General features: G+C 39.7%; 8 non-coding genes across 8 annotated transcripts; 5 read left to right on the top strand and 3 right to left on the bottom strand.

Moving 5' to 3' along the window:
- Positions 1–4,608: 4,608 nt before the first annotated feature.
- TRNAI-UAU (transfer RNA isoleucine (anticodon UAU)) lies at positions 4,609–4,701 on the bottom strand. The gene is given in 2 exon segments: positions 4,609–4,644; positions 4,664–4,701. It is a non-coding gene; the product is annotated as a tRNA-Ile (tRNA).
- A 379-nt stretch (positions 4,702–5,080) lies between these two features.
- TRNAS-UGA (transfer RNA serine (anticodon UGA)) lies at positions 5,081–5,162 on the top strand. Its single transcript has one exon. It is a non-coding gene; the product is annotated as a tRNA-Ser (tRNA).
- A 27,630-nt stretch (positions 5,163–32,792) lies between these two features.
- TRNAS-AGA (transfer RNA serine (anticodon AGA)) lies at positions 32,793–32,874 on the top strand. The gene has a single exon. It is a non-coding gene; the product is annotated as a tRNA-Ser (tRNA).
- A 2,501-nt stretch (positions 32,875–35,375) lies between these two features.
- Positions 35,376–35,468, bottom strand: TRNAI-UAU (transfer RNA isoleucine (anticodon UAU)). The gene is given in 2 exon segments: positions 35,376–35,411; positions 35,431–35,468. It is a non-coding gene; the product is annotated as a tRNA-Ile (tRNA).
- A 2,975-nt stretch (positions 35,469–38,443) lies between these two features.
- On the bottom strand, positions 38,444–38,536 carry TRNAI-UAU (transfer RNA isoleucine (anticodon UAU)). Its single transcript is given in 2 exon segments — positions 38,444–38,479; positions 38,499–38,536. It is a non-coding gene; the product is annotated as a tRNA-Ile (tRNA).
- Positions 38,537–38,915: 379 nt separating this feature from the next.
- Positions 38,916–38,997, top strand: TRNAS-AGA (transfer RNA serine (anticodon AGA)). Its single transcript has one exon. It is a non-coding gene; the product is annotated as a tRNA-Ser (tRNA).
- A 2,991-nt stretch (positions 38,998–41,988) lies between these two features.
- On the top strand, positions 41,989–42,070 carry TRNAS-AGA (transfer RNA serine (anticodon AGA)). The gene has a single exon. It is a non-coding gene; the product is annotated as a tRNA-Ser (tRNA).
- Positions 42,071–45,060: 2,990 nt separating this feature from the next.
- Positions 45,061–45,142, top strand: TRNAS-AGA (transfer RNA serine (anticodon AGA)). The gene has a single exon. It is a non-coding gene; the product is annotated as a tRNA-Ser (tRNA).
- Positions 45,143–60,948: the final 15,806 nt, after the last annotated feature.

Genomic DNA, 60,948 nt, shown 5'->3' with positions numbered 1-60,948 from the left:
GTGACGGCTGTTCGAGACACAGTCGGGTGGCGTGCAGCAGTACAGCAGTAGCAGTGACCGGATGATCGGATGATTACCTACTCCCTATGCTGTTAATCCTTTTGGATTCTGTAAGCCTCCAATTCATTCATTTATGGATAAAAGTGTTTTGTTTATCCCTGTGTTTGTCTCTGCTTAAGGTCTTAACTCCTCTTGGTGTTTATACCATTCTTGGGTGGTTATATGTGTTATAGCCTTCCCATATAGATTTCTAAGTTTCTTAGAAACCACTTTATTGTGCGTAACATTATCACACTATGCAGATTTTGTTCTTATTTTAAGGTACAATCGCTCCCCTGGTTTTTCCTGTTCATACTGTCCTATGGGAAGCCCATAAAGCAACGTTACGTGGCACGTTAATAAATATCACAGCCAGACGAAAGAGAGAAAGAGAGTCCAAAATTATTAATCTCCAAAACAAATTACAGACTTTCTCCTCTGACCATAAAAAGAATTTAGACCCCAAAACATAACATTAATGGAGGTATAAGATGTCAACATTGAACTTAACATGCTACTAGCTTCCAGAGCTGACAATTCACTGAGTTGGTCAAAGAGAAAATTTTACGAGAAAGCGAACAGGCCGGATACAATGCTGGCCTGCATGCTAAAGGACAGGCAAGCTAAGTATAACATTCAAGCTATTCGCTTAAAATCTGGTACCCCCACGTCTAATCCTCAGAAAATTGTAAACGAATTCGGCTCCTTCTATGAAACACTGTATAACGGTGAAAAAGTGGCACATAACTGTACAACGAGCGGTGCCCTAAGAGATTTCTTAGCCAGCTCGGAACTAGGGAGATTGACGGACACTGATAGAGCAGCTTTAAATGCTGACTTCACTATGGAAGAACTATCTCAGGCCATTAAAGAACTGAAGCCATCAAAGGCCCCTGGGCCTGATGGATTCTCAGGGCTTTACTATAAGAAATTTATAAAGCTGCTCGCCCCAAGGTTGCTCCACATGTTTAACGCTATTTTAGCGGGAGCCCCCATCCCCAAGGAGATGTTAAAGGCGTCAATATCACTAATTCATAAAACTGGGAAAGACCCGCTAGACTGCAAAAGTTACCGGCCTATATCATTAATTAACACTGATGTTAAATTATACGCTAAATTATTGGCCAATAGACTTAGTCTCATCCTACCCAGACTTATACACCCAGATCAAGTCGGATTTATCAAGGGCCGGCAAGCAGCGGATAATACACGACGATTTATTGATCTGTTGGATTTGGCAAATAGTAAGGCAACTCAAAGCTTGTTGTTAAATCTGGATGCAGAAAAAGCTTTCGATAGGATAGACTGGCCATATTTAAAAGAGACGCTTGCGACATTTGGCTTTGGAGATCGGGTGAGTGAGGCGATTTTATCGCTGTACTCTAACCCCACCGCCAGGGTCATACACCAAGGCTACCCCTCTCTGCCATTCCAAATAAAGAGCGTCACGAGACAGGGCTGCCCATAATCCCCGCTTTTATTCGCCCTATGTATCGAACCACTGGCGGCACAAATCAGAGGAAACCCAGACATCTCAGGGTTAAACGCATACTCCCAGACCCATAAAGCGGCCCTGTATGCGGATGACATCCTCTTGATTATCACAAAACCCCTTACGTCCCTACCAAACCTCTTCGACCTACTAGATCGATTCTCTAAGGTCTCCGGCTTCAAAATCAATCAATCCAAATCGGAAGCCCTCAACATCAACCTCCCTAGACACACGGAGAAATTACTAAAATTGAATTTCAAATTTAACTGGCAACAAAACCACATAAAATACCTGGGTGTCCACATCACCAAAACTGTAAAAGACGTGTACAATGCAAATTACCCCAACCTGATTCGGACCTTAAAATCTGATTTACGGAAGTGGACATCCAAAAGGATATCCTGGATTGGACGTATCTATAGTGTCAAAATGAACCTACTCCCCCGTATATTATACCTCTTCCAAACTCTTCCAGTGCCACTCAGTTGGAGGGACTTGCTCTCACTTCAATCTGAAATCTCCAAATTTATCTGGGGAGGTAAAAAAACCGAGAGTAAGTAAATTAAATATGAAAAGATCTGTGGTGGCCGGCGGTACCCTGCCTGGTATCATACTACAAGGCGGCACAATTAAGTCAGATTGTACAATGGCAATCTAACCCAAAGTTAAAGAGATGGGTGGAAATAGAAAATGCTGCGTGTGCACCTCTAGAACTGAGCAGCTTAATTTGGTTACCTAAAACGGCGCGAAAATTTACCGCCATGCCGCTCTCCTCGGTGACCAACTCAGTGTCAATCTGGGACTCTACAAAATTTCAACATTCCCTCACTACAAAAAATTCCATGGCAACACCCATTTGGAATAACCCTGATTTCGCTCCAGGTCTATCAGTCAGTAATATCTCAATCTGGAGACAGAGGGGCTACAATCGGATTAGAGATCTGGAGGGTTATGACAGAAAAATCAAAACATTCGACCATATCAGGGAAGAAAAAGAGATCCCTCACTCAGAATTCTTTAGATACCTCCAGATCAGGGCATTTTATAACAAATTTGCCCCATACCCCCTACTAACATCTTTCGAAAAGCTCTGTCTGGCTGAGACCGACACGAAGGGACTTACATCTCAGCTATACGGAGAAGTGATCAGTTCGGGTGAACATGAGCAGCAGATACCCTCATTCCGATCTCAATGGGAAACAGATCTGGGAGAAAACTTAGAAGATGAAGAATGGAGCGCCATATATATGGCTACAGCAAAGAGCTCCATATGCACCACGCTCAAGGAGAACACATATAAAGTTCTAATGCGATGGCACCTCACCCCACTGAAATTATCAAGGTTTGTGCCGGGTTCCTCTCCCCTGTGCCCCCGCCAGTGCGGAGGAACAGCCGACCTGTTACATATGCTGTGGTCTTGCCCACGGATCTCTCCACTGTGGGAGGCGATTAGACATTGGATACAGAGACTGTTTGATCTCACCATTCCCCCAGACCTGTGGTTGTTCCTCCTGAACAGGCCATTGACGGGCCTTTCCAAAGCAAATAACAAACTAATTGCCCATTTTGCAATTGCAACGCGGTGCGAGATCGCAGCATTATGGAAACAATCTGATATCCCAACCATCCCAAAGATTCGGAATCGAATTTGGTTCATTTGCCAGATGGAAAAATTAACGAGTTTAGTTAACGATACTGGTGACAATTTTCTAAAAGTCTGGACGCCTTGGCTGGCACAGACAGATATCCCGGGGATTGAGAGGTCCTCAATATGGCTCTGATAACAGTAGATGCGTTCTCCTTGGGAGGGACTTACAAGAGGTATTCTATACACCCAAGACCTCTTATAGCAGCATTATAATATAAGTAATGTGAGAGACGACTCAGCTTGCAAACATCTGTGATGCTTGGCACGGGACCACGTGTCGCATATACTGCTAACACACTCCCCCTACCTCACCCCCAACCTACCCCTTTCCCCTTCCCACCCCGCCTCGACCTCCCTTTTCCTTATATATATTTTTTTTTTGTGAGTATGTATTGTCTCCCCTTTTAAGTTGAGTTATAAGTGTCTGTTTGTCCATTTAAGTAGAGTCGGCTTGGACTATATGGTCCACACCAAAATACCCGGAAGACCGGGTCCCGAAGCACAGCAGGACCTCGTTGTTACTCACACAGTTGTTAAAATATTGTTTGCATACAAGACAAAAGTATTCTGTAATGTATTTTATGCTGTTTTGATTCAATAAAATTTAAGTTATAAAAAAAAGATCCACTCGCCTATAGCAATAAGATAATATATTAAATTGAAGACTGGTGAAATAGCATGGGGTTGTGCTACAGTGAGGATTAACACTTAAGAGGGATTTATACTGGTTTGGATTTAAAAACAAAACATAGAAAGCTTTTGTTCCACCACCGCCATTCAGGTGCAAATTGTGTTTGAAAAAATATTTCAGGCTTGATTGAAAGGTAGAATGTGGCTTTGCTAGGGTGAATTTTAACTCTTAATGGGGTTTTGTATTGAGTTTAGATTTGTTTATTAATCATTCTCAGGAGGTAGGTGGAGGAAATGTAATAACAACCGATTATGAGAGAGGTGACATGTGGTTTACATATGATGAGCAAGATACGAATGTGAGAGGTGAATAGTTGGGTTAAGAAGGGGCGATAGGCTGACCCTTACTTAGTACAGATTGACAGGATGCTCATTAAAGATTGCCTTTTTAGGATATATAAATCTGGAAATATAAGTATCCTCTAGACCCAAGTAATGAGTAGCATTGGCTCCACTGGTGTATTTTGGTTTGAAAAAAGGAAGAATGTGCTTGGACAGCTCTCATTTTTTTATTTTTTTAAATCATACATCATCAATTACCAATATCTTCTTGCCCACATTGAGACACCTATTGAATTTGACTGCTTTACATGCGCTCCAATGTAAGCCAAATAGGAATATGAGGAAATGTTGTTTTTAATGTAAAAGATTACATTTTACAATTTACATCCATAGGCCTTTTATTTAACATTGTATACATTCAATCAATGCTATTGGTTGAACGAACAAAAAAAGGGTTTGCTTCAGGTGAGGCTTGAACTCACTACCTCGGCATAGCTTAGCATATACTGACATATAAGTACCGTGCGCTAACCGATTACGCCACTGGAGCATGTTCCTATAATGATCCATCTTCTTCTTGCCCCAATTGCCCTCCAACTCTGCTCTTTTAATCTCTGACATCCAAGTTAGATCATTTTCCCATTACTCCTTTTAACCCCTTTTCTTTTTTTCTGCCTGAGATCTGTTTCATACTGTACATTGATTGTGGTTAACAAAAAGTATTTCTCGTCATTGTTCAAAAACCCAATAGAAGCAACATTTTATAAAGATAATGTTGTTTAAACAATGTGTACAAACAAGTCATGTATTTCTCTTTATGAAAATGTTCTCATGGTTATTTAATTCATATTGGTCATCATTCATTAGTGAGTGTTACCCATATCCGCTCAAGAGCTATCTGTGTGACTGTATTCAGTACTACCAGCTATGTAGTCATGGCCGAGTGGTTAAGGCGATGGACTTGAAATCTATTGGGGTTTCCCCGTGCAGGTTCAAATCCTGCTGACTACGTTGACTTTTTCAGTGGTAACGTGTTATTATAAACTGCACTGCACTGCACTTTGTTTGTATCTGCTTGGCAAAGCAATCTTTACTTACTGGAATATGAGGAACACTAAAGAAGAAAACACTCTGAATTCTTCAAACATTATCCAAGTTATACATTTTAGGGTGCTGCTGGCTGTAAAACATTTAATAAAGAACTCCATTTCAATAAATGCATTGTCTTCTATTGATAAGTATCTCTATGCTGCAACATAGTGCTAAGAGGTCATTTGTGTGCAATACTTTGCACAACATAAAATAGAGGAGAAACGGCTTACCCCTACAGAAATAACTTAAGGTGACAAAGGATAATGAGCACTTTAGTGTGAGAGTGAGGGAATTCTTCCACTTTATAATTACAGATAATATTTGAATTCTTCTTAAGGACTGTGCTAAGTACTGCATGTATTGAGATGTGTACATTCTTTACAGTCTGCCAAAACTATATTGTTTAAATATAATGGGAATAATCAATGTTATAGTTCAACTGCTTATCACACTTCAGCACAAATAGCTTTTTGTTATGAAAAAGCATTTGTAATGTTTTATTGTTATCATTCACAAAAGCTAAGCAGGGTTTTCTATACCTGTTGAAGAAATAAACAACTTAGCTTGAATTTTACTGAAAAATGGTCATTAATGTACTGTAATAATTGTACTGTAACTTCCTGAAGTTTATAGAAAATTAAGAAATTAATCAAATGTAAACTTTAAGGACTCTTTTGTGAAACAGAATGATTCTCTTTAAGAACAAATGTGCTTTGTACTTTGATATTAAATTCAGAGACAGAACTGTCAGGAATCGGCGTTCTCCACGCTCTACCCACAAATCACCCCCTTCCCGCAGGGAGTCCCTGGACACACAAAACAAACCTGCCTTACCGGCCTCCACGGCTCCTCGCCCCTGCCGCCGTCGCGGGATCACTCCCCTCGGCGATTCCTCTGCTCAGTGCCTGGCGCGCCCACGCCCCCCTGCACGCCCCCCTGCACGCACACCTGCACGCACACCTGCACCATCCACTTGCTCGGTACACATGCGCACACGAGTTACGGAGCACGCTCAGTCTGCACACTCTTCTTCCCGTCCCCCGGACCTCAGGCTCCGCCCCTGCACACTGCACGGCATACTCAGGTTACCAACAAGACTCACCTGGCCTGTTATGCCTGCACAAATCTGCAGTGTCTCCCGTTAGCTCTTCCTGTCCCGCCTCCGTTCCTAATTGGACCTTCCTGCTTTATCTAGCTCCTCTCTGCTCTCAGTCTAATTCTACGTAGAATTAATAAAATTGTATTATTTTCCGATATCCGCAGTGATTCTGGTCAACCTGACAGATTTTTAGTAATACAGTATACTGCAAGACCATGTGTTGTCTACCCTTTACTACAGTATACAGTACTGTATGAATGACAATAGAGTGCTGTACTGTATACTTTATAAGGGGAATCCTTCTGATCAACTCTCTTTGATCAATACTGATAAATACAGTATCATATTTATACCCCTTTAGCACTTGTCGTTCCATCCTATGCACCCATTTACTGTACAATGGTGATTGCGGTCGTATTCACGTACTTTATGTGAGATAAATTAACCAGTTCTTTTATTGCTGAAGTCGCCACAAAAAACTTTTATTTACAAATACAATACAATACAATGGTGAAACATTTCAAGTTAACAGCAATTCAAAACCTCAACACACTAATACACCCAGCTCCTCCCGTCAGTAACGCAGCTCAGGCCCCAGCGTGACTATGTGTAATACTAATACACCTACGTAGAATTGACCAGAATCACTGCGGATATCGGAAAATAATTCAATTTTATTAATTCTATGTAGAATTAATAAAATTTTATTATTTTCCGATATCCTCAGTGATTCTGGTCAACCTGACAGATTTGTAGTAATACAGTATACTGCAAGACCATGTGTTGTCTACCCTTTACTACAGTATACTGTATGAATGACAATAGAGTGCTGTATACTTTATAAGGGGAATTCTTCTGATCAACTCTCTTTGATCAACACTGATAAATATCATATTTATACCCCTTTAGCACCTGTCGTTCCATCCTATGCACCCATTTACAATGGTGATTGCGGTCGTATTCACGTACTTTATGTGAGATAAATTAACCAGTTATTTTATTGCTGAAGTCGCCACAAAAAACTTTTATTTACAAATACAGTACAATACAATGGTGAAACATTTCAAGTTAACAGCAATTCAAAACCTCAACACACAATAATACATACTGTACAGTACTGTATGATTATTTATTTATAATACAGTATACAGCTCTGTACTGTATATGCAGTATACAGTATACTGTACTATATTTGGGCCTTGTCTTTGGGGGTTTATTCATGCAATTATTAGGGTGACCTGCCGTTGGAAATACTGACACAGTACAATCCTACAGCTACACCAACCCACCCCCTCCCTTAGAGTTTTTAATCCCTCCCTGGCCAAGCATCAATCGTCTGGCTAATCCAATCCAAGCCATTGTTTTGTTAATCTGGCCCTGGGCTGGCTACGGTAACAAGATTCAGCAGGAGGCCAGCCAGAGTACTGTATCATCCCACCATCCACCTTCCTTAGAGGGAGGCCTGCCTGCTTTGGAAAAATCCCCTCTCGAATTTGAAATGTAAATCTGATGTGCATCCGTTTGCTTACAGTAACTGTTCTGTTCAGAACAGCCACTGCTTCTAAATTACTGAAAATATACAGGATAAATATACAGTAATGTGAAATAATCCGTTCTGTGGGTCTGAGAGGGTTGAAAGTCACCAGGTCCTCATACAGTACAGTACATTCTCGAATACCTTTAGAATAAAAATACAGTATATATAAATATACAGTATAAATATAGCACAGTATACTGTAATGTTAAATAACCCATCCTGTTCTTTTTCCCTTCATACTGTAACAGTATCCTCATTGTGTCTGCGGTACAGTAGTTCATTGAGAGAGGAGAGGTTTTGTGTACATCATTACTGCTGTTTATATACTGTACATTTGACTGCACAAGCAGATTTGACAGAACACAAGGCCCCCCTTCCCCTTGGGCACCCTTTTTCCTGGAACGACAAGAAAACAAAAACTTTGTTCAGTTACTGTACTGTACTGTATGTGCGTACTGTATTATGGTAGAACTACTGTACAGTAGGTGGCTGGTGCAGCTTTCTCTGGAAAGAAAAAAATGGAGCAGTTAGTAGGCAGTTACTGTAGTACTGTCAAACTAGTCTACTGAACTGTATACTGGAACTACTGTATACTCTGACTATTGGGAAAGAAAAAATCTGTGCCATACTTACCTGTATCATACTGTACTTACTGTACAATACTACAGCACTGTACTACTTTCCTGATGCTTGCCCATTGCGCGCGATGACAATGGGCAACACAGTGGCAATATGGTCTATATATTTATTGCATCGTTCCACGGTGAGTACATCGTTCCAAAAACTCATTATGGCTTTATACAACTCGTCCTTCTTGGAGGGTTTCGCCACTTTACGGATGTGGTCCTTCAGCTGATGCCAGACCATTTCGATCGGATTGAAGTCTGGCGATCTGTGATTGGAAAGAAAGGACAATTAGTTTAAGAGATACAGTACACAGTAAAAACAGTGGGGAACATAAATGGGACACGGTCTACTGCACTTACTCCGCTGGCGTCTTCACCCAGTTGATGCCGCGCTCAAGGATATGCGCCGTCGACGCGGTGTGCTTGGGATCATTGTCCTGGTAAAAGCGATGACCATTGGGAAAGTCTTGTGTGATGTATCGCACTATCACGGGCACAATGTTGTCTTGGAAGAAATCTTTATTCATGATTCCTATAGCAAGAAAAGAAAAGTGCTCAATAGTACAGTACAGTGCATACGGTAAGGCAACACTAGTCAAGTACAGTGCATTAGGCGGCATTATATTTGAGAAATTGTACCTTCAAAGACGACAATGCATCCCGGTCCACGCCTAGAGATGGCACCCCACACATGCAGCTTCACAGGGTGTTTTGGCCGCGGCTTCAAAGTTATGCGGCCTTTTTTGTGGAACGCAAATCTTGCAAATCTCTCCAGCGACACAGTAGACTCATCAGTGAAGATGCAATCCTGGAAAGTCTCACCGCTGTCGATCCATGCCTGGGCCTGGAGCACTCTTTTGATTTTGTTTGCGTCCCGTATCATGGGGTACGCTCTGTAATGACAATGAATAAAAAATGTTAGCGTCACAGCGCAGTACAGTTTGCAAAACAACACTTTTACTTTACAGTACCTCCTGTACTGTCCAGTACTAACCTCACACGTCCATATTTCCATCCAATTCTGCGTCTCATCTTCTTTATGCTGCTCTCGGATACAGTCAGATTATGGTTTTCCTGCAGAGTGTTTTTAACCCTTAATGCGCTCCTCTCATCATTCTCCTCACTTATTCTGTCCACCAGAAGAGTAGTCTCCCTACAATGTAAAGAAATTATATTGTGTTATTAATATGCAGCAATATAAAATGTATACTGTATACTGTACATGTAATGTTGTAATATACAGTAAATATAAATATACAAAAAATGTATACTGCTGTACTATAAATATAAATAGACAAAATATACAGTATACAGTACTGTTGTAATATAAATATACTATATAAATATACTGTTGTTATATCATAATAAATACACATCATATACTGTATATTCCGTTGTAAGATGAATTGCAATATACCAAAAGTGTATACTGCTGCACAAAAAATATAAATTGACCACACATACACTATATACTGTTGTAATATAATAAATATACTATATAAATACGGTATACTGTTGTTATATCATAATAAATACACATCATATACTGTATATTCCGTTGTAAGATGAATTGCAATATACCAAAAGTGTATACTGCTGCACAAAAAATATAAATTGACCACACATACACTATATACTGTTGTAATATAATAAATATACTATATAAATACGGTTTACTGTTGTTATATCATAATAAATACACATCATATACTGTATATTCCGTTGTAAGATGAATTGCAATATACCAAAAGTGTATACTGCTGCACAAAAAATATAAATTGACCACACATACACTATATACTGTTGTAATATAATAAATATACTATATAAATACGGTATACTGTTGTTATATCATAATAAATACACATCATATACTGTATATTCCGTTGTAAGATGAATTGCAATATACCAAAAGTGTATACTGCTGCACAAAAAATATAAATTGACCACACATACAGTACACTACAGTATATACTGTTGTAATATAAATATACTATATAAATACGGTATACTGTAGATGTACACTACAGTTTTCTATATTTTTTTTGTTTAAGTTTTATAAATACAGTATACTTACGCATTTGTTATCTTTGGTGCCTTTTTGCGGTCTCTGTTTTTTCCTTGTGCATGATAGCACACGGTGCTTGATGGCACAACGAGGCCAGAAGCAGTTAACCAGCGCTGGATATCTGCAATTCGTTTTCCGCTCGTGTACATCTCCTTCATTCTCATGCTGAGATCCTTTGAAATCTTCTTAACAGGCATTGCTGCGAGTACTGTAGAAAGAAATACAAACACAAGAATGTGTATTCGATGTTTAGTCGATGTGTATTCAATGTGCAGTGAATCCACAAAATGGATGGTGTATTTATATGTTAATGACTCACATTACAGACCACCCACTTTCAACACCTGTACCTGGCCGCCATGCATAAAAGGTTGTACACGTTGCATAGCCCACCACTTGCTGATCTTTATCTGAGCCATTGTCCAGATACTGCATTGTGCCTCCCGCTTACATGGAGCATCCCCGGTTCTATGGACGAAAGAACCATCTCACCTCTGCTGTGCCTGCCACACTGAAAAAGACAAAGGCAGTTACCGTTTCCAAGCCAAAGGCAAAGCGACAGGCTAAGGCCAACAAAGAAAACCTTCTGCTGACCCCAAAGGCTAAGGGTTTTAAAACACGTCAGCCTTATTATGTGAAGAAGAAATACGGTACTGTGCTCGGTACGCAAGACGAATGGCAGCCAACTCACCGAATCCGCAGACCACTTGCTCCCATAAGCTTCGACGACTCTGCTGTAGCTGTCCCGGAAATCTTCAGCCCGGCTTCTCCACCCCCATCTTCTCCGGTTCCATCTGAAGATGCTGCTGCCTCTGAAATCCACGGGTCACTGTCTCCTTTGCTCTTGGACGACTCTGCTTCTCTCCCGGAAATCCAGCGGTCACCTTCTCCATCCCTCTTCGACGACGCTGCAGCTTCTCCTGTACCGGGCATCCCCAGGTCACCTCTTCCACTCTCCATCGATGCCGCTTCTCTCCAGAGAACACCCATCCCCCCAGATCTCCAGATGCCATGCACAAGCAGCTCGTTAGACCGGATCCTGAATGGGCTAAGTGTGGATCTCCCCGGGAATTCTAGTGTGCTGGCAAAGCTAGATCTGCTTCTGGAGTCGGTGCTACATATGGAGCAACGGATGCTACAAATGGAGCAACGGCTGGATCAACGGATGCTACATATGGAGCAACAGATGGATCAACGGATGGACAAGATAGAGGCGGACATAGCGGGCATACATTATTTGCTCGGTGTTAATGCCCCTGTTTCCCCGACGCTGGAGCAGGGGGGTGACATGGATGTGATGCATGGTACCTTCGACCCCCTTCCATCACCAAGCACACCCTCTCCACCAGAAGATGCAGTGTACTATGCATTGAGGAGGACATGACAACCCCGTCAAGACCACGCCAGGAGACAACCCGGCGACCACTACCGGAGGAAAGCTTCCTCCCAGACACCCTACCATTGCCCATCGCCTCAAGTACACCCGCTCCCAAAAGACCTCCTACACCCGCTCGCATACAAACAGAGCCCGACATCTCCCTGTGCGATCTGCCACCGGCGCTGAGGGAGAAGTATAGGGTGAGGAGTGCTGGTATACCACACAAGTATGCCTTGATCATATTTAAACACCATGTTCCCTACACATTGTACTGCGAGTGGGTGTTCAAAGTGAAATTTGATGGGAATCGCCAAAAAAAGGCCCTTCCTTCTAATTTAAGGAAAAAGATTGTGGAAGAAATGCAGCGCTATTACCCTGTTACAGATCCTGTAATGAGAGGCGTTAGAGACTGCATTAATGGCGTTTTGCGCCATGCAAGGAATCGGCCATGGATGGAAAATGGGGAGGACTTTCAGTGAGACCATACTGTAATATTGTGCTGTACTGTACAGTACATGTTTTACCCTATAGTACCTGCTGTACTTAAACAAAGGATACTGTATGTTGTTGTGTGTTGCACGGTTTTTGTACTGTATTTGTAAATAAAAGTTTATTGTGGCGACTTCAGCAATAAAAGAACTGCTTAATTTATCTCACACTCAGTACTACAAACTGCTTTTTGCTGCCAGACTGCAAACCCGCAAGACCAGCAACATTGTAACAAAAGAGCAATGAGCGCACAATTGGCGTGGGAAATTCTGTTCTAAGGCCCCTAGAAATAATATTCTTTATTTTATTTATAAACTCACATTTATAAACCCCGTCACCCACCCCCGCTACACACAATAAAAAATAATCACACACAGCATCCCCGCAATAAATAAATAAATAAATACAAATAAATACATTTGAAATACATTTTTATTTATAGTGTAGATGTGCAGGGGGTCTCGGGAGCTGAACCGCACTGGTTTCAGGTCGGGGGACCTCCTGCCCCCGAGATACAGGCCCCTTTAGGGGGTGCCGGTATCCCTCTGCGTTAAAAGGCCCCGATCACGTGACCGCGGCCTGTTAAACCAAGCAGAGCAGAGGGATACCGGCACCCCCTAAAGGGGCCTGTATCTCGGGGGGCACGGGGTCCCCAGACCTGAAACCTGTGCGCTTCTGCTCTGGAGACCCTCTACACATCTACACTGTGAATAAAACACATACATCATTAAAGAATCATTCTTTAGCTTAGCGGCTATGCGCTATGGTAAAGAAGCAGCATTTCTGTATTTTTAATAATATTGTACAGTGAGCAGGGGGTTCCCTGAGACAGAAATCTAATCTCAGGGGACCCCCTGCTCCTGCACAATATTATTAAAAGTTCAGAAATGATGCTTCATTAGCATAGCGTATAGCCGCTAAGGTAATGAAGGGGTTAAGGCATAATAACCAATAAATACATTCAATACACTACCCACTACCCATGGCAACCTCCGCTGCTGTACAGTAAAACAGAGAAAAAAATGAACACTTTCAAAGTAATGTCCCCTAACACCTTAATCACCATAGCGGTTATTAACCGCTACAGTCATGAAGGGGTTAACCCACCCTCACCCACCACTCGGGACGCCTACTGTACATACCCTCCCACTCTAACCCCCCACCCCGTGAGGCCTAACGCTAGTCCCCGGTGGGCTGGCAGGGCACCTGGACAGACCTACAGTTTACCAGCAGCATTCCACAGGTTCTGGAGGCCTGCTGGTGGATCCTGCCAGCACCATAGCCCTCAGGTGGTCTCCTTGGGTCACTGTGGAACACAATTGGGTCCCCACGGTAGGCCCAAGGATGTCTGGGAGCCCCGGGTCAAACCCACAGGTGTCTGCGGGGCCTTGGGTGGTTCCCATGAGGGTCTGGGGAACTCACGGGTGCTCACTACGGGTCCGCGGTGCCCCCACAGAAGTGGGACCACACATCATCATCCCCGCACCTACGGGTCGGAGGTGCCCCCACAGAAGTGGGACCACACATCGTCATACACGCAGACTACGGGTCGGAGGTGCCCCCACAGAAGTGGGACCACACATCGTCATGCCCGCATGTGTCACCCGTGGAACCACCAGCCTGCTACCCTTTAGGATTCCCCGCAGGTGGTTTCCAGAGGTCCCACGCAAAACCACGGAAGTAACCCTCAATGTAAAAAAAATAAACCTGGCCTATACATTCAATACATACACCCTCCCCCCCAACACCTACAGTACAATAATGTGCAAAATAACTATTATCCAGATATGGATAATAGATTAATTGCCCATTATTAAAAACATTAACTAGCATATACAAATAAATAAAGTACTACTGACCTCATCAATACGGAGTGTCCGACGCCAGCGCCTTCCTTCTCTTGCCCACACAAAACATAGCCAAAACAAAGCCAATACATTGCAATTACATTCAGATATCAATTAACCCCTTAAACACCTTATCGGATAATAACCGCAAAGGTAATTAAGGGGTTAAGCCACACAGGCACGATACCCACCCTTCACCCATGAATTTGTACTGTGGCTTCATCATGCAACTATATATATATACTGTATATATATATACAGAGAGACAGAGAGAAAGAGAGAGAGAGAGATATATATACAGTATATATATATATATATATAGTATATATTTATATATATATATATATATATATATATATATATATATATATATATATATATATATATATATATATATATATATATATATATATATATATATACACACACGTTATATACACACCCATGATAAACCAATATACAGTACAAATAAATGTAGAAGGTTTATCAAAAGCATACTGCCCTACAACCAAACACTTCTCCATACAGACACTACATTAAAATCAATTTCCTTTAAAAATCCTAACTGATCTCACAATCTACTGTACTGTATATGATCACAAACCAATGAAAAAACTCACATTCCAATATGCATAAAATCTATGCACCATATACATTCTGCAAATTAATCAAACGTAAACAAAAATCAATTAGCAATCATTATTTACATCCCTAAACATTTCACACTCAATCACGAACAATGAAACCATTAACAGATTCACGCCTAGAGCAGAACAATTAAGCCTTTGAAAAAATATAAGTACCGACAAAAATACAACCTTTACAACCAAGGCTATCTATCCCTGACCTTCCTCAAACACACAATACAATACCAAGGAATACATCTATCTAATTTTAAAATACTTTAAACTCACAAAATAATTAAAAACACATCTAATCCAGCTTTTAAAACATCATCATTTCTTACCCTGAATGTATACTGTACAGTATATCTCTCTAGACATATATATTGTACATACTGTACATACATACAGTGGCAAGAAATGATATACCACAAAAAAAAAAAATACACATGTTAAAAAACCTTTTGAGAAAATTAACAAGTTAAATAAAATACATTTCTTTACTGTAGTTCACTTACCATTACTTGCCCCCACCGATTCCCGTTGCACAGCTTACTCATGAACCAATCCACGATCAGGAACCCATAAAATAATAAACCATTCAAAATAATAAACATTAAACTAAAAATCCAAATCAATCCAGGATCAAAAGGATGTGACGTCAATGAAAACCTGTCACGTGGTACGGTAGCCAATCAGAGCGTGGGAACTTTATCCTTATTGACGTCACATCCTTTCTCCCCCAAGCCCCTGACACATGGTATACCAGAGCCAATCAGAGTAGGGATAAAGTTCCCACGCTCTGATTGGCTACTATACCATGTGAGGGCAGCCATGTGCCTTTTCATGACGTCATCTTAAAGGCAATTGAAGCAAAGCCATTCTGATTGGCTGTGCTTTCATTCCCTTTAAGTGACGTCATCATTTTTTTTTTATCGGCCAAAACACATGGTTTTCACGGTCCAATCAGGACCGTGGGAACCATGACGCAAAATGTGACGTCATAGGCCTTTAAAAGCCTATGTCGTCTCATTTTGCAGCCAGGCGCCGCGGAGGAAGGACCTCCGGAGAAGAAAAAAGACAAGGGCGTGGCCGATGATGGAAAGAAGACCACGCCCTGCCCCGCCCGGAAGGAGATAGAAGAAAGAAGAATACAGATGAAGATGGATTACAAGTAGAAGACCCGTGGATTAATTTGGATTTTTAGATTAATGTTTATTATTTTGAATGGTTTATTATTTTATGGGTTCCTGATCGTGGATTGGTTCGTGAGTAAGCTGCGCAACGGGAGTCGGTGGGGGCAAGTAATGGTAAGTGAACTACAGTAAAGAAATGTATTTTATTTAACTTGTTAATTTTTTCAAAAGGTTTTTTAACATGTGTATTTTTTTTTTTGTGGTATATCATTTCTTGCCACTGTATGTATGTACAGTATGTATGTACAATATATATGTCTAGAGAGATATACTGTACAGTATACATTCAGGGTAAGAAATGATGATGTTTTAAAAGCTGGATTAGATGTGTTTTTAATTATTTTGTGAGTTTAAAGTATTTTAAAATTAGATAGATGTATTCCTTGGTATTGTATTGTGTGTTTGAGGAAGGTCAGGGATACTGTAGATAGCCTTGGTTGTAAAGGTTGTATTTTTGTCGGTACTTATATTTTTTCAAAGGCTTAATTGTTCTGCTCTAGGCGTGAATCTGTTAATGGTTTCATTGTTCGTGATTGAGTGTGAAATGTTTAGGGATGTAAATAATGATTGCTAATTGATTTTTGTTTACGTTTGATTAATTTGCAGAATGTATATGGTGCATAGATTTTATGCATATTGGAATGTGAGTTTTTTCATTGGTTTGTGATCATATACAGTACAGTAGATTGTGAGATCAGTTAGGATTTTTAAAGGAAATTGATTTTAATGTAGTGTCTGTATGGAGAAGTGTTTGGTTGTAGGGCAGTATGCTTTTGATAACCCTTCTACATTTATTTGTACTGTATATTGGTTTATCATGGGTGTGTATATAACGTGTGTGTATATATACTGTATATATATCTCTCTCTCTCTCTTTCTCTCTGTCTCTCTATATATATATATATATATACAGTATATATATATAGTTGCATGATGAAGCCACAGTACAAATTCATGGGTGAAGGGTGGGTATCGTGCCTGTGTGGCTTAACCCCTTAATTACCTTTGCGGTTATTATCCGATAAGGTGTTTAAGGGGTTAATTGATATCTGAATGTAATTGCAATGTATTGGCTTGGTTTTGGCTATGTTTTGTGTGGGCAAGAGAAGGAAGGCGCTGGCGTCGGACACTTCGTATTGATGAGGTCAGTAGTACTTTATTTATTTGTATATGCTAGTTAATGTTTTTAATAATGGGCAATTAATCTATTATCCATATCTGGATAATAGTTATTTTGCACATTATTGTACTGTAGGTGTTGGGGGGGGAGGGTGTATGTATTGAATGTATAGGCCAGGTTTATTTTTTTTACATTCAGGGTTAATTCCGTGGTTTTGCGTGGGACCTCTGGAGACCACCCGCGGGGAATCCTTGGGTATCCTAAAGGGTATCAGGCTGGTGGTTCCACGGGTGACACATGCGGGGATGATGATGTGTGGTCCCACTTCTGTGGGGGCACCGCGGACCCGTAGTCTGCGGGCATGACGATGTGTGGTCCCACTTCTGTGGGGGCACCTCCGACCCGTAGGTGCGGGGATGATGATGTGTGGTCCCACTTCTGTGGGGGCACCGCGGACCCGTAGTGAGCACCCGTGAGTTCCCCAGACCCCCATGGGAACCACCCGAGGCCCCGCAGACACCTGTGGGTTTGACCCGGGGCTCCCAGACATCCTTGGGCCTACCGTGGGGACCCAATTGTGTTCCACAGTGACCCAAGGAGACCACCTGAGGGCTATGGTGCTGGCAGGATCCACCAGCAGGCCTCCAGAACCTGTGGAATGCTGCTGGTAAACTGTAGGTCTGTCCAGGTGCCCTGCCAGCCCACCGGGGACTAGCGTGGGGCTGCGTTATGGACCCTGAATGTAAAAGAATAAATCTTGTATTTATGGGGGGGGGCACAGGGGGTGGGTAATGTATTTAATAAATAGAATGCTGTTTATTGTGGGGCTGTGCATTGTTTTTATTGCGGGGACTGGGGGTGGGGGGTGGGGGGTTCCCCAACGGTATGTGGGTAGGCCTCCCTTGTGGGTAGTTAGTGGGTGAGGGTTGAGGGTGGTTAGGCCTCATGGGGTGGGGGGTTAGAGTGGGAGGGTATGTACAGTAGGCGTCCCGAGTGGTGGGTGAGGGTGGGTTAACCCCTTCATGACTGTAGCGGTTAATAACCGCTATGGTGATTAAGGGGTTAGGGGACATTACTTTGAAAGTGTTCATTTTTTTCTCTGTTTTACTGTACAGCAGCGGAGGTTGCCATGGGTAGTGGGTAGTGTATTGAATGTATTTATTGGTTATTATGCCTTAACCCCTTCATTACCTTAGCGGCTATACGCTATGCTAATGAAGCATCATTTCTGAACTTTTAATAATATTGTGCAGGAGCAGGGGGTCCCCTGAGATTAGATTTCTGTCTCAGGGAACCCCCTGCTCACTGTACAATATTATTAAAAATACAGAAATGCTGCTTCTTTACCATAGCGCATAGCCGCTAAGCTAAAGAATGATTCTTTAATGATGTGTGTGTTTTATTCACAATGTAGATGTGCAGGGGGTTTCCAGAGCTGAAGCGCACAGGTTTCAGGTCTGGGGATCCCGTGCCCCCCGAGATACAGGCCCCTTTAGGGGGTGTCGGTATCCCTCTGCTCTGCTTGGTTTACAGGCCGCGATCACGTGATCGGGGCCTTTAACGCAGAGCACTCAGCACTCAGAAACACAGGCCAGGCAGATTTAACACACACACACAATAGGGGGAGGTTTTTTTACATAGATTGCAGTGAAGCTTAACGCACACACACAATAGGGGGATAGGGGGAGGGGTTTTTACATAGATTAGAGAGAAGGCAGGGCGTTTTAAAAGCGAGAATAGGGGGAGGGAGTTTTACATAGATTAGAGAGAAGGCAGGGAGTTTTAACACAGACGTGAAAAATATGTATTGAATGTATTAATTGTTTATTATGCCTTAACCCCTTCATTGCCTTAGCGGCTATCCGCTATGGTAATGACGCAGCATTTTCTGTATTTTTAATAATATTGATCAGGAGCAGGGGGGGTCCATGAGCATTAATTTCTGGCTCAGGGAACCCCCTGCTCACTGTACAATATTATTAAAATACACAAATGATGCTTCTTTACCATAGCGCATAGACGCTAAGGTAAAGAACGAGTGTTAATTAATACTGTATATTGTATGTGTTTTATTGATACTGTACATGTGCAGAGGGTCTCCAGAGCAGAAGCGCACAGGTTTCAGGTCTGGGGACCCCGTGCCCCCCGAGATACAGGCCCCTTTAAGGGGTGCCGGTATCCCTCTGCTCTGCTTGGTTTACAGGCCGTGATCACGTGATCGGGGCCTTTAAACGCAGAGGGATACCGGCACCCCCTAAAGGGGCCTGTATCTCGGGGGGCACGGGGTCCCCAGACCTAAAACCAACGCGATTCAGCTCCAGAGACCCCCTGCACATCTACACTATCAATAAAAATGTATTTCAAATGTATTTATTGTCATTTATTTATTTATATTTATTTATTTATTTTTTGGCGGCTGCTGTGTGTGTGTGTATTTTTTTATTGTGGGTAGCGGGAGGGTGGGTGAATGGGGTATTAGCCCCAACGATGGTTGGGGAGGGCTTGCGGGGGGGGGTAGCGGGAGGGCTTAACCCCTTCATGACCGTAGCAGTATTAACTGCTACGGTCGTGAAGGGGTTAAGTGCACCCGCAACCCCCCCCCTCCCGCAAGTCCTAAACTCACACCAAGGGCCAAATACCCCCCTCACCCATCCCCACTACACACAATAAAGCGGGCACGGTGGGTTAACCCCTTCATTGCCTTAGCGGCTATCCGCTATGGTAATGACGCAGCATTTTCCATATTTTTAATAATATTGATCAGGAGCAGGGGGGGGGCCCTGAGCATTAATTTCTGGCTCAGGGAACCCCCTGCTCACTGTACAATATTATTAAAATACACAAATGATGCTTCTTTATCATAGCGCATAGACGCTAAGGTAAAGAACGAGTGTTTATTTATACTGTATATTGTATGTGTTTTATTGATACTGTACATGTGCAGAGGGTCTCCAGAGCAGAAGCGCACAGGTTTCAGGTCTGGGGACCCCGTGCCCCCCGAGATACAGGCCCCTTTAGGGGGTGCCGGTATCCCTCTGCTCTGCTTGGTTTACAGGCCGCGGTCACGTGATCGGGGCCTTTAAACGCAGAGGGATACCGGCACCCCCTAAAGGGGCCTGTATCTCGGGGGGCACGGGGTCCCCAGACCTAAAACCAACGCGATTCAGCTCCGGAGACCCCCTGCACATCTACACTATCAATAAAAATGTATTTCAAATAATTTTTATTGTGCCGATGTTTGCGCAGAGAGAGAGCAGCGGATCCCTCTCTGCTGCAAACACATCACGCCCCCGCCGCCCATACAGTAGTATAATTTATGTATATGCATACAGTATACAGTACTGTATGTGTACAGTACTGTATGTTAGGGCTTATAGGGGTTGTTGTTATACAGTATATATATATATACAGTATATATACTGCATTACAATTCATTATAGGGGACGGCTTCACAGAGAACAGCTCGCAAGCGCCACCATGTGTATTTTCACGGCATTGCAGTATTTCAGCAAGCCGGAATAAAAAGCTTACATCCCTGCCGGAAAAGAACGCAATGCACTCTGGCAGAAAACTATCAGAAACCTGAATACACCCGAGTATACCGGAATTCGCGGGACTAGCCGTGCTCGAATAAAGTGTGTCGCCAGTGTATAAATGTATATAAATCACCAATTAACATGGTTAACATGGTTAATAATATAAATGATTAGGATATAGTATATATAGTTAATTAATTAATTAATGGTTTATAATATAATATAATTAATTAATTCTGATATATTCTATATACTTTATATACTTTCTATATCCATAGTAGGGTTCCAGAATATTAAGCGCAGACGCCATAATATAGATTTGATATATATTAGCTATGTAATAGTTGTATATATATAATGAAGTATACACAAGTAAGGGCATATTATTGATACATAAACTGTATATGTTAACATTTATTTCACATAGATGGTTATATGTATTTTTAGGAATATGGTTATGTGTATATGTATGTATAGGTGTTTACGCACAGATATGTATGTATTTGTATATGTGTGTGCGTGTATATGGACATGTGTATATGTATATATGTATATATATAGGTACAAGGAAAAGTTTATTCGGATACGTATATAGATATATAGATATATATATATATATATATATATATATACATATATATATATATATATATATATATATATATATATATATATATGTGGATGTATATGTATTTATATATGCACATATAGGTTATATGCCCACAGTAGCAAATACATAGTGTATATAGTTAAGCATAGGTATATTTTAGTTATATAGGAACAGTTAGTTCAAATTATATAAATTACATACTATATGACAATTGACGGCCTAGACAAATCTGAAAGCGGACGATGTAGACAAAAAATAAAAATGACAGGTTGGATGAGTGCGGAATTCTGACGGGTTTGACAAAGTTGATTAGTTAGTTTGTTAAGTTAATTATGACAGATACGTTTTATATGTGTTATATATATGTGATACCAGTTTACAAGTTATACAAGTTGTACAATACAAATATGATGCCGGGGGAGCTACTCTCCTTCGTGCATGTACCGCTTTTCTCGGTCCTCTGTTTGGAAGGACCGTTACCAAGACCCAGGGTGGTTGATCTCCACTTTAGGAGACTGGCCCATCATGAAATTGGAGCCAGACACCCCACCCTCTGGGCGCAGGAGCTACTCTTAAGCTCTTGTGTCCTGTGTTTTTCTTTATTATTATTTATTTTTCTCCCACCTTTTTTTTTCCCTCCCCACCCTTCCCTGCCGCAATCCCATCGTTGTTTCCCATGTATTGTCTACCTATCCCCACACTTTCCCTCACCCCTCCCTTCCTAGGATGTATGATATCCAGCCACCACATCAAGCCGACATAGCAGGTATGAATATTACTATAAGAAACCCCAGGAAAAACATCAAGAGTAAGTACAATGCTCACTTTACATATTTTCTCTTACACATGAAAAATGGCGCTTACATGTATTTCACATAATGTAAAGGGCTTTAATAGCCCGATCAAAAGAAAGCTGGCTTTCACAGATTATAAGAGAAAAAAGACGGAAGTGTTATTCTTGCAGGAGACGCACTTCAGCAAGAGTAACTCACCTGGGTTTTTAGACAAAGGCTTCACTCAATTTTACATGGCTTCAGCATCTGTCAAGAAAAGAGGAGTGGCCATTTTATTCCATAATACCATACCCTTTGTACTCCAGACAATTAAGAAAGACGCAGAAGGTCGCTATCTCATTCTCACTGGAACAATCCATGAACAGCCCATCACATTGGAACTCCATTTCAATAAATGCATTGTCTTCTATTGATAAGTATCTCTATGCTGCAACATAGTGCTAAGATGTCATTTGTGTGCAATACTTTGCACAACATAAAATAGAAGAGAAACGGCTTACCCCTACAGAAATAACTTAAGGTGACAAAGGATAATGAGCACTTTAGTGTGAGAATGAGGGAATTCTTCCACTTTATAATTACAGATAATATTTGAATTCTTCTTAAGGACTGTGCTAAGTACTGCATGTATTGAGATGTGTACATTCTTTACAGTCTGCCAAAACTATATTGTTTAAATATAATGGGAATAATCAATGTTATAGTTCAACTTCTTATCACACTTCAGCACAAATAGCTTTTTGTTATGAAAAAGCATTTGTAATGTTTTATTGTTATCATTCACAAAAGATAAGCAGGGCTTTCTAAACCTTTTGAAGAAATAAACAACTTAGCTTGAATTTTACTGAACAATGGTCATTAATGTACTGTAATAATTGTACTGTAACTTCCTGAAGTTTACAGAAAATTAAGAAATTAATCAAATGTAAACTTTATGGAATCTTTTGTGAAACAGAATGATTCTCATTAAGAACAAATGTACTTTGTACTTTGATATTAAATTCAGAGACAGAACATTTTATATTAAAATCAGATTTATTTTTTGGGGGGGTTCAATATGATCTTATAGGGGTTCTATATGTTTTTGTCTTGCAGATTAACAATATTGAATAACTAATTCTTGCACATGTTTATTTTGTTGATACTTTTGCCATAGTCTGCATATTGATAGTTCCCTCTAGATACCCAAGAGATCAATGTTGGTATCCCTCCACCCTTTGTATGTCAAAATTGATCAAAAGCAGAAAAAAACAAGATAAATGCTGCACACCAAAAACTGAAAACTGTAACTGATACTTGTTGTTACTGGTGCTCTTGATCCAGGGGAGTCCCTGTGAATGACAGACTCCAAAGTCAGCAAAAAAAAACAGAGGGTTCAGGGCTCTACGGATTTAAAGAATTTATTAAATCAAATACACAACGTTTCAACCATCAAAAAGTGGTCTTTCTCACTTGAGAAAGACCACTTTTTGATGGTTGAAACGTTGTGTATTTGATATAATAAATTCTTTAAATCCGTAGAGCCCTGAACCCTCTTGTAAGGTTAAAACTGTCTTCTGTCTTCTGGAATTGATAAGGTTAAAAAGAATACGCTGGCCTTGCTATTTTCATGGGAGACTATTGTAAATAGCTTCAGACCAACTGTTCAATGCCTGTCAAAATATTGTTAAAATAAGACTACAGAGGATAGGGCTGCCTTATAAGTCACCATTGTATATGTCTCTTGCTCAGCAGTTAAATGTTTTAAGCTCTACAGAAAAGGCATTATGTGAAGGATACATGTAAATTTAGATGTGTACCCATATTTGTAACAGATGACAACTGTATTTTTGTCCCTGCCTTGTGTATATAAACCTGCTTGTGAACCATTAAAATTTAGTTGTAAGAACTCAGCCAAGGTGCCTCCGTGAATTCTTACAGCTCCGAGCTCGTATATGTCATACTATTTGAAATAATTATATATCTGTTTCGTTTCAGTAGCTCCCGGGAGAAAAGGTTTTGCTTGCCCTAGAAGGACCTGATCTGTAGAGATCTAACAGTTTTGGTGTCAGAAGTGGGATTTCGCACAGGAAAAAGGGTGAGTAAAGATTCTTTTTATTTGTTTCTCACCTTTTCCTCTGCGAAACTAAACAACCTAAATTTTTAAGGGCAAAAGAACATAAGGTGAGAGTACTTATTGTTTAATCGTGGGTAAGTCTCTTTAATCAAGAGTAAGTCCCCGATTTATGTAACAAAGGGTGAGAGTCCCTTTGGTTTTATCGAGGGTAAGTCTGTGATTTATGTAACAAAGGGTGAGTCCCTATTGTTTAATCAAGTGTACAGTAAGTCCCTGATAAGTAAAACGGACAGTATATGATTTCAAATAGCATGGCAATTTAAGTTAAGTTAAGTTAAAATTGTTTAAATTTAAGTTAATAATTGTTTATTAATACGTGCGCATAAAGTGTTAAGATTTCTTTCCTGTATAAATTCATTATGGGCACTAACATTTTGTCATCTAATGAACTTACACTAACCTGTCAGCCCTCGCACAAACCTCTCCCTCACTGTCACTGGCAAAATCAGCTGTCTCTCTCTCTCGCCTGTATGTATTGTAATAAGCAGCTGCAAGTAGCCCCCACCTTTTTTTCCTCCAGCTATTTTTACACAGGCATAGGAATGTACTAAAAATCGTGAATGACAGCATGCCTCTTAGGAAAAACGAACATGCAAACTCAAATTATTTGTGCAACATTAACTGAGTATGAGTATATATTAAGTTTAAATTAATAATATTTTCCCGTCTGAATTGAAAAGTGGAAAACAAGAGTATAACAGGTATAGGTTTCTTTTTCCCTCAGAATGTTTTATTTTTAAGTATGGATATGATAAAAAAAAAAAAAAAGGTTGATTGATTGAGTAATCCCTGTGTGTGTGTGCTTGTAAGAATCTGGGTGAATTCTATCTATGTGAAAGTGTTATTTGCATTGAATAATAAGAATACTGGTTTATTGTATGTATACAAAATGACTATTCAGGACTTGCAAATGATTCTAAAATAAGAATATAATTAATTGCTCATGATTGAAATTTAATTTTTAAAAGGTGTACACCACCACAATAATATAAACTAATTTACACTGGGCAGGGGAAAGTTTTGGGTATCTGTGGAGAAAAAGAATAAAGAAAGGATGAATTATTTTTGTAAACAGTCCAGTCACTGGAATAATAAGGATGTTTATCGTACTGGCCAGGCGATTTATTTCCTTAACCAGAATTATAATTCTTTTCCTCTAAATCTCCACAGATAAAATCAGGTGAATATCTTATATAGAATAACAGGGGAAATATATTCTAGACACAAAGCTAACTAGAAGCTCAGCATTTTAAAAATTAGTTTAAAAAAAAAAAAAAAGAAGTTAATTATGATATGAAGAAAAAAAAAGGGATATCTTTATTAATTTATTCTGCAGGATCAAACTGTTTTGTTTTCCTATTTATTAAAATAGGTGAGAAAATATGTGTCTGTTATTTTTTGTAAAAACTGGTTGAATCTGTGAAAGAAGCGTAAAATTCTGTTTGTTTTGTATCTGCGCTCTGTGCTCTTTTTGTGTATAACCAGTAACTAAACTATCTAAAAGTATATGTTAAAGCCTACAATTTTCTGTTTAACAAAGATCCAGTTTTAATTTTTGAATACCAGAAACATTGTCGGGCTGTGTGAAGAGCTGTCCCAAATTGTATTGCAGTAACCAGTAATTAACCATTTTTTTCTGTTACAAGGTTTTGGCAGGAAGCCCAGAGAGTTATTTGAGCTTGTTATATGGCTTGAAATGGAAACAGGTGTAAATTGATTAATATAGAGTTCCAATAAACAGAGGACAGTAACCCAGAATGAGCACTCTAAACACCTGGTGGGTGGGTAACGAAGTGGTTAAAACTTAAATCTTTAATATCCGTGTAAAATAATGGGGATTAAAACAAATATTAAATGCTCAGATCCTATAGTATGAACACAATGTAATGTTCTGGATCGCTGATGAACTGCATAGAATCACTAGTGTATTGCAGTGTGAACAGGTGGATAAAGTAACCACTAGTCCAATGTAATCAGCACAGAAACTCTAGTGCTGAGCCATGTATAAGTGTGCAGACCCCGAAATAGCAGTAAAGCAACGTACAAGGAAAACGGCCCCTGACCAGGTCTGCCAGTATACTACTAATAATAATAATAATAGCATGTTCTTCTATAGTGCTGCTGGTTGTGCGCAGCGCTTTGCAGAGACATTTTTGCAGGCACAGGTCCCTGCCCCGTGGAGCTTGTGGTCTACGTTTTTGGTGCCTGAGGCACAGGGAGATAGAGTGACTTGCCCGGAGTCTCGGGGAGCCGACACTGGGAATTGAACCAGGCTCCCCTGCTTGAAGCTCTCAGTGCCGGTCAGTGTCGTTGCTCACTGAGCCACTCTGTCTCATATACTAGAGGGTATATGGAATGGAATGGAATTATTTTTCTGCAAAGTTGATCAAATATTTAATATTTTATCATTTTTAACCATCTTTTTCTCTCAAATGTGTCCCACCTTTAAATCTGTGTCTATAGGTTTTTATGCTACAGGTTGTTCTTTCAGCAAATCAGATGCTATTTTGTGTTCTAAAAATTTCTGTCAGAAGACTATAGCAGATTATATTTATATTCAGTAGGGTTCTTTTGAGATTTTTTTATGAAAATGTTATACCCAAAGGTTTTAGGTTAGTCTTGCTATACATCAAGCAATTCCATTAAGGTTATGCTTTAAATGCTGTTATCCTTTATGTGATATTGTTCACATGTAATACAAGTGAACAAAAGGAGGGTGTTATTGCTGTTATTATTGCTGGCTGCCCCTGAAACCATATGGCAAGGGCTGAGATTGTCAGCTCTTGGCTCTTGGGTATAATTGTAACGGATTTTCTGGCCTGACCCACCCAATCTCATATTGGCCCCTGTGGTCTAAGCAGCCCCCATTAGTGTAGTGTCTGGTGGTGCACCTGTTGGCAACAGGACTCCTGAGTCTCCCGCATGATGGTGTGTGGGGATTGCCAACCCAGACAGGCAGCTGAGGTACTGTACTTGAGTCGTACCTATATCCAGTGCAGCGCCTCCATCTCATCAGGATCCCAGTGTCCGCTTGTGGATGGTCCTGGTGAGGAACTCCTCTGTGGTGCACCCCTCGGTGCAATCACTCCCATCCATACATAGGGCACCTCACCAGGGTGTGAGGGCAAACCTCCATAATTACTGCTGGCATGCCCATAACTTACCAGGCCTTACTGTCAGCAGGAGAGATGACTGTAGCCATTTTACAGCATGGTTACATAATATTGTACCTTACTATGTTGCCTGTAATTTTTCCTTTTTATACCCCATATGGGTATAAACTAGAAACTGTGTATGTAGGGTTAACTGTGTAAGCCCAGTGGGCTAGTTAATGCATTCTCTGTGTATTCCCTTTGCCTCATGGGCCTGCAGCTGTCTGTGCAGGCTTATAAGTGGATTGCCTTGTATGGGTGGCCCCTTATGAGAAATAGCTGCACAGAATATGCTTATGAGAACAGAGTCTCCTGGCACATGAGGGGAAAGGGAGGTGATATTTTGGCCTGTCTTGTCTGCCAGCAAAGTATTCTTAGCTGGTATCTTAGAGAAGAGAAGGTTTTAGAACCCCACATGATAGGTGCAAATAGTGGAGTGCAAGCTCTTGTGTCTACATGTTTGTTTTATGAGTTCTAAGCCTGCAATGCATTGTGTTTGTCCTGTGATTTAAACCCAGGTTGGTGAATGACATGTGAAGAAGCATTCCAATGCCCCAGCTCAGATGTGGAGTACCTGAAAGTGAACTGACCCTGTTATTTTCGATGTCATATTCCCTTAGCGGAACTGTGAAATTTCTTGTGTGTCAGTTTTAGGAGGATATTTGGGTGGAAATATAATTATTTTGGTTGCAGGAGTTGTGGGGCCAAAGTGCTGTTAGTCACTTAATTTACCCCAGAAAGCAGGCATGATTTGACGTAACGCAGTGTGAATTACACCAGGGCCTCCCTGTGCCCCCCAGACTCCTGGATTTCGAGTCCAAATCTCCCCAAGTTATTTTCCTAATAAGTATAAGGTCCCCCAAAGTATATTCTCTGTTTCTTGTGTTTGTGTTTTCAAGGTCTTATCCGAATAAACCACCATTTGTTATTCTGCCTGTTTTGCCTTGTGATTGATCCCTTAAATATAAAGGTGTATTTGGCCTAGCCTAATGTGACAATCAGATATAATTTTCTCTCATGGGAAGACCAATGGTCACCCTAGGTACCTTGTAGATTTAATGTTGTATGATTATGCTCTAAACAGACGATTTTAATCAGCATCTATTGTGTGAAACTAATGCAATTGTCTCAGTGTCTCATGTCCAGGTGCAGTACTTCCAATTAGATGACGATAAAGGTGACGCAAAAGCGCTTTTCATCTAAAGTGGAGAGGCCCATTCCAGATTCTACCCAATCAGAGTATTTTTCTTGGATCCATGTTACACAAGTGCACCCACAGTCACTTCAAAATTAAACCTCAACAAAGGAGGGATGGCCTAAAGACACAGCCGTTCTCAGTTGGTGTTTTGGTTCATAAGAAAACCCGGCACTAACCAAAAAAAAAAAGGAGAAAAGTTCATAGGAAGAAAATTCAGACCTCAACATATGAACTTTGAACTTTTTAATAACCTTTCTTTTTACAGGTTTTATTATTTTAATTACAATGTTTATTCTATTAGGTTTATATACTGTAAGTGGTGTCCACATAAAGACGATAGGGTAGTAACAAAAATATTTTGTTATATAATGGAATCCTGGTAAACAAAGCCCACATCTTAGGTGCAATCTATACCAATGTACTATACATACCCAATAAATTGCACCCCAGGAACACGAGAGTTATATTTAACCCCTTGGAAAAAGACAAGATGCTATAAGATATTTGTAGAACTATATATATAAGAAATTGGTTATGAAGGGAGTAGAAATACAAGTTTACCCTAGGGAAATTATTGACTCTGTGATAGAAGGATAGATAAAGTATTATCCTGCAACTAGACCAGGTTATGTTATTTGGGAAAGTGGTTCCAGTGTTTGAAGGTAGAGATGAGGGTTGGGATTTGTTGGGACTTGGTGGTTAGATTATTTCGCTGGGAGCGAAGCTAGTGGATGTTTTTGTATGTGTGTCTGTCCTACTCATTACTCTCTGTGTTATGAACAGCAAAACTTTGGTCCTGAAGTGCGTTGCAACCCCCCCACCGATGCTATGTCTCTTTTTGGTGATGAAGATGTCAGCAGTCCCCCAGAAGAAGAGACCGAAAAAAGAAATTAACTGGGCCAATACAATGGCCAGAAAGGAATCAAGTTATGTACTATGGGACTATTTTTTTGGTCCGGCAGGACTATGATATGGTTAATTGTTCTTTAAAAAGACTGTCTCTAAAGGAAGAGGGGGCTGAGAAGATTGGAAAAGAGGAAGGTGGGGAGGTCACCCAAGGGCATGTGTCAACCACAAGGAAAGGATCACAAGTTAACCATTTTGCCTATGGCAGCCATTTTGTCTGTTCCGATATTCTGAATAAATGTAGTATGTAAGATGTATGTGTTGGGCAGTCGCTCCTAGGAAATATTAACCCACACCAACCCCCACTTATGCTCAGAAATAGAATTTAAATAATGTTCATCATACCTAAGCAAAGAATACGAAATTGAAAGGCATTAATTATTAAAAATAGCTCAGTTAAGAGAGTAGTGGGAGGTCTAATCCCCTTTTAGGAATGTATGATTTATATGCAAAAGGGGATTTTTCAGTAGTCAATATAAATGTTGTTTTTCACGATACTAAAAGACGCTATTTTTAAGGTTCAGCAATAGATAAGGACAGTAGTTTTGCAAAATTGTATGGCATTGGGTTATCTGATGGCAGCACAAGGAGGGGTTTGTAAATTAGTGGGTAAAGAATGCCGTTCTTATATTGACACCCAATCAAAAAGTATACACCATGATATGGATACACTAGCAGAAATGTAATCTAGAATGAGAGAGGAAACAAAAGAGTTTGATTTTACATTTGGCCTTGAAAATTGGCTCGGTGTATTGGGAATTAAATTCTTTACGGAATTAGGATAATCGCAGGTTTATTACTCTGTGTGTATGAATTAATTTAGATGGGTAAAAGTGTAATCAGCTCTATTTTTTGCCACAGAAAGATGTTTCTGCTTCTAGCTCGACCATTATGTATATACCTCCCACAAAGAGAGCGAGAAATACCAATAGTCTTGGTACTCGTCAACCACCCATATGTTCATCTCTGATTATCAAACGAGATACCTAAAAGAGATAGGTTTCTGCAGGCACATGGTCTCTTGGAGGTTTCTTCCTTGGAGTTTTTCCTCTCCTGAGTGGTTTGCAGAAGAATAAATGGGATTGGTCAATTGGTTTGTTCTTTCAGAACAAAAGGAGGTTTGTAAGGTTAAAACTGTCTTCTGTCTTCTGGAATTGATAAGGTTAAAAAGAATACACTGGCCTTGCTATTTTCATGGGAGGCTATTGTAAATAGCTTCAGACCAACTGTTCAATGCCTGTCAAAATATTGTTAAAATAAGACTACAGAGGATAGGGCTGCCTTATAAGTCACCATTGTATATGTCTCTTGCTCAGCAGTTAAATGTTTTAAGCTCTACAGAAAAGGCATTATGTGAAGGATACATGTAAATTTAGATGTGTACCCATATTTGTAACAGATGACAACTGTATTTTTGTCCCTGCCTTGTGTATATAAACCTGCTTGTGAACCATTAAAATTTAGTTGTAAGAACTCAGCCAAGGTGCCTCCGTGAATTCTTACAGCTCCGAGCTCGTATATGTCATACTATTTGAAATAATTATATATCTGTTGCGTTTCAGTAGCTCCCGGGAGAAAAGGTTTTGCTTGCCCTAGAAGGACCTGATCTGTAGAGATCTAACACCTCTGTTTAAAATTGATCAAAAGACATGATTTTTTGAGTGAGTTGCAAAGTTCAAATGTGTTGGAATATTTTATTCTATGCTTAAGGCATTTAAAATATCTTTAATATTAACATCAAGCCTTGTTCCTTCATATTTACTTTAACTGTGTTACTCAAATCTTCAATGTGGTTTTAGCATGTTTTCCTTTAGCTTGCTATGTAATTGGCAAAAAAAAGAAGATTCTTTATTCCTCTTCTATGTTGTCATTTATGATTGCCCACTCTGATAAAGCATAAAGCAAGTAAAACTGAAAGAAAAGGTGGTCGTACATGCAAAACTTCTTTCAGCACTCTTGGTTTCTACCACATACAAGATCCACTCGCCTATAGCAATAAGAGAATTTATTCAATTGAAGACTCTGGTGAAATAGCATGGGGTTGTGCTACAGTGAGGATTAACTCTTAAGAGGGATTTATACTTGTTTGGATTTAAAAACAAAACGTAGAAAGCTTTTGTTCCACCACCGCCATTCAGGTGCAAATTGTGTTTGAAAAAATATTTCAGGCTTGATTGAAAGGTAGAATGTGACTTTGCTAGTGAATTTTAACTCTTAATGGGGTTTTGTATTGAGTTTAGATTTGTTTATTAATCATTCTCAGGAGGTAGGTGGAGGAAATGTAATAACAACAGATTATGAGAGAGGTGAGAAGTGGTTTAAATATGGTGAGCAAGATACGAATGTGAGAGGTGAATAGTTGGGTTAAGAAGGGGGGATAGGCTGACCCTTACTTAGTACAGATAGACGGGATGCTCATTAAAGATTGCCTTTTTAGGATACAGGAATCTGGAAATATATGTATCCTCTTGACCCTAATAATGAATAGCATTGGCTCCACTGGTGTATTTTGGTTTGAAAAAATAAAGAATGTGCTTGGACAGCTCTCATTTTTTTATTTTTTTAAATCTACATCATCAATTTACCAATATCTTCTTGCCCACATTGAGACACCTATTGAATTTGACTGCTTTACATGCGCTCCAATGTAAGCAAAATAGGAAAATGAGGAAACGTTGTTTTTTATGTAAAAGATTACATTTTACAATTTTCATCCATAGGCCTTTTATTTAACATTGTATAAATTAAAACAATGCTATTGGTTGATGAAACCAAAAAAGGGTTTGCTTCAGGTGAGGCTTGAACTCACAACCTCGGCATAGCTTAGCATATACTGACATATAAGTACTGTGCGCTAACCGATTACGCCACTGGAGCATGTTCCTGTAATGATCCATCTTCTTCTTGCCCCAATTGCCCTACAACTCTGCTCTTTTAATCTCTGACATCCAAGTTAGATCATTTTCCAATTACTCCTTTTAACCCTTTTCTTTTTTCTGCCTGAGATCTGTTTCATACTGTACATTGAATGTGGTTAACAAAAAGAGTTTCTCGTCACTGTTCAAAAACCCAATAGAAGCAACATTTTACAAAGATAATGTTGTTTAAACAATGTGTACAAACAAGTCATGTATTTCTCTTTATGAAAATGTTCTCATGGTTATTTAGTTCATATTGGTCATCATTCATTAGTGAGTGTTACCCATATCCGCTGAAGAGCCATCTGTGTGACTGTATTCAGTAATACCAGCTATGTAGTCATGGCCGAGTGATTAAGGCGATGGACTAGAAATCCATTGGGGTTTCCCCGTGCAGGTTCAAATCCTGCTGACTACGTTGACTTTTTCAGTGGTAACGTGTAATTAAAAACTTCACTGCACTTTGCATTTTGTTTGTATCTGCTTGGCAAAGCAATCTTTACTTACTGGAATAAGTGGCACACTAAAGAAGAAAACACTCTGAATTCTTCAAACATTTTCCAAGTTATACATTTTAGGGTGCTGCTGGCTGTAAAACATTTAATAAAGAACTACATTTCAATAAATGCATTGTCTTCTATTGATAAGTATCTCTATGCTGCAACATAGTGCTAAGAGGTCATTTGTGTGCAATACTTTGCACAACATAAAATAGAGGAGAAACGGCTTACCCCTACAGAAATAACTTAAGGTGACAAAGGATAATGAGCACTTTAGTGTGAGAGTGAGGGAATTCTTCCACTTTTTAATTACAGATAATATTTGAATTCTTCTTAAGGACTGTGCTAAGTACTGCATGTATTGAGATGTGTACATTCTTTACAATCTGCCAAAACTATATTGTTTAAATATAATGGAAATAATCAATGTTATAGTTCAACTGCTTATCACACTTCAGCACAAATAGCTTTTTGTTATGAAAAAGCATTTGTAATGTTTTATTGTTATCATTCACAAAAGATAAGCAGGGCTTTCTAAACCTGTTGAAGAAATAAACAACTTAGCTTGAATTTTACTGAAAAATGGTCATTAATATACTGTAATAATTGTACTGTAACTTCCTGAAGTTTACAGAAAATTAAGAAATTAATCAAATGTAAACTTTATGGAATCTTTTGTGAAATAGAATGATTCGCATTAAGAACAAATGTACTTTGTACTTTGATATTAAATTCAGAGACAGAACATTTTATATTAAAATCAGATTTAATTTTTTGGGGGGTTCAATATGATCTTATAGGGGTTCTGTATGTTTTTCTCTTGCAGATTAACAAAATTGAATACCTAATTCTTGGACATGTTTATTTTGTTGATACTTTTGCCATAGTCTGCATATTGATAGTTCCTTCTAGATACCCAAGAGATCAATGTTGGTATCCCTCCACCCTTTGTATGTCAAAATTGATCAAAAGCAGAAAAAAACAAGATAAATGCTGCACACCAAAAACTGAAAACTGTAACTGATACTTGTTGTTACTGGTGCTCTTGATCCAGGGGAGTCCCTGTGAATGACAGACTCCAAAGTCAGCAAAAAAAAAAACAGAGGGTTCAGGGCTCTACGGATTTAAAGAATTTATTAAATCAAATACACAACGTTTCAACCATCAAAAAGTGGTCTTTCTCACTTGAGAAAGGCCACTTTTTGATGGTTGAAACGTTGTGTATTTGATATAATAAATTCTTTAAATCCGTAGAGCCCTGAACCCTCTGTTTAAAATTGATCAAAAGACATGATTTTTTGAGTGAGTTGCAAAGTTCAAATGTGTTGGAATATTTTATTCTATGCTTAAGGCATTTAAAATATCTTTAATATTAACATCAAGCCTTGTTCCTTCATATTTACTTTAACTGTGTTACTCAAATCTTCAATGTGGTTTTAGCATGTTTTCCTTTAGCTTGCTATGTAATTGGCAAAAAAAAGAAGATTCTTTATTCCTCTTCTATGTTGTCATTTATGATTGCCCACTCTGATAAAGCATAAAGCATAAAGCAAGTAAAACTGAAAGAAAAGGTGGTCGTACATGCAAAACTTCTTTCAGCACTCTTGGTTTCTACCACATACAAGATCCACTCGCCTATAGCAATAAGAGAATTTATTCAATTGAAGACTCTGGTGAAATAGCATGGGGTTGTGCTACAGTGAGGATTAACTCTTAAGAGGGATTTATACTTGTTTGGATTTAAAAACAAAACGTAGAAAGCTTTTGTTCCAGCACCGCTATTCAGGTGCAAATTGTGTTTGAAAAAATATTTCAGGCTTGATTGAAAGGTAGAATGTGACTTTGCTAGGGTGAATTTTAACTCTTAATGAGGTTTTGTATTTATTAATCATTCTCAGGGGGTAGGTGGAGGAAATGTAATAACAACAGATTATGATAGAGGTGAGAAGTGGTTTACATATGGTGAGCAAGATACGAATGTGAGAGGAGAATAGTTGGGTTAAGAAGGGGGGATAGGCTGACCCCTACTTAGTACAGATAGACAGGATGCTCATTAAAGATTGCCTTTTTAGGATATATACATCTGGAAATATATGTATCCTCTAGACCCAAATAATGGGTAGCATTGGCTCCACTGGTGTATTTTGGTTTGAAAAAAGGAACAATTTGCTTGGACAGCTCTCATTTTTTTATTTTTTTAAATCATACATCATCAATTACCAATATCTTCTTGCCCACATTGAGACACCTATTGAATTTGACTGCTTTACACGCGCTCCAATGTAAGCCAAATAGCAAAATGCGGAAATGTTGTTTTTAATGTAAAAGATTACATTTTACAATTTACATCCATAGGCCTTTTATTTAACATTGTATACATTCAAACAATGCTATTGGTTGATGAAACAAAAAAAGGGTTTGCTTCAGGTGAGGCTTGAACTCACAACCTCGGCATAGCTTAGCATATACTGACATATAAGTACCGTGCGCTAACCAATTACGCCACTGGAGCATGTTCCTGTAATAATCCATCTTCTTCTTGCCCCAATTGCCCTCCAACTCTGCTCTTTTAATCTCTGACATCCAAGTTAGATCATTTTCCCATTACTCCTTTTAACCCCTTTTCTTTTTTTCTGCCTCAGATCTGTTTCATACTGTACATTGAATGTGGTTAACAAAAAGTATTTCTCGTCATTTTTCAAAAACCCAATAGAAGCAACATTTTACAAAGATAATGTTGTTTAAACAATGTGTACAAACAAGTCATGTATTTCTCTTTATGAAAATGTTCTCATGGTTATTTAGTTCATATTGGTCATCATTCATTTGTGAGTGTTACCCATATCCGCACAAGAGCCATCTGTGTGACTGTATTCAGTACTATCAGCTATGTAGTCATGGCCGAGTGGTTAAGGCGATGGACTAGAAATCTATTGTGGTTTCCCCGTGCAGGTTCAAATCATGCTGACTACGTTGACTTTTTCAGTGGTAACGTGTTATTAAAAACATCACTGCACTTTGCATTTTGTTTGTATCTGCTTGGCAAAGCAATCTTTACTTACTGGAATAAGTGGCACACTAAAGAAGAAAACACTCTGAATTCTTCAAACATTTTCCAAGTTATACATTTTAGGGTGCTGCTGGCTGTAAAACATTTAATAAAGAACTCCATTTCAATAAATGCATTGTCTTCTATTGATAAGTATCTCTATGCTGCAACATAGTGCTAAGAGGTCATTTGTGTGCAATACTTTGCACAACATAAAATAGAGGAGAAACGGCTTACCCCTACAGAAATAACTTAAGGTGACAACGGATAATGAGCACTTTAGTGTGAGAGTGAGGGAATTCTTCCACTTTATAATTACAGATAATATTTGAATTCTTCTTAAGGACTGTGCTAAGTACTGCATGTATTGAGATGTGTACATTCTTTACAGTCTGCCTAAACTATATTGTTTAAATATAATGGAAATAATCAATGTTATAGTTCAACTGCTTATCACACTTCAGCACAAATAGCTTTTTGTTATGAAAAAGCATTTGTAATGTTTTATTGTTATCATTCACAAAAGATAAGCAGGGCTTTCTAAACCTGTTGAAGAAATAAACAACTTAGCTTGAATTTTACTGAAAAATGGTCATTAATATACTGTAATAATTGTACTGTAACTTCCTGAAGTTTACAGAAAATTAAGAAATTAATCAAATGTAAACTTTATGGAATAATTTGTGAAACAGAATGATTCGCATTAAGAACAAATGTACTTTGTACTTTGATATTAAATTCAGAGACAGAACATTTTATATTAAAATAAGATTTAATTTTTTGGGGGGTTCAATATGATCTTATAGGGGTTCTGTATGTTTTTGTCTTGCAGATTAACAATATTGAATACCTAATTCTTGGACATGTTTATTTTGTTGATACTTTTGCCATAGTCTGCATATTGATAGTTCCTTCTAGATACCCAAGAGATCAATGTTGGTATCCCTCCACCCTTTGTATGTCAAAATTGATCAAAAGCAGAAAAAAACAAGATAAATGCTGCACACCAAAAACTGAAAACTCTAACTGATACTTGTTGTTACTGGTGCTCTTGATCCAGGGGAGTCCCTGTGAATGACAGACTCCAAAGTCAGCAAAAAAAAAACAGAGGGTTCAGGGCTCTACGGATTTAAAGAATTTATTAAATCAAATACACAACGTTTCAACCATCAAAAAGTGGTCTTTCTCACTTGAGAAAGACCACTTTTTGATGGTTGAAACGTTGTGTATTTGATATAATAAATTCTTTAAATCCGTAGAGCCCTGAACCCTCTGTTTAAAATTGATCAAAAGACATGATTTTTTGAGTGAGTTGCAAAGTTCAAATGTGTTGGAATATTTTATTCTATGCTTAAGGCATTTAAAATATCTTTAATATTAACATCAAGACTTGTTCCTTCATATTTACTTTAACTGTGTTACTCAAATCTTCAATGTGGTTTTAGCATGTTTTCCTTTAGCTTGCTATGTAATTGGCAAAAAAAGAAGATTCTTTATTCCTCTTCTATGTTGTCATTTATGATTGCCCACTCTGATAAAGCATAAAGCATAAAGCAAGTAAAACTGAAAGAAAAGGTGGTCGTACATGCAAAACTTCTTTCAGCACTCTTGGTTTCTACCACATACAAGATCCACTCGCCTATAGCAATAAGAGAATTTATTCAATTGAAGACTCTGGTGAAATAGCATGGGGTTGTGCTACAGTGAGGATTAACTCTTAAGAGGGATTTATACTTGTTTGGATTTAAAAACAAAATGTAGAAAGCTTTTGTTCCACCACCGCCATTCAGGTGCAAATTGTGTTTGAAAAAATATTTCAGGCTTGATTGAAAGGTAGAATGTGACTTTGCTAGGGTGAATTTTAACTCTTAATGAGGTTTTGTATTGAGTTTAGATTTGTTTATTAATCATTCTCAGGGGGTAGGTGGAGGAAATGTAATAACAACAGATTATGAGATAGGTGAGAAGTGGTTTACATATGGTGAGCAAGATACGAATGTGAGAGGTGAATAGTTGGGTTAAGAAGGGGGGATAGGCTGACCCCTACTTAGTACAGATAGACAGGATGCTCATTAAAGATTGCCTTTTTAGGATATATACATCTGGAAATATATGTATCCTCTAGATCCAAATAATGGGATACATTGGCTCCACTGGTGTATTTTGGTTTGAAAAAAGGAACAATTTGCTTGGACAGCTCTCATTTTTTTATTTTTTTAAATCATACATCATCAATTACCAATATCTTCTTGCCCACATTGAGACACCTATTGAATTTGACTGCTTTACATGCGCTCCAATGTAAGCCAAATAGCAAAATGCGGAAATGTTGTTTTTAATGTAAAAGATTACATTTTACAATTTACATCCATAGGCCTTTTATTTAACATTGTATACATTCAAACAATGCTATTGGTTGATGAAACAAAAAAAGGGTTTGCTTCAGGTGAGGCTTGAACTCACAACCTCGGTATAGCTTAGCATATACTGACATATAAGTACCGTGCGCTAACCGATTACGCCACTGGAGCATGTTCCTGTAATGATCCATCTTCTTCTTGCCCCAATTGCCCTCCAACTCTGCTCTTTTAATCTCTGACATCCAAGTTAGATCATTTTCCCAATACTCCTTTTAACCCCTTTTCTTTTTTTCTGCCTCAGATCTGTTTCATACTGTACATTGAATGTGGTTAACAAAAAGTATTTCTCGTCATTTTTCAAAAACCCAATAGAAGCAACATTTTACAAAGATAATGTTGTTTAAACAATGTGTACAAACAAGTCATGTATTTCTCTTTATGAAAATGTTCTCATGGTTATTTAGTTCATATTGGTCATCATTCATTAGTGAGTGTTACCCAGATCCGCTCAAGAGCCATCTGTGTGACTGTATTCAGTAATACCAGCTATGTAGTCATGGCCGAGTGGTTAAGGCGATGGACTAGAAATCCATTGGGGTTTCCCCGCGCAGGTTCAAATCCTGCTGACTACGTTGACTTTTTCAGTGGTAACGTGTTATTAAAAACTTCACTGCACTTTGCATTTTGTTTGTATCTGCTTGGCAAAGCAATCTTTACTTACTGGAATATGTGGCACACTAAAGAAGAAAACACTCTGAATTCTTCAAACATTATCCAAGTTATACATTTTAGGGTGCTGCTGGCTGTAAAACATTTAATAAAGAACTCCATTTCAATAAATGCATTGTCTTCTATTGATAAGTATCTCTATGCTGCAACATAGTGCTAAGAGGTCATTTGTGTGCAATACTTTGCACAACATAAAATAGAGGAGAAACGGCTTACCCCTACAGAAATAATTTAAGGTGACAAAGGATAATGAGCACTTTAGTGTGAGAGTGAGGGAATTCTTCCACTTTATAATTACAGATAATATTTGAATTCTTCTTAAGGACTGTGCTAAGTACTGCATGTATTAAGATGTGTACATTATTTACAGTATGCCAAAACTATATTGTTTAAATATAATGGGAATAATCAATGTTATAGTTCAACTGCTTATCACACTTCAGCACAAATAGCTTTTTGTTATGAAAAAGCATTTGTAATGTTTTATTGTTATCACTCACAAAGATAAGCAGGGCTTTATAAACCTGTTGAAGAAATAAACAACTTAGCTTGAATTTTACTGAAAAATGGTCATTAATATACTGTAATAATTGTACTGTAACTTCCTGAAGTTTACAGAAAATTAAGAAATTAATCAAATGTAAACTTTATGGAATCTTTTGTGAAACAGAATGATTCGCATTAAGAACAAATGTACTTTGTACTTTGATATTAAATTCAGAGACAGAACATTTTATATTAAAATCAGATTTAATTTTTTGGGGGGTTCAATATGATCTTATAGGGGTTCTGTATGTTTTTGTCTTGCAGATTAACAATATTGAATACCTAATTCTTGGACATGTTTATTTTGTTGATACTTTTGCCATAGTCTGCATATTGATAGTTCCCTCTAGATACCCAAGAGATCAATGTTGGTATCCCTCCAACCTTTGTATGTCAAAATTGATCAAAAGCAGAAAAAAACAAGATAAATGCTGCACACCAAAAACTGAAAACTCTAACTGATACTTGTTGTTACTGGTGCTCTTGATCCAGGGGAGTCCCTGTGAATGACAGACTCCAAAGTCAGCAAAAAAAACCCAGAGGGTTCAGAGCTCTATGGATTTAAAGAATTTATTAAATCAAATACACAACGTTTCAACCATCAAAAAGTGGTCTTTCTCACTTGAGAAAGACCACTTTTTGATGGTTGAAACGTTGTGTATTTGATATAATAAATTCTTTAAATCCGTAGAGCCCTGAACCCTCTGTTTAAAATTGATCAAAATACATGATTTTTTGAGTGAGTTGCAAAGTTCAAATGTGTTGGAATATTTTATTCTATGCTTAAGGCATTTAAAATATCTTTAATATTAACATCAAGCCTTGTTCCTTCATATTTACTTTAACTGTGTTACTCAAATCTTCAATGTGGTTTTAGCATGTTTTCCTTTAGCTTGCTATGTAATTGGCAAAAAAAAGAAGATTCTTTATTCCTCTTCTATGTTGTCATTTATGATTGCCCACTCTGATAAAGCATAAAGCATAAAGCAAGTAAAACTGAAAGAAAAGGTGGTCGTACATGCAAAACTTCTTTCAGCACTCTTGGTTTCTACCACATACAAGATCCACTCGCCTATAGCAATAAGAGAATTTATTCAATTGAAGACTCTGGTGAAATAGCATGGGGTTGTGCTACAGTGAGGATTAACTCTTAAGAGGGATTTATACTTGTTTGGATTTAAAAACAAAACGTAGAAAGCTTTTGTTCCACCACCGCCATTCAGGTGCAAATTGTGTTTGAAAAAATATTTCAGGCTTGATTGAAAGGCAGAATGTGACTTTGCTAGGGTGAATTTTAACTCTTAATGAGGTTTTGTATTGAGTTTAGATTTGTTTATTAATCATTCTCAGGGGGTAGGTGGAGGAAATGTAATAACAACAGATTATGAGAGAGGTGAGAAGTGGTTTACATATGGTGAGCAAGATACGAATGTGAGAGGTGAATAGTTGGGTTAAGAAGGGGGGATAGGCTGATCCCTACTTAGTACAGATAGACAGGATGCTCATTAAAGATTGCCTTTTTAGGATATATACTGTACATCTGGAAATATATGTATCCTCTAGATCCAAATAATGGGTAGCATTGGCTCCACTGGTGTATTTTGGTTTGAAAAAAGGAACAATTTGCTTGGACAGCTCTCATTTTTTTATTTTTTTAAATCATACATCATCAATTACCAATATCTTCTTGCCCACATTGAGACACCTATTGAATTTGACTGCTTTACATGCGCTCCAATGTAAGCCAAATAGCAAAATGCGGAAATGTTGTTTTTAATGTAAAAGATTACATTTTACAATTTACATCCATAGGCCTTTTATTTAACATTGTATACATTCAAACAATGCTATTGGTTGATGAAACAAAAAAAGGGTTTGCTTCAGGTGAGGCTTGAACTCACAACCTCGGTATAGCTTAGCATATACTGACATATAAGTACCGTGCGCTAACCGATTACGCCACTGGAGCATGTTCCTGTAATGATCCATCTTCTTCTTGCCCCAATTGCCCTCCAACTCTGCTCTTTTAATCTCTGACATCCAAGTTAGATCATTTTCCCATTACTCCTTTTAACCCCTTTTCTTTTTTTCTGCCTCAGATCTGTTTCATACTGTACATTGAATGTGGTTAACAAAAAGTATTTCTCGTCATTTTTCAAAAACCCAATAGAAGCAACATTTTACAAAGATAATGTTGTTTAAACAATGTGTACAAACAAGTCATGTATTTCTCTTTATGAAAATGTTCTCATGGTTATTTAGTTCATATTGGTCATCATTCATTAGTGAGTGTTACCCAGATCCGCTCAAGAGCCATCTGTGTGACTGTATTCAGTACTACCAGCTATGTAGTCATGGCCGAGTGATTAAGGCGATGGACTAGAAATCCATTGGGGTTTCCCCGTGCAGGTTCAAATCCTGCTGACTACGTTGACTTTTTCAGTGGTAACGTGTTATTAAAAACTTCACTGCACTTTGCATTTTGTTTGTATCTGCTTGGCAAAGCAATCTTTACTTACTGGAATATGTGGCACACTAAAGAAGAAAACACTCTGAATTCTTCAAACATTATCCAAGTTATACATTTTAGGGTGCTGCTGGCTGTAAAACATTTAATAAAGAACTCCATTTCAATAAATGCATTGTCTTCTATTGATAAGTATCTCTATGCTGCAACATAGTGCTAAGAGGTCATTTGTGTGCAATACTTTGCACAACATAAAATAGAGGAGAAACGGCTTACCCCTACAGAAATAATTTAAGGTGACAAAGGATAATGAGCACTTTAGTGTGAGAGTGAGGGAATTCTTCCACTTTATAATTACAGATAATATTTGAATTCTTCTTAAGGACTGTGCTAAGTACTGCATGTATTAAGATGTGTACATTATTTACAGTATGCCAAAACTATATAGTTTAAATATAATGGGAATAATCAATGTTATAGTTCAACTGCTTATCACACTTCAGCACAAATAGCTTTTTGTTATGAAAAAGCATTTGTAATGTTTTATTGTTATCACTCACAAAGATAAGCAGGGCTTTATAAACCTGTTGAAGAAATAAACAACTTAGCTTGAATTTTACTGAAAAATGGTCATTAATATACTGTAATAATTGTACTGTAACTTCCTGAAGTTTACAGAAAATTAAGAAATTAATCAAATGTAAACTTTATGGAATCTTTTGTGAAACAGAATGATTCGCATTAAGAACAAATGTACTTTGTACTTTGATATTAAATTCAGAGACAGAACATTTTATATTAAAATCAGATTTAATTTTTTGGGGGGTTCAATATGATCTTTTAGGGGTTCTGTATGTTTTTGTCTTGCAGATTAACAAAATTGATTAGCTAATTCTTGGACATGTTTATTTTGTTGATACTTTTGCCATAGTCTGCATATTGATAGTTCCCTCTAGATACCCAAGAGATCAATGTTGGTATCCCTCCAACCTTTGTATGTCAAAATTGATCAAAAGCAGAAAAAAACAAGATAAATGCTGCACACCAAAAACTGAAAACTGTAACTGATACATGTTGTTACTGGTGCTCTTGATCCAGGGGAGTCCCTGTGAATGACAGACTCCAAAGTCAGCAAAAAAAACCCAGAGGGTTCAGAGCTCTATGGATTTAAAGAATTTATTAAATCAAATACACAACGTTTCAACCATCAAAAAGTGGTCTTTCTCACTTGAGAAAGACCACTTTTTGATGGTTGAAACGTTGTGTATTTGATATAATAAATTCTTTAAATCCGTAGAGCCCTGAACCCTCTGTTTAAAATTGATCAAAAGACATGATTTTTTGAGTGAGTTGCAAAGTTCAAATGTGTTGGAATATTTTATTCTATGCTTAAGGCATTTAAAATATCTTTAATATTAACATCAAGCCTTGTTCCTTCATATTTACTTTAACTGTGTTACTCAAATCTTCAATGTGGTTTTAGCATGTTTTCCTTTAGCTTGCTATGTAATTGGCAAAAAAAGAAGATTCTTTATTCCTCTTCTATGTTGTCATTTATGATTGCCCACTCTGATAAAGCATAAAGCATAAAGCAAGTAAAACTGAAAGAAAAGGTGGTCGTACATGCAAAACTTCTTTCAGCACTCTTGGTTTCTACCACATACAAGATCCACTCGCCTATAGCAATAAGAGAATTTATTCAATTGAAGACTCTGGTGAAATAGCATGGGGTTGTGCTACAGTGAGGATTAACTCTTAAGAGGGATTTATACTTGTTTGGATTTAAAAACAAAACGTAGAAAGCTTTTGTTCCACCACCGCCATTCAGGTGCAAATTGTGTTTGAAAAAATATTTCAGGCTTGATTGAAAGGCAGAATGTGACTTTGCTAGGGTGAATTTTAACTCTTAATGAGGTTTTGTATTGAGTTTAGATTTGTTTATTAATCATTCTCAGGGGGTAGGTGGAGGAAATGTAATAACAACAGATTATGAGAGAGGTGAGAAGTGGTTTACATATGGTGAGCAAGATACGAATGTGAGAGGTGAATAGTTGGGTTAAGAAGGGGGGATAGGCTGATCCCTACTTAGTACAGATAGACAGGATGCTCATTAAAGATTGCCTTTTTAGGATATATACTGTACATCTGGAAATATATGTATCCTCTAGATCCAAATAATGGGTAGCATTGGCTCCACTGGTGTATTTTGGTTTGAAAAAAGGAACACTTTTCTTGGACAGCTCTCATTTTTTTATTTTTTTAAATCATACATCATCAATTACCAATATCTTCTTGCCCACATTGAGACACCTATTGAATTTGACTGCTTTACATGCGCTCCAATGTAAGCCAAATAGCAAAATGCGGAAATGTTGTTTTTAATGTAAAAGATTACATTTTACAATTTACATCCATAGGCCTTTTATTTAACATTGTATACATTCAAACAATGCTATTGGTTGATGAAACAAAAAAAGGGTTTGCTTCAGGTGAGGCTTGAACTCACAACCTCGGTATAGCTTAGCATATACTGACATATAAGTACCGTGCGCTAACCGATTATGCCACTGGAGCATGTTCCTGTAATGATCCATCTTCTTCTTGCCCCAATTGCCCTCCAACTCTGCTCTTTTAATCTCTGACATCCAAGTTAGATCATTTTCCCATTACTCATTTTAACCCCTTTTCTTTTTTTCTGCCTCAGATCTGTTTCATACTGTACATTGAATGTGGTTAACACAAAGTATTTCTCGTCATTTTTCAAAAACCCAATAGAAGCAACATTTTACAAAGATAATGTTGTTTAAACAATGTGTACAAACAATTCATGTATTTCTCTTTATGAAAATGTTCTCATGGTTATTTAGTTCATATTGGTCATCATTCATTAGTGAGTGTTACCCAGATCCGCTCAAGAGCCATCTGTGTGACTGTATTCAGTACTACCAGCTATGTAGTCATGGCTGAGTGGTTAAGGCGATGGACTAGAAATCCATTGGGGTTTCCCCGCGCAGGTTCAAATCCTGCTGACTACGTTGACTTTTTCAGTGGTAACGTGTTATTAAAAACTTCACTGCACTTTGCATTTTGTTTGTATCTGCTTGGCAAAGCAATCTTTACTTACTGGAATATGTGGCACACTAAAGAAGAAAACACTCTGAATTCTTCAAACATTATCCAAGTTATACATTTTAGGGTGCTGCTGGCTGTAAAACATTTAATAAAGAACTCCATTTCAATAAATGCATTGTCTTCTATTGATAAGTATCTCTATGCTGCAACATAGTGCTAAGAGGTCATTTGTGTGCAATACTTTGCACAACATAAAATAGAGGAGAAACGGCTTACCCCTACAGAAAAAACTTAAGGTGACAAAGGATAATGAGCACTTTAGTGTGAGAGTGAGGGAATTCTTCCACTTTATAATTACAGATAATATTTGAATTCTTCTTAAGGACTGTGCTAAGTACTGCATGTATTAAGATGTGTACATTATTTACAGTATGCCAAAACTATATTGTTTAAATATAATGGGAATAATCAATGTTATAGTTCAACTGCTTATCACACTTCAGCACAAATAGCTTTTTGTTATGAAAAAGCATTTGTAATGTTTTATTGTTATCATTCACAAAGATAAGCAGGGCTTTATAAACCTGTTGAAGAAATAAACAACTTAGCTTGAATTTTACTGAAAAATGGTCATTAATATACTGTAATAATTGTACTGTAACTTCCTGAAGTTTACAGAAAATTAAGAAATTAATCAAATGTAAACTTTATGGAATCTTTTGTGAAACAGAATAATTCGCATTAAGAACAAATGTACTTTGTACTTTGATATTAAATTCAGAGACAGAACATTTTATATTAAAATCAGATTTAATTTTTTGGGGGGTTCAATATGATCTTATAGGGGTTCTGTATGTTTTTGTCTTGCAGATTAACAATATTGAATACCTAATTCTTGGACATGTTTATTTTGTTGATACTTTTGCCATAGTCTGCATATTGATAGTTCCCTCTAGATACCCAAGAGATCAATGTTGGTATCCCTCCACCCTTTGTATGTCAAAATTGATCAAAAGCAGAAAAAAACAAGATAAATGCTGCACACCAAAAACTGAAAACTCTAACTGATACTTGTTGTTACTGGTGCTCTTGATCCAGGGGAGTCCCTGTGAATGACAGACTCCAAAGTCAGCAAAAAAAAAACCAGAGGGTTCAGGGCTCTACGGATTTAAAGAATTTATTAAATCAAATACACAACGTTTCAACCATCAAAAAGTGGTCTTTCTCACTTGAGAAAGACCACTTTTTGATGGTTGAAATGTTGTGTATTTGATATAATAAATTCTTTAAATCCGTAGAGCCCTGAACCCTCTGTTTAAAATTGATCAAAAGACATGATTTTTTGAGTGAGTTGCAAAGTTCAAATGTGTTGGAATATTTTATTCTATGCTTAAGGCATTTAAAATATCTTTAATATTAACATCAAGCCTTGATCCTTCATATTTACTTTAACTGTGTTACTCAAATCTTCATTGTGGTTTTAGCATGTTTTCCTTTAGCTTGCTATGTAAATGGCAAAAAAAAGAAGATTCTTTAATCCTCTTCTATGTTGTCATTTATGATTGCCCACTCTGATAAAGCATAAAGCATAAAGCAAGTAAATCTGAAAGAAAAGGTGGTCGTACATGCAAAACTTCTTTCAGCACTCTTGGTTTCTACCACATACAAAATCCACTCGCCTATAGCAATAAGAGAATTTATTCAATTGAAGACTCTGGTGAAATAGCATGGGGTTGTGCTACAGTGAGGATTAACTCTTAAGAGGTATTTATACTTGTTTGGATTTAAAAACAAAACGTAGAAAGCTTTTGTTCCACCACCGCCATTCAGGTGCAAATTGTGTTTGAAAAAATATTTCAGGCTTGATTGAAAGGCAGAATGTGACTTTGCTAGGGTGAATTTTAACTCTTAATGAGGTTTTGTATTGAGTTTAGATTTGTTTATTAATCATTCTCAGGGGGTAGGTGGAGGAAATGTAATAACAACAGATTATGAGAGAGGTGAGAAGTGGTTTACATATGGTGAGCAAGATACGAATGTGAGAGGTGAATAGTTGGGTTAAGAAGGGGGGATAGGCTGATCCCTACTTAGTACAGATAGACAGGATGCTCATTAAAGATTGCCTTTTTAGGATATATACATCTGGAAATATATGTATCCTCTAGATCCAAATAATAGGTAGCATTGGCTCCACTGGTGTATTTTGGTTTGAAAAAAGGAACAATTTGCTTGGACAGCTCTCATTTTTTATTTTTTTAAATCATACATCATCAATTACCAATATCTTCTTGCCCACATTGAGACACCTATTGAATTTGACTGATTTACATGCGCTCCAATGTAAGCCAAATAGCAAAATGCGGAAATGTTGTTTTTAATGTAAAAGATTACATTTTACAATTTACACCCATAGGCCTTTTATTTAACATTGTATACATTCAAACAATGCTATTGGTTGATGAAACAAAAAAAGGGTTTGCTTCAGGTGAGGCTTGAATTCACAACCTCGGCATAGCTTAGCATATACTGACATATAAGTACCGTGCGCTAACCGATTACGCCACTGGAGCATGTCCCTGTAATGATCCATCTTCTTCTTGCCCCAATTGCCCTCCAACTCTGCTCTTTTAATCTCTGACATCCAAGTTAGATCATTTTCCCATTACTCCTTTTAACCCCTTTTCTTTTTTTCTGCCTCAGATCTGTTTCATACTGTACATTGAATGTGGTTAACACAAAGTATTTCTCGTCATTTTTCAAAAACCCAATAGAAGCAACATTTTACAAAGATAATGTTGTTTAAACAATGTGTACAAACATTTCATGTATTTCTCTTTATGAAAATGTTCTCATGGTTATTTAGTTCATATTGGTCATCATTCATTAGTGAGTGTTACCCATATCCGCTCAAGAGCCATCTGTGTGACTGTATTCAGTAATACCAGCTATGTAGTCATGGCCGAGTGGTTAAGGCGAAGGCGAAATCCATTGGGGTTTCCCCACGCAGGTTCAAATCCTGCTGACTACGTTGACTTTTTCAGTGGTAACGTGTTATTAAAAACTTCACTGCACTTTGCATTTTGTTTGTATCTGCTTGGCAAAGCAATCTTTACTTACTGGAATATGTGGCACACTAAAGAAGAAAACACTCTGAATTCTTCAAACATTTTCCAAGTTATACATTTTAGGGTGCTGCTAGCTGTAAAACATTTAATATAGAACTCCATTTCAATAAATGCATTGTCTTCTATTGATAAGTATCTCTATGCTGCAACATAGTGCTAAGAGGTCATTTGTGTGCAATACTTTGCACAACATAAAATAGAGGAGAAACGGCTTACCCCTACAGAAATAACTTAAGGTGACAACGGATAATGAGCACTTTAGTGTGAGAGTGAGGGAATTCTTCCACTTTATAATTACAGATAATATTTGAATTCTTCTTAAGGACTGTGCTAAGTACTGCATGTATTGAGATGTGTACATTCTTTACAGTCTGCTAAAACTATATTGTTTACATATAATGGGAATAATCAATGTTATAATTCAACTGCTTATCACACTTCAGCACAAATATCTATTTGTTATGAAAAAGCATTTGTAATGTTTTATTGTTATCATTCACAAAAGATAAGCAGGGCTTTCTAAACCTGTTGAAGAAATAAACAACTTAGCTTGAATTTTACTGAAAAATGGTCATTAATGTACTGTAATAATTGTACTGTAACTTCCTGAAGTTTACAGAAAATTAAGAAATTAATCAAATGTAAACTTTATGGAATCTTTTGTGAAACAGAATGATTCGCATTAAGAACAAATGTACTTTGTACTATGATATTAAATTCAGAGACAGAACATTTTATATTAAAATCGGATTTATTTTTTTGGGGGGTTCAATATGATCTTATATGGGTTCTGTAGTTTCGCAAACCTGTATGTGGGACACTGGGAGGATCAATGTATATGGGCCAACAATCCCTTTGCCAATAACATCATTGTTTGGCGGCGTTATATAGATGATGTCCTGGTTTTTGGGACAGGGATAATGCATCAGTAGACAACTTTGTGTCATTTATTAATAACAATGACTTCAATTTGGAGTTCACACACCAAACAGATATGAATACCATTAATTATCTGGACCTCAAACTAACATCTAATCAAGAAGGAAGGGTGCAAACTGAGACCTTCCTTAAGGAGGTTGACACAAATAACCTACTGATGGCATCCAGTAATCATAAAGACACTTGGATTAGAAATATCCCTTGGGGCCAGTTCATGAGGTTGAAAAGAAATTGCAGTGACAACAACACCTATTTGAAACAAGCAGATTTAATGTTTTGACGGTTTATTGAAAGAGGATACAATTCTGAGTACTTAGCAAAAGAACTCAAAGAGTACAGTGTATGGACCGTGAAAATCTGTTGACTCAAAAGGAAAAGAAACCAAGGGTTACAACCACGCAAACAGTAGATGTGGCATTTGTGACTAACTATAGTTCTGTACACAAACAAATCGAGAAGGTGGTTTCGAAACACTGGTCTATTTTAAGTAATGATCCAGTGTTGGGTGACCATCTGGCTAAAAAACCTAGATTCATTTATAGAAAAGCTTCAAATCTAAAGAATGTCTTAACTCCTAGTGACATTGGACTAATCACATGTCCAGTCTCTAAAAAGATTTGGCTGGGTAATAAACCCATGGGTAACTTCAACTGCACAAAGTGTTCTGTATGTAAATACATGCATGTAAATAGGAAGACCTTTTTGTCTAAAAAAACAAAAGAAGTGTTCACTATAGAGGATTTCATAACCTGTGATTCAATGTACGTAGTGTATTTACTAGAATGTTCCTGTGGATTACATTACGTAGGGAGAACGAAATGTAATTTAAAGATAAGAATACAGGAACACATCCGGAATATCAGGAATGGATTTGAAAAACACAGTGTTTCCAGACATTTCCTGACCCACCATCAGAAAGACCCTTCAAGTTTGACATTTCTGGGCATCAAACATGTTGCAATAGACAGGAGAGGGGGTGATAGACTTAAGGCCCTTTCTGCTCAGGAATCCTTTTGGATACATAAATTAGATTGTATGGTACCTAAGGGGTTGAACGAAGAGTTAGATGTATGGGCATTTTATTAGCACTATATGGATGCCACCGTATGTATCTAATATACTTCATCACGTTTATATTTGTTATCTCTTAGGATAGCATCAGGTCCATTGACTCCATTGAACAGTATAATCTTCTCTATGTGGGAAATTTCTTATATTTTTTATAATCATTTTTATCAACTTTTAGATAAATAAATATGTAATAACGATGTGTATTTGTTTAATGATTGTGTTTTATTTCCCCCTTTTTTTGCAGAGCCGTTTTTTTGCAGAGTTATATATGTAATAAAGTGTGTTAACTGCTTTTGTATATTTCTGATCCGATCCATTGTCACGCCCCCAGTTTTGAGTATATACATGTGATTGGCTTATTGCCCTAATAGGCTGACCAATGATGGCAGTGACGTGTGTATTTAATACTGGAGAATGTGACGGTGAATTTTATCCCTGGAGAAGAAGCATTTTTAGCTTCGAAACGCGTTGAATTATTTTATAGCTTGGTACCTTTTAATTTTGCCACTACTCATTGCTATATTAGCATTTTTATGCCTTTGTGGTATGAACTATTGGCCTAGTTCGTTCCGTTCTCACTCTGCATGCTACCCGTGACGTCACTGAGGTGCGCGAGCGCCGGGACTGTATACTACTGCTGCACACTGGGGGATCTGGTAACAGAGAAAGTGCTTCAACATGGACGTGCACTGCTGGTTATAAAGACTTCCGCATGTGCGGTCTACACGCAGTGCCTTGATCTACACAGATGCTCCAGTCGGTGGGGTGATTCCAGCAGCTCAAGGACTGAGGCTGTTGATCGCGAGGACATCCGGGTGGTGAGAGACTCTGATGACGTTGCACTAACGCCAGCTGCTGTACCATTGGACCTTACCTTCTACCCAGATGACTGCAATGTGGTAACATCGTGCAATTTTGCACATGAATGCTCATTTTGTTCTATATTGATGTACGCTTAATACTTACCTCCTTATCACGAATACATTTGTATATGACATACTTCACCATTTGCGTTTTGCGCTTTTCCTGTGTTTTTTTCTTCTAGTTTGTGTGAGTGCTGAGCCACTCTCTGATTTAGCAGCACACGCCACAACCAACGGACTGTATGGTTTGAATTATACTTTCAGAGTAGAGTAACACCTGTATTGTGTTTTATTTAATTATACAAGGTGATTTATATGGTACACTATTATATTTATATAGTGATTCACATTATTAAGGTGTTTTTTGGGTTCCGCACTTATTTCTTCATTATATTTTAACACCTGTACCTCGTCACCATGCATAAAAGGTTACAAACTTTGCATAGCCAACCACTCAATGATCTTTATCTGAACTTGCCCTTGTGCAGATACTGCATTGTGCCATCTGCTTCCATGGATCAACCCCGATTCTACGGATGCAGGAACCCACTCGCCTCTGCCGTGCCTGTTATGCAGAAAAAGCGAAAGGTGGCAGCCGTTTCCACGCCAAGGCCAAAGCGACAGGCTAAGGCCAATAAAGAAAACCTTCTGCTGACTCCAAAGGCTAATTGTTTTAATAGACGTCAGCCTTATTATGTCAAGAAGAAATACGGCAATGTACACTCAACGCAAAACAAATGGCAGCCAACCCATCGAACCCGCAGACCACTTCCTCCCATTCACTTCGACGACTCTGCCGCCGCTCTCCTGAAAATCTTCAGCCCGTCTTCTCCACTACTCGTCCTTGACGCTGCCGCCGCCCTCCCGGAAACCCACAGGCCATCTTCGCCAGTGCTCTTTGACGACGCTGCCGCTGGTGCCTCTGAAATCCACGGGTCACTTTCTCCTTTGCGCTTAGACGACTCTGCCGCTTCTCGCCCGAAAATCCAGATGTCACTTTCTCCATTCCTCTTTGACGACGCTGCCACTTCTCCTCTCCAGGATATCCACAGGTCACCTCCTCCACCCTTCTTTGATGACGCTGCGCTTCTCTCCATGGAACCCCCATCTCATTCTCCGTAGCACCCATCCACACAGATGTCCACAGAACACCATGCACAAGAAGCAGCTCGTTAGACCGGATGCTGAATGGGATAAGTGTGGATATTCCCGAGAACTCTATTGTGCTGGCAAAGATAGATCTGCTTCTGGAGACCATGCTAAATATGGAACAACGGATGCTAAATATGGATCAATGGATGGATCGACGGATGGAGAAGATAGAGGCTGACATAGCGGGGATACATAATTTGCTCGGTGTTCATGCCCCTGTATCCCCGATGTCAGAGCAGGAGTGTACATGTATGCCGTTGAGGAGGAGGATAACATGATAACCCCGTCAAGACCACACCAGGAGACAACACGGCGACCAAGACAGGAGGAAAGCTTCCTCCCAGACCACCTACCCTCGCCCGCCGCCACAAGCACACCTGCTCACGGAAGAGCACCCGATTCCAGAACCCAACCTACATTTGCTTGTATCGATACGGTGCCCGACATCATCCTGCGCGGTCTGCCACCGGCACTCAGGGAGAAGTATAGGGTGATGAGTGCTCGTGCACTCCACAAGTATGCCTTGTTCCTTTTTTTTTTTCCCAATGTTTTTATTAGGCACTTATACAGTACATCAGTCATTACAAATAACATAGCCTAAAAATAATTTTTTGAACAACTTTTTTGGGGGAGAAGTAAAGTGGCAACCGGAGCTGCCAGAGAAGAAGAAAAAAAGAGGAAGGGGGGGATGCCTTCGGGGAAGGAAGGCGAAGAGAGGGAGGGGTGTGGGGAATGAAGGGGAGAGAGAGGGGGAGGGTGGAGAGTTAGGTGGGAGGGGTGGGAAACCCATTTGGCTGTTGTAGGTTCTCTGTTTCGAACTGTTTTTTAGTCCTTACGGGGAGGAGGAGGGCCTCCGACTCGTTAAGGTTGGTTGGGCAACTCTAGTGAGAAGGATCCAGGGTTCCCAAATTTCCTCATAGGCGGGGACTTTTTGCCTAACGATGGCGGTCAGCCGTTCCATGGACATCACATCACCGATTCTGTTTTTGATTGTGCTCAGTGCTGGCGTGGTCGTTTTCCTCCAGGAGGCCGCAATGCAGCATCTAGCCGCGGTAAGGATGAAGGAGATTAATTTCCTGGTGGGCCGGACAATGTCCGGCATTGGCGCAGCCAACAGGTAGGTCAGTGGTTCAATAGGAATTTCTAGGTCGGTGACCTCTTTTATCAAAATGTGGACCTTGGTCCAGTATTTCACAATTTCTGGACAGGACCACCAGATGTGGACCATGTCCCCTCTATTACCACAGCCTCTCCAACATTGGTCTGATGCCAGAGGGTAGATCTGGTTTAATCGTGCTGGGGTAAGATACCAGCCAAACATAATCTTGTAAATATTTTCCTTGATTGTAGTACATAGGGAAGTTTCTGAGGCTGCCTGCCAGATTTCTTCCCAAGTCTCTCTTTCTATATTCATACTCAGATCTGCTGACCATCTAAGCATGTAATCATGCTGTTTGGGAGTCGTTGAGTGCTCTAGTACATTGTATATATCTGATATTAGACCCTTCTGGTGAGTCTTAACCTCACAGAGGTGCTCGAACTTAGTGAGAGTGGGGTATTCTGGAAGAGGACAGGTGGTCCGTACAAAATTTCTGATTTGTAGATATTTGAATATGTCCAATTCTCGAATTTTATATTTAGTCCTCAGTTCTTGATAGGTCAGGAGCTTCCCTAGGCTCAAAAGATCAGCAATCGCCTCTATACCCCTTGTGTTGAATTGGACGAACAGTTTAGATCTGCATCCCGGAGGGAATCTCGGGTTATTAAAGATAGGGGTCAGTTGAGAACTAGTTGAGGAGAGATCATATTTGATTTTGCATCTATTCCAGACATCCCACGTGAGTCGTGAGGCCTGCAGTGCAAGATTATATTTTTGCCCCTCTCCTCTGTCCAGGCTCCAGAGGTAGGCTTGCAAGGAAGGCATCTTGGCATATTGATTCTCTATTTTTACCCAGCAACAACGGGTCGGGTCTGAGTTCCACATTACTACCTGCTTGAGCTGGGCAGCTAGGTAGTATTTATATAAATCTGGTACCCCCAGTCCCCCCCTGGATCTCGCGGCCATCAGGACCGATCTGGCTACTTTGGGCCTCTTGCCCTGCCAAATGAAGTGGAGCAATCTGTTCTGTATGTATTTTAGATCAGTGGCCGGAACGTGGATCGGGAGTGTCTGAAAAAAGTATAACATTCTTGGGAGTATATTTATTTTTGCGGAGATCATCCTCCCGAACCACGAGATCTGGTAACCTTCCCAATGATCTAGATCCTTTTTGATCTTGACCCATAACTTCGGGTAGTTAACCCGGTATAGATCCCGGTAGTGCCTTGACACATTAATTCCCAGATACTTAATGTGCGAAGGGCACCATCTATAGCTAAAATTTAGTTTAAGGAGTTTGACCACGGGATCTGGGAGGCTACGATTTAGGGCCTCAGATTTGTCGCTGTTTATTTTATATCCTGATACCTTCCCAAACTCCGTCAGTTCCATCTGAAGGTTAGGGAGGGAAGTTAGGGGGTTAGTCAGAGTTAGGATGATATCATCAGCGAAAAGGGAAATTTTGTATTGTTCCTGATCGAGGGAGAGACCCTGAATATTTGGGTTTTGTCTTATTCTAGTCGCCAGTGATTCGATCGTGAGGGCGAAAAGAAGAGGGGAGAGGGGGCATCCTTGCCGGGTTCCATTGCGGATTTGGAATCGTTCGGGGCCTCCACCTGAAAGTCTTTTTGAGGCTGACGGGTTTCGGTATAGTCCCTGAACCCCCTTCATGAACGAATCTTTGAACCCAAATTTTGTCAGTGCGTGTTCTAGAAATAGCCAGTCAATTCTGTCAAATGGATACAAAAAAGAGACACAGCGCACAACACTCATAGTGCATTACAAAATATTATTGACATGAATAATAAATGGTGAGTAATGTGCGTACATCAAATAAATTAATAACAAGCAGTTTCGGGATATTTTACCCAATGCCTTCGGAGACCAGGATATATGTCTTTGCAGGGGTGATACTGCTGTCCTCGATGGTGCAGGGTCCGTTTGAAATGTATGCACAACCTCTGCTTGATCTTGCTCCCCTGAGCACAGGCAGGCTGGGAGCTGCTGATTCCTGCAGTGTTTCAGCAGGGCAGTTTTAGACATCAGCTGTGCGCCAACACTCTCCTCCGTGTGGATCACTTCCTGGATCGTGACGTCACCACAGGGATTCGGCGCCGCTCAGCAACAGTCAAAATCGCGCAGTAGGGTGCCAGTATGGGGCTAGAGCACTAGTACAAGCTTGTCCTACGCGTTTCGAAACGGAACGTTTCTTCTTCAGGGACTAATATTAAGTGGATTTCGGGTAAAAGCTATATATCCCGCAATCGTGTCTCATTGGTTAATCCCTTAATCCTATTGTCCAATAGGGAACCAACGGGGGCGGGATTAGAGTCCTGAAAGACATACGTCACTAACTAAGGTTAACATATGCAAAAAAACTTGGAACAAACTTTAATAACAAGAACAATGTTAACCAAGACGCAAATGATGGGCTCATACATTTGATGACACAAAGGTCTTCATTTAATCACATGCAAATGTTCCCTCTGACACACCTAGAATACTTAAATCAAGCTGTTCTCTCTCCAGAGTTTCAGGGTATCTCTCTGCTTCAGACAGCATACAAAAAGAAAGACTTTATAGCAGTAATCTACTTCAGCATTTCAGTCCTCTCTCTTGACCAGCCAGGTGCCCTGACGAATCAGAATGGCAACCCCTCTGCGTTTGCTACTAAACGAAGAGAAGTAGCTCAACGGATACGCTTGCTGAAATGTTTTAGGCGGCTCCTGAGATGTGAAGTTGGTCTCCTGGAGGAAAACCATATCACCCCCCGACTTCTTAATTCCTGGAGTGCCAGGCGTCTCTTCCTATTGTTGTGCAGGCCCTTAACATTTAGGGAAACAATTTTTAGTGCTTTTTGTTGAGACATTTTGTCTTAAGTTTTCGCTGGGCCAAGGGTGGGGTCCCTTCCGGTTTGGGGGGGGGAGGCTTGAGAGGGGGTCTTAGTGACTGGGGTTGCCTGATCTGACGGGGAATCGGCGTGTGTGTTTTCATTTGCGTAGAGCTGAGAGACAAGCAGCCAAAATGGGGGGGAAGCGGGGGGGAGAGAGAGGGTGGGTTGGGGGGGGAAGAGAGGGAGGATTGGGTGAGGAACCGCTGGGACAGTAACAGCGGGTAAGAGAAGAGGAGAAGAAAGTCGACCCTAATGGGGTCTTAAAGGTTGAAAACCGGTCTAATCTAAGGACCGGCTGGAGTGGTATAAGACCCTTGGGGGCCGGGCCGGTAATGGCCTCCAGCAGAGGCGGGCTGGGCAGAGACCCTTAACAATCTTCGGTTACACCCGAGCATATTTTCTCTAGAGTGTCCGAATTGGAGAGGCTTCTAGGGAACTTACTGCCAACAGGGCAGATCGGGTCTATACTACCATCGCCCTATTTTCCTTCGTGCGGGGGGGGCTAAAGGGGGATAACATCTTTTGGTTTCCCATGTATTGAGGTGCGGGTGAGATTGGGGGGGGAGTGGTTTAGGGCTGGTGGGAGTGGGGGAATGAGCTGCGCGCATGAGGATGGGTGCCTAGAGATAGAGGGGGGCGAGAGGAGGGGGGGGGGAGGAAGGGAGAGCCAAAAGGGAGAAGGAAAGATAAAATAAGGAGGGGGGAGAGGGTAGGGGGGGGAGAGAGAGGGGGGGTGTAGGTAGGGGGGTAGAGGTGGGAGGGTGAAAGGGCAGTTCAATCACATGTTCTCTGTTGTTTTTCATTTTAGATAGCATGAAACACTCAAAGTACATATTGCATTACACAATCCTTTACCACCAGGGTAAGTAGTGCCAACCTTTTGGGATAGGCTACACACTCCCGATGTCTGGTGGGATACTGTTATGAGGCGTCCTTTCCAGGAAGGTAGGATGCTTGGGGGGTGGGGGGAGGAGGGGGAGAGAGGGAGGGGGGATAGGCAGAGGGAGTGGGGTTGAGGGAGAAGGGGGGGGAGTGTGATGGAGGGGGGGGAGGGAGGGAGAGGGGAGAAGGGGGCAAGGGTAGGGGAGTACCAGGTATGGGGGGGGGCAAGAGACGAGGGGAGTGTGGGGGGGGGAGAGGGGAGAGGAGGGGAGAGGGGAGAGGAGTGGGAGAGGACCGCGACAGGATGGGGGGGAGCGGGGGGATCAAAAAGGGGCTCGGGAGGAGCCCGTTATTGGATAACGTCATTTTGAGCATCAAGGAGTATGTAGCATGCATCCCCAGGTGGGGCCGGTTAGCCCTTGAGAAAGGGCAATAGGCTCCTGTGACATGTTTGGCTGACGTAATTATGGATTATTTCTTTAACAACCAGACTGAACATCGGGTAACATTGAGAATATGCATTACATGGGCCATGGCAGGAAAGTTAGGCCTTGACATCTTTCATAAAGACTGCTATAGTCGCCTGGTACCTGTTGAGATGGTGTAGATTAGAGACATAGATATAACATCAGATCACATTCAACCAGTACTAACAAAGCATTCAAGTGACCAGGTGTTAGAAGTTATCAGTGTGTCGGGGGGGTCGTTGCCTCCTGCTTTTAGTCCGGGCAGTGTCTCTCTCACCTGTGTGTTGTTGGGAACAGTTTTAGCAGAGTGAGAGGGTAGTTAGTTGGTGAAGGCGGGAGGGGGTTGGTGGTAGGGGTAGGGTGGGGGGAGGGAGAGGGGAAGGGGGGGGTGGGGAGGGGGGGTGTGGGAGAGGGAGGGGGGAGAGGGGGGTGGGGGTGGTGGAGGGAGGAGGGGGGTGGGGAGGGGGGAAGGGGAGAGGGGGGGGGGAAGGGGAGAGTGGGGGGGGCGAAGGAGGGGGGTAGGAAAGGGGGGGGGGTAGGGGAACAGGGGGGGGGTAGGGGAACGGGGGGGGATACATATATCCGCATAAGCAACAATTTGTCTCAGCCTGTAGGTGAAGCGAGCATAATAACATGAGCTCCATTCGGAGCAATAACAGTAACGATCGCAGCAGCAACAACAGAACTTTTTCATGGGGCCCTGAATCAAAATCAAAATGGGGGAACATCTATAACGCTAACGATAAAGGAATGGGAGCTTGAGGGAAAGAGTCAATGTCTAATCCTGATAATCCTTCTAGTGGGGGATAACACAACTATAGGGTAGTGAGGGGGGAACCCAGCTGACTCTAGGGGTGGTAGGAAGAGACTCAGAGGGGAATATATGTGGGTATCATAGTTTTACAGACCCCATCCCTGGAAGTATGACCGCGGAAGGGCTCATGTGGGGCTGTGAAGACTTGCGCTGGCAGCACTCCTCCAGGGAGGGAGAGGGAGCCCGGGATCCGGTGAGGGTATAAGATTGCCCCGGGAGGGCCCATCGGCCGAGAGGGGGGAGCGCCAGGTTGCCCCGAGCTGGGAGTATCCTGTGGTATCAGCTGTATGCCACTCAGCCGCTGGGTGTCGCTCGGGGGCCCCGGCGCTCCGGCCAGGAGCAGGCGAGGCTTCCGTCGGCGCCGGGCGCGGGTCGCGCACCCTGCTGATGTCATTTGCGGCTCGTCCGTGAGCCCCATGACGCTCTGCGGGCGGAGACGGATTCCGGGTTCAGGCGGGGTCTCCGTTGGCGCCGGATGTGAGTCAAGCATCCTACTGACGTCAGCCGTGGCGCGCCAGCAGATCCCACGGAGCCCCACGGGCGGGGACGTCCCCAGCAGGCGCCATTTTGTGGAGGGAGCTTGCAACTCAGCCAGGGGCGCCACGTGGACCGGTAGGTTTGTTCCGGACGCCATTTTGGGGAGAAATTTGCAGCAGGCGATGGCGTTTTCCTCGTCGATCACCGGGAGTAGCCGCGAAGATCCGAAGTTGGCCGCGCTGTGTTCGCCCTCCGATTATCCTTGGTGGGGCTTCTGGGACCGGGGAGGAAGAAGGGCACACCGCGGCCACGATCCGGAGGTCTTCTCCATGGGAAGGTACTTATAACCCACATATATAAAACATAATAGACATACATAAACACCTCTTACCAGTAAAAACATTGGGATTAAAAACAAAGACACTGTAATGCTCACATAATACTGAAAAAATATATAATCAATTGAACAACACAAATTCATAATGTGACGTATTAGAGTTGGATGATGTGGACAAATCATCTCCCTGATAGATTTATAATCAATAGCATATACCCATATATACATAACATACCATATCTAGAATACAATATTGATGATGGGGTGAACCTTCAGTCTCAATATTTTCAATATTTACTTTATTTCACAAAAAGGTAGATCAAATATACCCCATTGAAGTGCGATGTAGCAGACATAGTATACACGCAAAAGCCATAAGGCTTCTTTGCAAAGAATTACTGAAGCGCAGCAATATTCCTTAATTGTAACTATAATGGCCTATTACACCCAGCACACTCCCCAACCACTCAGCCAACCAGGAAGTGTTTGAGTTCCCACTCCTGGTTGATGCCAAGTGGGTGAAGAGTGCGCAAGGTGTAAATCCAGTACATTTCACGCCGATTAAGCATACCCTCCTTGTCTCCTCCCCTAGTATGTGGGGAAACATGTTCAAGGGCCATAAATGAGAAATTCTCAATACCACCCCTACTACACTTTGAAAAATGTCGAGGTACTGGATGTGTAACATCGTTCCTTTTTATTAAGCGAACATGTTCTGCAATGCGGGGTTTTAAGGATCTTTTTGTGTGGCCAACATACCGCATAGTGCCCCCGCATTGCAACAAATAAATTGTAAAGGTGGTATTGCAATTCAAAAAGGTTTTTATAACATGGCTCTTTTTGTTATCATCATACTTTATGATCTTAGTTTTGCATACATACCTAAAAATTGAACAGTTTCCACATGAGAAAAAACCTTTAGGTATCCCTCTTATGTTTGTATATTCTGATCTTGTTTGGAATAAGCTTGGTGACAAATGTGACGCTAGTGTCTGCGCTTTCCGATATGTAAATTTAGGGCCATTTTTTACAAACTTTGTTAAGTCTTTATCTAAAGCTAGTGTAGCCCAATGTTTCATGACTATGTCACGTATATTCCGAGCTTGGCGACTATATGTGGTGATAAATAACGGACACTTTTCCCCATATAATGAAGGTAAGTTATTTTTTTGTCTCTTTTGTTTTTTAAGAAGTAATGATCTATCCATAGACTTAGCTGACTCAAATGCTTCTTGGATATCTGTCTGAGTATATCCTCTTACCAGAAATCTATTTGATAGTTCTCTTGACTGTACAATTAAGCTCTCATCATTTGTGCACAATCTGCGTAGTCTTACGAATTGCGCTTTGGGAATACTTTTAACCAGCGAGCGTGGGTGGCAGCTCTTGGCAGACAGTAGTGTGTTCCTGGAATTTGGTTTACGGAATATTTCTGATTGGATTTTCATGTCATGATCAATGTAGAGAAGGAGGTCTAGGAAACTAATACAATTGATGTTTTGTTCATAAGTAAACCTAATATTCAAATCATTATCATTTAATGTATTAGCAAAAGAATCCAGTGACGATTCATCTCCGTCCCATATCATTATGAGATCGTCTATGTACCGTTTAAAGAATATAATATTAGAACGATAAGTGTTATTACTG

Source organism: Ascaphus truei (assembly GCF_040206685.1).
Source record: "Ascaphus truei isolate aAscTru1 chromosome 12 unlocalized genomic scaffold, aAscTru1.hap1 SUPER_12_unloc_1, whole genome shotgun sequence".
Classification (NCBI taxonomy): Eukaryota; Metazoa; Chordata; class Amphibia; order Anura; family Ascaphidae; genus Ascaphus; species Ascaphus truei.
The sequence above is the reverse complement of the archived record's forward strand: the minus strand, read 5'-3'. Positions and strand labels throughout refer to the sequence as shown.